This window comes from Gymnoscopelus microlampas, assembly GCF_963454915.1.
Source record: "Gymnoscopelus microlampas genome assembly, chromosome: 22".
In the NCBI taxonomy this organism is placed as follows: domain Eukaryota; kingdom Metazoa; phylum Chordata; class Actinopteri; order Myctophiformes; family Myctophidae; genus Gymnoscopelus; species Gymnoscopelus microlampas.
In genome coordinates, this window is record NC_139959.1 from 27,002,626 (window position 1) to 27,074,714 (window position 72,089).

The following is a 72,089-nucleotide window of genomic DNA, read 5'->3' on the forward strand; positions in this document are numbered from 1 at the left end:
CTAGTAACTAAAGTTTTCAAATAATTGTAGTGGAGTAAAAGTACAATATTTGCCTCTGAGATGTAGTGGAGTAAAAGTATAGACAATTGGAAATACTACAGTAAAGTAAAAGTACCTCAAAATTGTACTTAAGTACAGTACTTGAGTAAATGTACTTATTTACCTTACACCACTGATGTTATTGCATATATTCATTGTCAATAAATATGTCAAATCAATCAATAAACCAATGTCAAAAGTTATAGCCTGCCCCTTCCATGTAGCCCCTCTAGAGAGACTCTGTCATGGAGGGGACTGAGATGAGCTCTGTTCCCTGCTTGGGGGGAAAACAGTCTCTGGAGAGTAAACAGGAAAGCGTTCAAAATTTCCGCTATCTGAGGACGAGGACATTCTTTTAACAAAAAAATGCAAAACGTATCTGGCTGTGTTTGGTGTTTTTCATGAGACCAATCCAAAATGTATATCCAGTTTCCAGAGAGGGCAGAAAGTTGTGCATATTCATTGCTGTCACTCTGCACATTCTTTTAGTTGTTTTTCTTTCTTTTCTTTTTTTTGTTATACTTTAACTGAAAGTTTCTTGAGAATGCCTGATCAGTGGAAAAATCTGTGTGGGATTTCACTGAGATACAGCCAGCACAGAAATGGAGGAGACCAATCCTTCATGTCTCTCCATCACACGCACGCACACATAGGACCACAATGGAAACAAGCCCTCAGGGCCTTTTGTGTTATCCATTTAGCATTGTGTATATACCGCTGTACTAATTGTAACTTGTTAATAAAGGCATAACGCATACACATGTTGCACCCCTTTTTCCTAATTGATATGTTTTGGTTAAAACAAAATGTTTTTGTTAAAAGGTTAAAGCTTTATATTCTGATAGTAATCATTGCTATAAAGTGTTTGCGTATTTGTTCAGTAACAGGGGTCTCCATGTCTCTCCAGCTCTTTAATTAACAGAAAATACATTTTCAGATAGGTGACAAAATGTCAGCCAATCAGGAGAGAGAACCCATTTATCAGCTTCATATTTATCTATTCCAGTTCCAATTGTGTCTGCTCATTTCTTTGTGTCATCACTTCCAATTTCACTTAATAATCTGTATCCTGTCTGAGTACTCTCTCCTGATTGGATAAAATTGGTATCCTGACCTGAAAATATATTTTTGTTTTTAGCTGACCTTGTATTGAACTTCACTTTCCTGTGCTTTTTTTTGCAACTGCTAATAAAGTATTCAATCAATCAATCCCAAAAAAAAAGAAGCATTTTCTGTTCAATAAAGAGCTGGAGGATGGAGACTCCTGTTACTGAACAAACACACTGCAATGATTACTATCAGAATATAGAGCTATAGGCTATTTAACACTTATTTTAACCAAAGAAAATCCTTTACCCTTTTAATTATTAATGGTATTTACTTTCAGTTTCCAATTAATTTGTCCACTACTACACTACTACCATTGGATATTCTTTGAATCAGCCTCACAATTGTCATGTTTTTAGTTTTTTATGTGAATGTTTTATTTATTTATTTATTTTAAGTGCCCTTAAAAATCCCTGATGATGGTGATATTATTGTTGCATGTCAATGTCTCTTATAGGGTTTCCCTGGTTTATCTTTTGAAATGGGGGTCTGTGGTCTAATAAATGTCAATTTGGGGGTCCTATACGTGAAAAAGTTTGAGAACCACTGCTATAAATAGTCATGGGAGTGGGCGTGTGTTAAAACAGTGACGTCAGTTGGCATTCTTCGAAGAGGCGGGGTCAAGGAGGAGAGACGGGGAGTCAGATCGATGCTGCGGGCTGCTGTCCGTCCCGTCCTGCTTTATTCTACAACATTTACGTTTTAAATATTTTATGCATTGTTTTTTTTATTGTTTTTTGCCCCACTTAAAATCATGTCATTTTGACAGTTCCCCCGTGTTTTTTAGAGGGGGTAAAATAAAGGGAATGAGCAGCAGAGAGGATCTATAGTGGTGACTTTTCCCCAGCAGAAAGTGAGTGGTGCCAGCGGGGCAGATTGTTGCTGCTGCTGCATAGCGGATCATTTCAATAAGAATCATCTTTATGCTGCCTCCGGACTAATACCAAGGTAAACCACTTATTCGTCCACTTATATGCGCTAATGCTGCTTAATGTTGTGGTGCACAACAACAACAGCTACGTTTGGGACGTAGTAGTTATTCAATTAATGAATTTGCCACGCTTTTTTGTCTCCGCCAGGCCGAAAGGCATGGCCGAGGCTATGTTTTGCACCCTGTCCATGCGTGTGTGTGCGTGTGTGTGTGTGTGTGTGTGTGTGTGTGTGTGTGTGTGTGTGTGTGTGTGTGTCAGTCTGTGAGCAGCTAATCTCCGGCACCGTTGGGCTGCTGTGTGCACACACTCTGACCCAATCTTTTTAGATCGGCCTGTTATAGCACCACCAGGAGGCCAATTTTAGCAAAACACAATTTTTTACAGTACCCCTACAGATTTTGTCTTAACATCAGGCAAATCGGTACACAGTATCTTTATAGTCATTAAACCAAACTGGTCTTTCAGATTTTTCAGATTCCATCCTGATTGGCTAAGATTGGCTTCCAAAGTTTGCTGGAGTGCTCCGTTTAAAAAAAAATGCCTCAAATCATGAATGAACACAGCCTGAAATTTCTGTGACATTTTGCACTCACATTCTCACTAGGCCGAGAAAGACACTCTACTTGAATTCTTTCAAATCAGCCTCATGGTGGCACTATAACAGGCCGATTAGCGCTTTTACCTATAACTGCACGATCTGTGTAAAACTTAGTATGCGCACTCGCTAGAGGCCAGGAAAAACGTCTGCTCTGCCTTTTTCACATCTGCCTTTTATAGCACCACCAGGAGGCCGACCTATGTAAACACATTTTTTGATATTACTCCTTCAAATTTCACGCAAATTGGTACACATGAGCTCTATAGTCATGGGGTCAAGATGGATCTGTTTGATTTTTCATATTCTATCCTGATTGGCTAAGATTGACATCTAAAGTTTGCAGGAGTGGCCCGTTTTGAACAAAATGCCGCAAATCATGAATGCAGCGTCCGATTGTGCTGAAACTTTCAACATTTTAACATTGCCCTATTATAGCGCCACCAAGAGCAGATTTTTGCAAATATATTTTTGTTATATTACTCCTACAAATGTTGTCCAAACATCATGCAAATCGATACACATTATCTCTAAAGTCAAGTGATCAAGACGGATCTGTCCGATTTTTCATACTCCATCCTGATTGGCGAATTCCGAACATTGCTGGTGTGTGTGTGTGTGTGTGTGTGTGTGTGTGTGTACTCTTGCTTTGGCAATGTAAACGTACAGTATGTTTTCTCATGCCAATAAAGCAAGCCCATTTCAATTTAACTGATGTGTGTTAGAGAGAGAGAGAGAGAACGTCATTGATGAAGTGTTTTAGACCTCTAGATAACATCAAAGTGTGTCCCAAAGACAGACAATAAACTTCCAACCACTGTACTGTAACTTAATATGCTATTCCATTCAACATTTAATAAACACAATTACAATAGTGGCCAATTGTGGTTGTCTGGGATGACAACTGTTCATTTATAATTCATCATTCATTATTTTCTATGGGTTGGCCTATTACAGTCTCTTTCATCAGATAGGCCTACTGTTGTTGCTTAAGAGCTTTGTTTAGAATAACTAAATCACTCTGCTGCAACTCAACCACCCGTACTGTACAAAATAACCTCTTAAATGGTAAAGGTAATTTATTAGGCATTTCTGCTCTTTTATATTGGGACGGGGTATTGAAGAGAGATTGGGGGCTAAGAGGATCGATAGCCTACGTGTGTGAATTATTTGACAAAATATCCACATGTAGGTTAACTTACTAGTACTGACTGACCTAAAATCATGGCTCCACCGAAATTCTAATTGTTCTTAGATAAATTAGTTCAAGAAAATAATCAGTTCCCAAGCTGGCCTGCACCCAGGGTTGAAAACATCTCACATGTTTGAGTGTTGAATGTTTAATGGACCACAATGGAAACAAGCCTTTGGCCTTTTTATGTCTTATCCATTTGGCATCTTTTTACTCGTAGTATACTGCTGTAAGTCTGTCAATAAAATATTCAGTCAATAAAATATACCTATATGGACTGCCAAAACCCTTAAAGCCAGCAACCTATATTTCTGAGCACTGTCATTTTTCCTGGCAACAACAGCAATGCAAATACTATATTATACACAGTAGAGCTTCCTGCTTCTTGCTGCATCACTGTGGTCCTTTTTTAACCACATGAACTCTAGTGTCTCTAACCTGGGGCTGACGTTAGTCAAAAATGCCAGATCTACAAGCTCGGCTATTTTCTGCTATTTAGTGCAGAGGAGGACAAAAGGAGCCAATTATAGAGCCCAGGGGGACTCCAGTCGATGTTTGAGTGGTAAAAGTCAATGTGCTGGAGACGGGGGACGTGAATTCTTTAGTGATAATAATTTAACTCTGACGGTGTACAAATGGAACCAAATGGACCCGTACGGGTCCATTTGGTTCCATTTGTACACTGTCAGAGTATAATCACCACACAGAATGTTACTGTGTGTAGGACAGACTGCACCGCCTCCAATGTGTATTGGACCAGGCAGAGAACAGTGCTATTTCATCAGACCCCAGACACACACGCCGATCCCAAGCACTTTCTCTAACCTTGTAAATACAGCTGACCGCTTTGACTCCTCCGTGCGCCTCCACAGTCCAAGGGCTCAGTTTAATTAAGGAAATGGACGACGTGGGGGGTGGCAGGGAGGGAGGGAGGGAGGGAGGGAGGGAGGGGGGAGGCAATATGGAACAGGGAGACGTATGGAGGAGGAGGGTTAATTGGAGAGAGTGGGGCCTGTCTGAAGGACAGCCAGGCGAGTGGTTGGGGGTAGCGGGGGGGGGGGTTGAACGGCATTAAGGACAGAGGAGAGGGCTAATTGAGTAGGAGGGTACATTTAGGAGGGGTTGGGGAACGGTACAAGACGGTAGCAGAGAGAGGGTAGCATGGGGGCGAGCTGTACCAGCTGAATGGATGTGACCTCTAGCCTGGCTAACAGCTGCCGGAGGGGCCGCAGTCCAGCTGATTTACGGGGCCCTGTTGTCAGCACAGCGCACACACCCCCCCTCCCGGTTGCCCCTTCTGCAGCACATGCAATGTCTCTCTCGTCTGTGTTTTTATGTCAGTGTGTGACACAGACCGTATGTGCTAATGTGTCCCCTTAAGACGGAAGTGATGAATGTGCACTTGCGCCGTGTGTGTGTGTGTGTCAGACAGAAGCCTAATTTTGTTTGTTGCACAACAACATTATTGCTCCACAAATAGATGTGACACTTAAACATATTTTATTTCCTGGGGGGAGACCCCGCCGTGCGACTAAGTCTAAATGATTAGGCTTATATGGCCCCTCTGTGTTGCGCCATCCCTTTGAGACAGAGGTGATAAATGTGCACGTTTGCACTGAATGGCATCCACTGTTGTGAAAAGGGGGATTTGGGGCCTGGAGGGGGCTGGGGTACAAATGCTTGCCTGTTAGAACCATTATCCCGAGCACTTGAACACACAAACACACGTAACCCTACTGTAAGTAAGGGAGTCCTTGTGATTCCTTTGGAACTGCATACAATGACAAGCTACAAGTTTCAACTGTTAGTTACCTTTATGCATTGTAATCAATTACATTAACACATTGTAATCAGTTACATTAACACATTGTGGTCAGTTACATTAACACGGTGTACTCAGTTACTTTAACACATTGTAGTCAGTTACATTACATTGCAATCAGTTACTGTTACATTAATTCCTTTCAACCTGGTGCTATTTTGTGCATGTCATATAGGTGGGAATTGTCAACAACTGCGGATCTACAAGCTCACGTATCGCTTGGCGACGCATTGTGAGCCTGTAGATCGGCTATTTCTTTCACGGGACACCATGATACGACAAAGTATAAAATAGGGCTTAAGCGGTTAGCCAAAGTTATGATAGTTTAACTTGGAAGCAATACCACAGAAATAACACTGTTCTTTGTGATACAAGGGCATGGCAGCTTCCTTTGTTAACCTTGTTTAGCCAGAAGGGCTCCTTTGTGATGTTCCAAAAATATATTTTTGGCAAGAGCTTTCATTTGTAGCCTACGCTAGATTGCGGGGTAGGCTTCAGAATGGGTTTGGTTTGTGACCTCCAGAATTGGCCGAGCTGAGAATATTGCCTTGTGCCCTCGTTTCCTCCCTGTCTCCACCTCAAACTCAAAGCCAGCGTTGTGATTTTCTTTTTAGGGGCCTCTGGCTTCTAAAAATGGCCTCAGAGACGCACTCTGAGGAATGAGGCGGTTAAGCTTGACCTCCGCTAGCCAAAGTGTGCTGTGAAAATGGGGCTTAACGTGTTATATTGTTAGTAAATAGTAGAGTAGTGTTGCAGCCTGTGAGATCTACAGCTCTCAAAAGATGTTTATTATAGTAACAGCCAGGCACTGCAAGTAGAAAAGCAACCTTTGTTTATTCCAAAATTGCCTCTCACCCAGAGCCCATTCAATGTATTTGGATGAAAGGGGCTTGGGTTTACAAAATGTGGGTTTATTCACCACCAACATGACATGCCTATTTACCACTCCCTGACAATGGAAGGTAAATATTACTTTGGACACCGACATAACACCCACTCAGAATTGGAATCTCCAATTTTAGAGGTTTCAGTAAACCAAATACGTTGGTTGTCTGTATCATTATTATGTCATTGACTGTTATAACGACCATCGAATGATTGCTGTACTACAGTCTTAGCCTCCTGACTGTCTTATTTCCCTGTGTATTGTATATTTTAAAGCAGCACTATGTAACTTTCCTCTTCTACACCTGGATTTGAACCCGGTTTCCTGCGCAAGTGCTGACATTTTTACCGTTGAACTAATAGAGCCTACCTGCTAGTTCAAGGGATAAATGATTAATCTTGACCGTCCGGTCAAAATGTGTGTCAGATCCTGTGTATAGGTGAGACATGATCTTTGACACAATCTAAAATTCTCAATAGAAGAGCAGAGAGACCAAATACAACCACCCCAATTGTATAAGTTATATTATATTAACATACTCTACCATACAGATTGGACAAAATTACATTGTATTCATTAAAAAAAGTTGCATAGTGCCGCTTTAATATTTGGACCGTTTTTAATTAGTATTTTGTTTCTGTGGGTCAGTTGAGCGTGAGAATTGCCAAATGGAAGCAAATAAAAACCCATAGCACATAATTTCATTACCTAATTCATGTTGTTGTTGAGTCCAAAACCCAGTTAACCTTACCTCATGTATAAGTCAAGTCCAAAGTTTCCAGCACTCAAGTCCTAGTACAAATCCCCCAGTCCCGTGACTGAGTGTAAATCAAATTCACAGATAGTCATATCAGAATCAAGTCATGGGTTATTCTTATTGTGAATTTGTCACTCAAAACAGACTTTAGAGCAAGTCCTGGACTCAAATACTAACATTGTGATATTTCTCTTTAAATAAGTCTCCAAAAAGGTGCTAATATCATAAAAAAAATTATGTGTGGATTAGCAAATCGTTTCTGTTGGGTGGAAACCTCATACGTCCAAAACTGTTACTTTTCAGGATTCAAATTCAAAAACAGCAAAAGTAGCAGCTCTGCAAGCTGAAAACGCATTGCTTTGCGCCGTGGTTCGAGCTTTCAGATCTGCTACTTTTGATACTTTAGTGTGGCGCTGTAGTATGATCAAGTAGGGTGTTAATTTACAAAAAAACACAAACAGTTAGAATATGGAGATAAGAGGTTTCTGCCCGACAACAACAATCTAACAACCAATACAGATCAAGTGGATGTGTGGTTGTTCTTTTCATGTTGTTATCCATCCTGTGTCCTGTTGCAACCGACAGCATTGATCTAAAGAGCAGCCAGTGACTTATGATCCTCCATATGAATGGATCTATACATCAAAGACAACATGTCATGTACAATTAATCTGTATGTTCTGCAGACTTGGAGAGGTCAGTGGGTCACCGGCAATCGGAATAGGTTCCTCACAAAGTAAAAAATATATATTTGACTTTAACACAAATATGTAATATATAAATATATAAAATATCATATCAATAACTTTATAAATACAGGTTCTGTTTGAGCGTGATGATCTCATAGAAGCCTGTAGATTCCTTGGTTTGCCAATAACCTGGGAATCTCCAGGCTTCTATGAAATCATCAAGCACAAACAGAACCACACACCACAGTCAAACCATCACATACCACACATCAATCACATATTATTTGATGGCACGTATTTGATGAGGGTAAAGTTGCAATAAGACAACCATCACTGAGCCTGTGGGAACCCTCTCTCATGCGCTGTTGCTAAAACCATGCCCCAGCCTAATGAGTACTGTAGTTTGGTTTTGTTTTGTCTGGAGCACATTCTTTCTAATCGGCCATGTAGGTCACGTTTGTTTATCAATCAGCTATGGTGTGCTGCTCCCTGATGAGTGGACGTAGTTCATTCCAATTTACTCAAACTGCTCACCATTAAAGTTCAAACTTTGAGTGGAATAACAAATAACAGCCGAGGTCAAATCCGAATCTTGCTAGATCTCACTGTAGCAGAGCTCTAACTTGCTAGTCTACAATACTCCAAGGTTTTCTTTTTTTCTTTTAGAAAAACAACTTCTATTCAAACAACAACAGCTGTACAATCCTCATAAAGATCAAAACTTGGTCCTGGCTGGAATAGCAGAGCATCGTGTGAGTCCAGAAACCTTATTTTAGAACACTGTGTTCAGTCCGTGCCTCAGAAAAGAACGCTTATAGAATGGAAAATGACAGTTATTTTTCTACTGCTCCCAGGAGGAAATGCATGTAACTGGACTGCTTACTGTTCTAGGTCTAGAGTTGTTTTTGTTTTTTTCACAATCCCACGGCAGCGGAAATGGAGGCCCTTCAAGTGTCAAGCCTGGAGCCCATAATGAAAGACATCTGAACATCATTAACATGCCAGTTTTCTCGCATTAGGGCCTCAGCAGAAATGCGGCAGAGGTGTTGGCCCCACCAACGGCAGTCTAGTATGGAGTTGAGTTTAAAGTCAGATTACGACTAAACTTTGACAGGACCGTCTATATATAGAAAAAACAGACAAGCTTGAGAATAACCGTACAGTTTGCACATGACCCTTGCTTCTGTTGGACAGCTTGAGCCTTTTCCTCCATGTAGCTGCTCTCAGGCAAATTCACACGAGTGTTCATGCACAAGCGTGTGTCTGTGTGTGGGGCAGTAAGGTATACTTCAGCCTCTACAGTATACCTGTGCGTGTATTTCTCCTACAGTACATCATGCATTTGCATTGTTCATTTATGTGTAACTGATAAAGCCTGACCGATATATCAGTTTGGCCATCAATAAGTCGGCCATTCTTTTTTGACATCATCGATATCGATGATGTCGATACCGATGATGTCCCGATTTTTTACCTTTTTGAAATGTTTCAAAAATAGCAGATCTACAAGCTCACAACACAACATGTGACATGTTGTGAGCTTGTAGATTGGCTATTTTATATTTACAGTACTTGTTTGCTTGTTAATATGCTTGATTTCATTTGATCTATCCAAAGGTATATTTGTTTGCTTATAAATTAGTTAAATGTTATGTTTTTCAAATTGATTTCAAGATTTTGCACTTTTATTTGACAAAATATCGGTCAAAACATTGGTAATCGGCGAGCTTGGACTCTCCAAAATAGTGATCGGCGTCTGACCTAAAAATCTGGCATTGGTCAGAAATTAAGTACCATTGGCTTCCTTTGCTTCAAGACACGGATGCTTTCCTGTGCACCTGTCACTGTCATTCTTGGTGGCTGGACAAGTGTGATATAATAGTTTGTCTCCTTAACGGTGTTGTGGTGAAGGAATTATCCCTGCTGTGATTTAGGGTTGGCTCAACAGCGTGACACGGTGTTAGCCCCATCTTTTGTTTTGTTTCTTTCAAATTACTTCATTTATACTGATTGGTGTGCCAACCCAAGGTTTTTTTGGGGGGGGCTAAACAAAAAGTCTATATGGAGCGCTCTGTTTTGGTTGAAAACTACCCCCAAGCCCCAGGCAGCAAGACCAGACACCAATACAAATATTTAGATTAAGAAGTAGCATACTCCCTTTTTCATCAATACTGGCTGTGCCCTAAGTTGCAACTGTTCTGGAGAGATGTTTTTCGCACCCTTTCTAACATATTACATCGTAACTTAGATCCAGACCCCTTCTTAGCTCTGTTTGGCATTATTCAGGGAGATGATGCTCCTCTTACACATACAGAACATTGCATGATTGCCTTTATTAAGGCGAGCAGTTTTGCTCACTTGGAAGGATGCTGCCTCGCCCGCGGTCGTCCAGTGGCTTCGGGACATAATGTCTTGTCTTAAGCTAGAGATGTTGCTACTTTCAATTGCTAGTTCTGAGAAGAAATTCTATAAGACTTGGGGACCCTTCTTGACATATTATTTCCACAACACACAAACATAGCGGTTGGAAGACGTGTACACAATCTTGTTGCCAGTGATGCCTGAACTTAAAAATGATCCATTCTGCTTGTCTTCTGCTCTTTATTCCTGTTTTTTATTTTAATTTGTTATATTTAGACATATGTGCCACACAATTTTGTTTTCTACTATAACCTTGGGGATCGCGGTGGGGGGATCAAACAGCTAAATTGCAGTTGTTGTACTCTTATTTGTTATTTTTTTCACTATGAACGTTCAATCACTTCTGTCTGAAAAAGCGTAGTTGACCCCTCCTGGGGAATATTCCGATGACCCGGTCACAAAATATTGGCTTAGGAATGCGAAACAAAAACAAAAAAACCTCCATGAATTCAAAGCTTCATGGTGTGTGTAATTGATAGAAAATGATAATTAAATAGATAATTATAGTTGTGTGTACTGTTTATTGGATTCATTGATTGGCAAAACAATGAATAAATACAAATTAAGGCATGGTTGAAACATTCGCAGGGCCCAAACAAATCTTTACTTTGTGTACTTGGTCGGGCTGGCCCGATCCTGATTTTATTGTTATACAGTAGCAATTGTGGCAGTCCCATGTGGCTTGTCAATAGTACGGTATTGGAATATTGCGGTTATTGTAACAGCCCCACAAATTCTTACTCTAGCTGACAGACTGTAAGGACCCTTCTTAGCCCTGGAGCAAAAATGTCATCTCTGATTCCTAGTATTGCAGCCTTTAGTGACCGTCTGTAGCCATGTTTTTCCCACTCTGAATAACAGACGTATTATGTTGACTCTACGAAATGTTATCGAATAATTACCGAGTTTGAGTCATCAGTTAATTTCCAAACGGGTTATCATGGACAGATAAAGCCTCTGTCTGTGCTGCCAACAAACGCACACCGAGGCGGCTTTGTTTGGTTTATCCCAGTTAGATTACAGGGATGGCCTGGTTCAGCACTGTGCATCAGACACGGTGGATCTACACAGACAATAAATATGCTGCCGTATTGACTGAATAATACACTTTAGTGTCTGCAACAACAAGGTAGTCTGATAGCCGCCCCCCCCCCCCCCCCCCCCCGCCCCCCAAATGTCTCTCTCTCTCATTCTGCCTTTCTAACCTTTTTCTTATGCTCTCCTACCCCTGTGTCTCTCTTTTTCCCCATCTTTCTCCACTTAGTCGTACAGTTGTCACCATCATGACATCTGTACTTAACGATTAATTGTTATACAAATAATTGCGATTAACGATTTCATTGTGTTTTTCGCATTGAACATTGGAACCTATAAATAAAAATTACATTTCTGTTTGCCTTTTAGGCTTTGTAAACAAAAAATGCACAGGGCAGATATAACTTAAATAAATAAAGAAATGACTCAGATATTTAATAATTTTATACTTTCAAAATATTTTAAAAGTACCAACCGTATATCCGAACGACTCGGCGCTCCCTCGAGTTCTTGTCGATGCACGCACACAGTTGGTCATATATGCACATGACCATATATGGGCATAGCGGTCGGATCTGTGGCTATGGACAACCGGATCTCCATGCGTATCGGGTTTGTTTATGGTAATGTCTTAGTCATAGTGACATGGCTGTGGTCCTACCTACTGTATATAAGGGCGTATCGGATTTGTTTATGGTCATGTCTGAGTCAGAGTGACGCCGTCCGCTGGCCCTCCCATTAGCCAAATTCAATATAGGATTGTGACAGGCCTATTTAGACATCAGTAACTCAGTATCCCATCTTTATGTCCTGGGCTTCGAGGGGGGATTTGGCTGGTTGCCAGACAGCAGGCTGCGGCCTTCCTGTGTGATTGGGTTTGATGCTTCCTGTGTTTCAGCAAAGGAAGGGCCGACTCAGCAAGCCCTGCGAGAGACTGGCAGAGGCTTACTGCAGCCGCCCGCAGCTCCGCAGACTGAGCACTGATCTCATAGCGTTTGCAAGGGGGGCTTCCCTGTTTCCTGCCGAATCCCCTCTGTTGACGCACACTATTCAGGCCTGTTGCTGTCTGTCGCCTGTCGGTGAGAAATCAGAAGCTCTGTGCTTTCATCTGTGTCTCCTCTCATCTATGCTCACTTAAACGGTAAAGCAGATGCCACCATGTTGACAGAATCGTGAGTGATGCTTGTATAATCCCAGGTCCAATATCACTCCAGACATTTCTATTCTCTCTAAAAAAAAGAAGGGCTGCGAGTGTGTAACAACAGTTGATCTGTGAGATGATGATTTATGTTAAACACATGATTATTCTCTGGTTTTATGCAAGATGTCATTTAATGTCATCGAGGGGCGGGCCAACTTACTTTGCGTCGCATCATAGAGATTGTATGTCAGTGTCTGCTGGGTCGTGATGACCTGCTGCTTGACTGCGGGTGCTGTGAGTGAGTGCAGAGACCAGGTGGAGAGGATGATTCTGAAATAGTTTGTTAGCGCGACTGCAAGGCTATTTTCACCGCAGAGATACAGCCACAAATAGTGACGTGGAGTTCTGCACGGTTCAAAACAGTGAAAGTGATAAGCTGGGAGATCTATTCAAACCAGATGTATTTTAGACATGGAAAAGGAAGAAAAAAAACTAAAAAGAGCACAAGTGTTATTGATGTTTGTTTCTTACAGTAAATGCATGGCAGGTAGCCTACCTGAAGTTCCTCTCTAGGCAGTGTTCCACCAGAAGTATATCTTTAGCCCCTTCCCATAAAGCTGGGTTGAAGCCAGTTTAAGTGACACAGTTCCGTTTGAAAAGGTCATGCTGCCATTTCTGAGAGCATCTTATCTGCCTTTCTAAGCCATGAAATTGTTAACCCATTAAGACCTGAGGCCGATTCTACAAATGCCTTCTAAAGCAGTAGTTCTCAAACGTTTTTGTGTCAAGGACCCCCAAAACCCCCCATATAAAGTTATATATGGCCGCGGACCCCACTATCTGAAAATGTTTTGTGACAAGGACCCCCAGAAGAGAAGATCTCTTCAAAAATGTTCAAGCTCGCAGCGCGGCACAAAGTGACACGCTTTGAGCTTGTATGTCTGCTATTTTGGAGAACCACTGTTCTAAACTAATGTTCTAAATCCTAAGAGTTTTCAGAAAAACATATGTTGCTATATAAATAGCTAAAATCTAAAGTGAAACAGATGCTTTAATGGGTTAAAACCTTTTTCCCTCGACACCAAATCTCTTCACCGAAAACAGCATTTGTCGAAGCTCACAATGTGACGCGTTACGGCGAATTGTGAGCTTGTAGATTGTAGACGTGTAATTTTCACCGAATGTTCACCACAGAATAGGGACGCTGGGGTTCATATGGTTTTTAATGGCATATGGTTTTAATGGCATCTTTAACAATTCCACATCCACAATGTGCTCGATGTGTGATACTGGCAGAAACTGGCAGAAACAAAACAGCACTGTTTGTGCTGTTTTGTCTTGTGCCCTTGACACCATGAGGTTATGCTAGAATTATTGTTTACTACGGTTACATTAACATTTTCTGTTTGTTGGAGAGCACTTAATACATTTTTATTACCATTCATGTTCTTGACAATTCCTCAGGTTAACAACTATTAAAGCTGGCTTTGTGAGTGGAAGCACACAGGATAGCAATTTAGTTGTTCTCAAGTGGATTGAATGCACCTGAAACCAGCTCTCTTATCATGGCCCAGGCTTTAAAGGAGTTGTTCACCCAAACATTACTTATTATCTATCAATTACACACCCCATGAAGCCTTGAATTCATGGAATTCATGATTTAGTTTTTGTTGCATTCCTAAGTCAATAATTTGATGACCGGGGTGAAAAAGTCATTTTTGGGGTGAACTATCCCTTTAAAGTAAAAAATGCTTAATGTGGCATTTGAAGTGGAAAGTATTGCTAATGTTACTGATGCTAGACTAGTCATTTTCTGGTCTATGTAGAACTGTAACCACATCCCGCGAACAGTGTTTCCGTGAGAAGATATCCCATATTTGTATTATTTCCCATATCAGTATCCTGGATGCCTTTTGCGATTAGCCCCCCCCCCCCCCCCCCCCAAAAAAAAAACATGGACATCGGTCTCATTAGTCAGATTTATCGCATGAAAGCTCTCAGAGCTGAAGAGGTGGTACTCTGAGTGGGAGCTCTATGAAGATCTGCCCCTCTCCTCTAGTCTCCAAGGACTAGTCGATTAATGGCTTTTGTCTGCCATGAGAAGGCCTTCCGGATGGGGGTGGGGGGGGGGGGTGGGGGGGTTAGGTGGTCCGCGAGCATGGACAGACACAGACAGACACTAGCTGTTTGGTATTCTCCTCCAGCATTGCGGGGAAGCTTGGATGTCTCTTTGCCCGGGTATATGTTCCACTCTTGGCGCTGTTGAAGGGCATGCGAAGATGTCTAGGGGCCACGGTTTGGCTCTGCTCGCACGGCTCGCTGTGCAGGAGGGGAATGTCGGGGAGGGAGAGGATGGGAGTAGAATGCCAAAGATAGGCTTTATCATCTCCCGACTCCCATCATGCAGTGGGACGTGAAGGAAGACACACAGCAGTTGGACAGGGTTTGGGAGAGAAGTGAAACAGGTTTAGGAAAGCACGCACATCCAAATGATAAAGTACCAGGTGCAGGACAGGAGAAAACACGTGAAAGCAGAACACTAGAGGCTGCACACTAGATCACAGTGGGGGCCTCCAGGGGGGCCGGTTGGAAAGGAGAGGGGAAAAAATATCTTCAGTTCAAATTCAATGCATAAGATTATTGTGCCAGTTTAACCACTTCCACCTGGTATCCCTATTTTGGACATGTCATTATAGGACAATTGTAAAACATTTTCAAAGATTTTGCAAAAATTGCATAAACAGCAGATATACGTACAAACTCACATCAGGTCGCTTTGTGACCTTGTAGGTCGTCTGTCTCCGCTATTTCCGTTTTTTAGGGGTAGTGCCCGCTGTAGGGGTCCACACTGCCAGAGGCTATGGTTATTTGGGGGTCATTAGCATGGATAGGTTTGGGAACCCTGAAGCGGTTTGACACAGCCCCTGCACTAGATCATTTATATAGCACGATCCAGTGTGTGGACTCTTGTTTTCATGGGAGAGAACTGACCACACGGCGGCCATTTATCTCTTACTCCACCTACTGGGTGGGGTGGAGTCAGTTGTAAGAGCAAAACAGCCACGCGTGAATGTGGTCAATAAATGGCTACCTTAGTTTGAACAGAGTGTAGTAAAAGTTGAAGCTACTCTTTCCCTTTGGAATTGAGGCGGCCCCCCTTTCCCCACTTCAAGCTGGGAGCAAAGGACCGCCCTTTCCTGTTTTTCTTTCTTTTCCATTCCTCCTACTCGTGGCCGGAGAAGAACAGCTCCTCATGAGTAAGGAAAACTCCCAGAGCTAGAAGAACTATACTCCTTCAAAAGCACTGTGACTCTGAGACACTGCCAGGCCCAGGCCTGGCTTTCAGCGCTTCATTCTTTCCTGTTTCTCTCTTTCTCTTTCGTCGTGTCTTATTCTCTGTGACTGTCCACATTCTCATCATTTACTGCAGTCCTCGCTGCACCAAGTTCTGCCAAGGTTTTGAAGACGTAGTAGCTAGATTTGAACCCATTAAGACATGAGGCCGATTCTACAAATGTCTTCTAAATCTTTTTTTTGTTATGAATTGTTTTTATTATCAAATCGACAATACCATTATATTCATATGAATACATTTTTCAACAAAAACAAGATACAAACAACTTAAAACAAAATAATAATAATAATAAAAATAAACCCACCCACCCCTCCCCGGACCAACAATTTCTCGAAATGTAAGGGCCAAACACCATGCCTATACCTGTGCAAGGTCAAAACACTGTGTACAACACTTAAACCAAATCTTTAAGCTTATCTGCAACATTAGACCACATATCAATGTTCCTCTCACTTGCTCCATGTAACCTCGCCGTTGACAGTTCTAAATGTCTTCTAAATCTTAACCGTTTTCTGGAAAACTTACATTGCTATATCAGTGGTTCACAAACTTTCTCATGTCAAGGACCCCCAAAATTATATGTATTTGGCCGCAGACCCCCATCTCAAAATATGTTGTTCCAGGGACCCCCAGAAGCAAAGATTTGAGTTTAAAAATATTCGCTTTAAAAAATGTATATATTCATAGATTTGCACACATTTTTCAAAAATAGCACATCTACAAGCTCATAGCATGGCACGAAGTGAAGCGCTATGAGCTTGTATATCTACTATTTTTGAGTAGCCAAAGTATGAAATGACACAGATGCTTTCCCGGCTTTAATGGGTTAAAGGAGAGAAAATCCGCCCGTTCATTCATGAAGTCTGTCTTTTAACTGTACTTACTTTTTTCTGTTTATCTTAAGACAATATATATCCCTCGTTCCTTTTAGAATTGTTTTAATGTAGTACTTTTTGAGGCAGTGAGATAACAGAGAGAGAAAAAAACAGGTAGATATGCAAGTGTTGGAGACGAGGTATGACATTATGGCATTATGGCCGCCACTGCTCACGTTTTTCAAAGTGCAGTAAAGAGCATTGCAGGTCGTGGGTGACTGTCCTGCACATGTGGTATGGTCCATCCCCCAAGAATGCATTCGAGGCCCCAGCCTGTTTTTAGTCAGGCATTACCTCGTCCCACCTCGCCAAGCGAGACTAAGGAGCCCGTAAAAGAAAAACAAGGGCCCATCAGACAGAGAAAGGGAGAAGCAGTGTCTCATTTCATAATACATATAACTTTTTTATACACATCTATTATGGTAATGATGAGTTCATTGTGCTTTTTCATGCTGTGACCCACCTGTGGAGGTAATTTTGGCCCAGGACCCATCAAATATTTTGTGACGTAACCAAAAACATTCACATTTATACCATGTAAAAAGTGAGATAATTAACATTTCTGTATGTGCAGTATATTGTTCATCAGTACAGTATTCCAAACATTGAACAAATGAAACAGATGCGTCATGTCAAGTTAGCAGTTATCAGGGAGAATTTTTAAAGAATAATATACAATAAGTTCTGTTTGAACAGATTTGTAACCCCATCATATCAGTGTGCCGATATGTAATTATAACATTCAAAATAAAGTGCTGTGAATATATGTTCACAAATAGTGCATAGAATTGCATTTAATAGAAATTAATCAGCTTTCTTTAAAATTGTGTCAAGCATAAACAGTACAAAGTATTGTTCTGTACATTTTTTTAAAATAGTTCATTGTGGCCATCCCACAGCCCACCTGGCCCTCTGCTGTGACCCACTTACGGGTCACGACCCACAGATTGAAAACCACAACTCTATATGACATGGACAGACAGAGGGAGTTGAGTCGTAAGTTGTCTTAGCATTGTTATACTGTACTGTAGCTTATCCCTTTTCTTGAGCAAATCAACCCTCTGGTTTCAGCTCAGTTACTATGCTGTCTGGGTCTTTCCTTTATTTTTGTTTCCACACACACAGAAATAGTTTTTGGCTTTGCGACTGTTTTGCTTGAGTCTCTTAATAGTCCCACCCCTCCCTATTCGTACTGGCACTGTAATTCCCGTCTGACAAGATATATGGCCGAAATATTTGTGAATGTTTTTATGTCATTCACTTTCCAGGAGAGATAAATCAAACCGCCTGTGTTCCTATAGGTCTTTTTTCTTTTCTTTTCTTGGCATTATCATGCCTAGCTAAATACATGGCATTTTGGTTATTGGAGATGTCCTCGGCCCAACAAGACCTCTGCTGCTCCTATATCCTATCCTCACTCCTTGGTACGTTGTTTTTAGTGCTTTCCACCCCACAGCTGCTAAGCTTCATGGATAGAATACGCCATGGCTGTTTTTCTAACTTGACACCTCGCTGGCGTTTTACAGGCATAGTTTGCATTAGAATGTTTCCCTGGAACTCAGAGCTGAGGTCGAAGCCCCAGCGAGAACGCTTAAGGAAATAACTTTTGCTTTTGTGGTTTTGACAGAAATAAGAGGAATGTAGGGTGCCTGGTGTCCCAACCGGTTAGTGCACAGACCATATGCATCTTGTTAACGCGAGGACCCGAGTTTGACTCCGACACCTGTCTTGTCTCACGTCTCTCCCCTGTCTGCCCTTGGTTTCCTATCTCTCGATACTTTTCTGTCTGAAATAAAGCATAACAATGCCGGAAAGAAGAAGAAATAAAAGGAATGTGAATTTATTTTCCTCACACGTCAACTCGATATTCACAGTGTCCGGAGAACTCGCTTCTTTCATTGTTCTTAACCCATTTTGGGGCGAGAACCCCTTTTTGTAACTATACCTTTCAGGACGGGAACCCCTTTTGGAGTTCTTGTTGCTATGTACAGTATATAGCAACATACATTTGTTGTAATTTTTGAATAAATATTTGAAGTTTTTCAGAAAACTTAGCTCAGGATTTAGAAGGCGTTTTTAGAATCGGCCTCGGGTCTAAATGGGTTAAATCCTGTCCTAAGCTCTTGCTAAGACCGCCATCACACCCTCTCGCAACAACCAAGCCCATTACTTGCTCTATTTTGAGCACTAACATAACTGTTTTCCGATAGCTTTATCTCCTCGCCAGAACGCTGTTGGGTAGCTACTGTAAATGACAGTACAAGTGCTTTGAGCATGCCTGACAGCCAGGAACAGTGTCGTATGATGATGGCCCGAGCCAGGCTAATTGTGGCGTTTACCTTGAGTAAGGACAGACACACTTGCGCACACACACATGTGGAGCAGTGCAGGGAAGGCCCAAACAGGCTGATCTAATGTGGGGGGTTGCAGACTGGCTGTCTGCCCTGCCATGTGTATATAACCGGACACGCACGGGTCGGGCACACAGGAATGCTTCACTCAACACCATCCGCAGTGAACGTCGTCCGGAACCTCCTTCACCACAGCGTTAGGGAATGCAGCCTCTTTAATGTAGCCACTATGAATAGCCAACGGTTACGGCAGGGTTAGAAAAGGAACACTTTGCTGTAAGCCATGCTTTGCGTATCAAATGTGCTTAATCACTTTCAACCCGGGCATCCTTATTTTGGGCATGTTTTAAGAAATGTTCAAAAACAGGCCCTTCTACAGAGAACGTCTGTTTTCGCCACGCACGTGACGCCATCGTGAGATGAAGTCTAAAAGAGGGCTTTAGTGTTTAAAGTTGAGTGTTGGCTGAACACTGTCTGTCTCGCTTTAATGTGAACCATGTGCCTTTAATGTGCAGCACAGTAGGGAATTAGCCACTGTTCACTTTTGCGCTAGCTCCCCTAGGTTGTATGATTTGTGACGAGGCAGGAAATTGGCCCTTACATTCCACATGTTAATTAGATTTGCCACAACTCGAGCCTTCGTCGGCAGGCTCACCATAATAAAGCATCAGGCGATATCATTGATTTGATTCATTCATTTCCTCTTCAGCCACTTTACTGGCTCTCATTAAATGTAGCTGCAGTAGGTAATGACAAGTGTTATTTCAGCCATGCAATAATCTGGCCAATGCTGGGTACCGGAACCCGAACACGCTGATTGACGCATCGCGCAAAGCAAGTCTTTTGATATATTTATATTTTGAAAACATTTTAATTACTCTTAATTATTAGAGCCTGACCAATTCCATATTTCTGGATCTGATGCCGATCCTGATTCTGGAGTGTCCTAAATGACGATTACCAATATTTCAACCAATATTTTGTAAACAAAATATAATAATAAAATCAATCTTTAAATCCAATAGTTAACTTATAAGCAAACAAATATATTCTGTATATATATATTATTCAATATATGAAAAGAACATTTAACTTTAATTATACAATAAACAAGCAAACTAAATATAAAATAGGCCTACATTACACACATACAGAACTTGATTTTATTTAACAACTTAAGCCCTATTCAAAATATCAAATCTACAAGCTCTATAAGCTTGCAGATCTGCTTTAAATTCTTGGAAACTTGGACATTTTCACCTATAATGACATGCCCAAAATAGGGACACCAGCTTGAATGCATAAATCGCGAAACATCGCCTGCATAATTGAATTAATAAAATTGAATTGAATTGAATTGAATAATTGCTGTTACTGATGTCTTTAAAAAAGTCAAATAATGGCCGATATATCAACAAAATATTGATTGATTGACATGCTTATTAACAGTACCCCAGGGGCTTGTTTCCATTGTGGTCCTTTGTACTCAATTCATCAGTAATGCATTATAATACAGACAATACAATACGAATTATACTACAAGAACATAATGGGAAAAAGCTAAGTAGAACTGTAGGGTATATTAACCCCCGCCCCTAAGTAGGGGCGGGGGGATTCTATTAACAAGGTGTTCAAGGAGTTAAACTATGTTCACTTGTATTTTGACGAAAGGAATTCTTTTAGGTTGGCTTTGAATTTGGGTAGGGAGTCGAGCTCCTTTATGTCTTTTGGCCGATCGTTCTATCGGTAGAGCTCCAATAATAGTGCTCATGGAGAAAGTGCCTTCCCTTTATCCTCCTCACTGAGGCAGAACCTTCGATATTCTGTTAGGCCTCAAGGTTGAGTGCATCTCGTACAGTATTGACGTTAATGCTTTTACTGTAATCTCCATCGAGTCATCACTGTCGTCCTTGTTCCAAGTTGTCCTGTTCTCTAATGGGTTGTTTGGCCCAGAGAAAGGCCATTTAAGTCCCCTTGTTTGTTGGTAAGCCGTGATGTTAGCATTAAGAAATGGGGAATGATTCATTGACATGCGCTGACCAGAAGGCGTGCACACAGCCGAGGGATCAATGGACATGACAGGAGAGAGGCTGACTCTAGGGAGGCCTGTAGACTATTTACAGTAAGAAAGTGATGCTGGGAGGCAAAGAGAGGCTGCTGACTTGTTAACTGTGTGTGTGTGTGTGTGTGTGTGTGTGTGTGTGTGTGTGTGTGTGTGTGTGTGTGTGTGTGTGTGTGTGTGTGTGTGTGTGTGTGTGTGTGTGTGTGTGTGTGTGTGTGTGTGTGTGTGTGTGTGTGTGTGTGTGTGTGTGTGTGTGTGTGTGTGTGTGTGTGTGTGTGCGCGCGCGTTTGAGTGTGTGTGTTTGTTTTTGAGTGTTGTGTTTTTATTACATTAGTTCCCTGTCACTCTGATGCTGCCTGAATAGCAAAGCCCCTGTCAGTGGTTATTATATTACCACCAATTATAACTAGGCCTTTTTACAGATGTAATCCATCATTTGCTAAACACCCTCTTTAGCTCCCGGGGAGCTTTTGTCCAGGAAATTATAAACTTAAGCATTCAAGTCACCAAGCACTGCAGGGGGGGGAGGGGGGGGGGTATCACTGTTAACAAAGAGAAATGTTTGACTCGTGGCTTTTTAACCACATCAACCTTAACGTCCCTATTCTGGGCATGTCATAATAGGCGAACAGTTGTAGAAAATTGGCAAACATTTGGCAAAAAATGGTAGACCTACAAGCTCAAGAAAAAGAAGGATGTCCGCACACTGTTCTCAAGCTCCAAGAAACTCACTTTCGACGTTTCGAAATGTTTCGACCCTCTAGGTCTTCATCAGGCAAATATTTGCCTGATGAAGACCTAGAAGGTCGAAACGTTGCAATATCCCTTGATATTTTTGGTGTAGGGGTCTTCAACAGGGGGCCGGCAAATATTTGTGTGAACGTTTTTTTTAAACATAATACCACTTGAAACGTAGCATCCCTATTCTGAGGAGAACTTTAGCTAAGAATAGCAGATCTACAAGCTCACAACATTAATTGACACAACACTGACGATAGTGCTGTCAAACAAGTCTATGGAGCTATTTATGAAACATATGAAAAAGTTTAATCTACAACACAATTTTATACAATATGTAGTGGGGGTCCCTGCTTCATCATCGATCTCTCAGCTAAAAGGTCCTTGGACTGAAAAACGTTGAAGACCCATGGTGTAGACGGACAAAAGGAGGGGGCCAAAAACTGATCAAAGTATATAGGGTTTAAATGGTTAAAGGTAGGCTAATAGGCTATATGTTTCCATTTGTGTATTTTCAGATGGACCTGAAGCTGCTCTTGATATCCTTGCTAGGAGTCTTTTGCTACAGCAGGGCTCAGAACGGTAAGATGTTCATGTCACATCTCGTGTGTTTAACCAAGCCTTCTTAAGCCAGGTCAGTTTACATATGATATCGTCTCTGTCAAGTGGAAACCTTGTACAGTACGTCCAAAACAGTTACTTTTCAGGAAATGAGGGGGGGAAATAACCTGTGTTATTATTGAGTTACAAGCTCTTACTAAATAAATACTTTTCATTGGTTAAATATGTATAAAATCCATAGACACAGTTAAACACTTTCACTATCACTTAATTATTTTTCTTAAAAAATAGCAAAAATAGCTGACTTTTGTGTGATACTCTATTATAATAATAATAATAATAATAATAATAATAATACTAATACATACAATTTATATCGCGCTTTTCTTTTTTTAAAGATTTATTTTGGGGCTTTTATGCCTTTATTGACAGGACAGTAGGCTGACAGGAAATGGGGAGTGACATGCAGCAAAGGCTGTCGGGATCGGGTCTCGAACCCGTGACACGCTGTCAGGCTACAATGAGCTCCAGGTGCCTGGACCGCTACGCCAGAGGTCCAGGCCTATATTGAGCTTTTCTGAGTACTCGAAGTCGCTTTACAAAATAGAAACAAAATAAAAACATGCCCTCCCCCTTCAGAATAAGACGTTCGGCCCTAGCCATAATGATGTCATTTAACCACAAGCTGGGCTCCACCTTAGCATCACAGAGCTTAGTGCAGAATGGAAAAGAGCGCAATGTTCCACCACCTCCCTCTCCAATTACGCAGCGTTTCAGCACAGCTACAGTGGGCTTCAACAGGCTGCTTCTGCTGGTACCATCTCTCTCTCTCTCTCTCTCTCTCTCTCTCTCTCTCTCTCTCTCTCTCTCTCTTTCTCTCTCAATCGGTTTCTCTTTCTCTCCTTTATCTTCCATCCAGAGGGAAACGACTGCATCAGTGCCAATGCCAAGTTCTGCGGTGAATGCATCCAGGCTGGGGCCAAATGCGGCTGGTGCACAGACCCGGTATGTGGATCCGAGCCCTCAGCTTATTCATTGCGTGGTGCTGTGTCATGCATAGCCGTAATGTGTAGACAGATCGGCTTGCTATTAATAACTTAGCGTCCCTATTTTTGGGCAAGTCATTATAGATACAAATTGTGAAAAGATATTTAAATATTTCAACACTTATACAAATTTAAATGTACATGTAATGTAATGTAAATAGTGTATTTATACTTTGTCATATGACAAATAGTAATATAATAACCACTGACAGGGGCTTTGCTATTCTCAGGCAGAGCTTGACCTATACACAGACCTATATACATCCATAAAACCTTGTCCTCAATATAAAGCATAAAGACAGAGGACAGCAATGGTGCACTGATGATACATGATAGCATTGTCCTTGACACAGTGAAGTAATTTTTTTGCATTTTCTTGACCAAACTGACTGAGTTCACACACTGTGTGATGTCTCCCCTTCCAGGACTTCCTGAACCAGGGTGAGACCCTGTCGACCCGATGCGACGAACTGCAGTCGCTGAGGAAGAGGGGCTGCGCGGAGAACAAGATCGAGAACCCCAGAGGACTAAAGAGGATCCTCAGGAATAAACCGGTGTCGAATCGCAAGAAGGGGGCAGAGAAGCTCCATCACTCAAACATCACACAGATCCAGCCCCAGAAACTCTCCTTGACCCTCCGCTCTGGTGAGGGACTGGGACATAGTGTTGCTGGAACATCCCCACTATCGTGACAACACACAGTCCAACATACTCACTGTATATTACATGCAACAATGACTAATCCTGTATTAGCCACAGAACAGCCTTTAGAAAGTTGCTGTCCCTATACTATTTCTGAGGCAGTTCTTGAAGTTGTTTTTGTCTCTTGGAATAAATATATACTCGTGTAGTGTAACAAAATATACCTGTTTAAAATTGAGCTTGGAAAGGAGAAGTTCATTACACAGTATGTTCCTATAGCATGTGAAGTGCAGAGCCTATAAATGCACGCCGTCTGTTTGTGTAGGTGAGCCCCAGGCATTCAACCTGAAGTTCAAGCGGGCAGAGGACTACCCCATTGACCTGTACTACCTGATGGACCTGTCCTATTCCATGAAGGACGATCTGGAGAACGTCAAGAACCTGGGAACCAGTCTGATGCTGGAGATGTCCAAGATCACCTCTGACTTCAGGATAGGTGGGGAAATCACTCTGATCATGCAGAAACACCCGTACATGAACAGTTATACAATCCAATCCAATCTGTTCTGGTCAGTCTCCCCATTTATGCCCTGCCCACAACAATGCATGGCAGGGTATTGTAATCAGTCCGGTCCCGTTTCTATGTCTGTTAGCAAAATACCTCAAGGACGGATTTTCATTAAACTTGTTGGTAATGATCAATAGGCTGCCATGAAAAGTGGATTCGATTAGTGGAACTTTTAGGTCAAAAAGGTCATGGTCACAGTCAAAATTGACATGGAATAGGTGACATTTCATGGGCCATAGGCTGCCCCGAAGAGATGATTAACATTTGAGTCAAAAAGGTCAAATTCGTGATTGAATGTTGTAATTGTCATGAAACTTGGTGGAACTTGGCAATCACAGGTCAATTGTCCCTTGAGGCTAAGGGATCAAAAACGCTTGTACTGAAAGAGCAATCCTACTATATCCTACTATATATCTCTGTCTGTTTGTCTGAACACGTTTTCTCCTCAGTGGGTTCAGCAATATGCTATTTTTCACTTTTCCCAAATGTAAGCAGTTTAAAATACGTTTTTGTGAATTCTGCGGAATTAAGAAGTTACTGAGCATGCTGGGTCTGTTGACATGGTTACGCTCCCCCAGGCTATGGGATGTACTCTGTTGTCACGGTCCCAACCAGTGGGCAGTCCCCGGGTAGACTTAGCTACAAGGCTACGGGCTGTCAGCTCTTGGTACTAACAGGGTTAGCGTGCTGTTTACTCATCGATACAACGGAGCAGAGCGGCGGCGAGCGCTGCAACTCACCACGTGTCAGAAAGTACATTATTTCAAGTATTTTCAAGTTGACAAACGAGCCGAGTATGGACAAAAACTTCTCTCTCCGTGTGAATGAGAACGAAGGTGGAGCTCACTGTACCCCGCGTGCGTGCGTGCGTGCGTGCGTTGGTAGGTGGGCGTACGTGCGTGTGTGCGTGCATTTAACTGTCAGAGCAAGGCAGAGTACAGATTGAGTCAGAGGAACCCACGCCACAAGTACCCTAGCTCAGTGAACCCCAACCTGGGTAAGCATTTGCTGGGGGGCCACGACGACCTGCCTCAGAAATTCAAATTATTTCATTTCATAATGTGCCCATCCCAAGCTGATCTCCCGCTGCATGCCTACTGCTTTGGGTAGCTGCCACACAGTGCCACAGCAGTAGCCTCCTTTAACAATGCTCTGTGCTCTGATGCTAACATCACCTTTGTTGTGCACTGCAGTGAACACTGCTCTCCTTCTTTCTATATTCAACGGTCGACTACAATGACCAATGTACGCTTTCTTCATTCACTTGAATGGTGCTAATACTTGCTACTACTACTTTGTTTAGGGATGTTCAGCAATACAAATGCAATGCATTCTATGCACATGACAGTTAACTAAACATGACATGACTTTAACTAAATATACTGTGTACACAGCGCATAACCCAAAGTCTGCAAATACTTTGCGTGCGCACTGCGCACATCCCTGGGTATGGACTAGTGGTGGTTTAATGTCTGAAAACAATCACTATTTTTCACCTATACACACATTCCAATAAAACTGAGAAATTGGCCATGCCAGTTGCTCAGTCTTGATTAATTTCACATCTACTGTGGTGGGTTTTGTTGACTATATACAGGAGTTTCCATGCCAAATCTGAACTGGGAAAGACTGCTTTCAGCATTGGTGCACCTGTATTGTGGAAACGGTTGCTACGTTTGCTACCCTGTCACATTCAATAATCTCATTGCCTGCCGCCCAAATTCAGGCAGTGTCGCAGCTTCCTGTATGCGTTGTTTTAAATTAAAAGACCTCCAGCGTTTTGTTATAATAATAACTGCAAATACGTATTCATTGAAAATGTCAAGGATGGCCCGGACCGCCCTGGGCCCCTGGCGTAGCAGTCTGGGCACCTAGGCTTATAAGAAGCCTGACAGTGCATCGCGGGTTCGAATGTCAAGGATAACGCAATAACGTTCTTTTTTTAAAAGAGGAAAAAACGTATTTCCATTGTGTTCATTGTGTTCCGGACATATTTTCAATCTCGTTTCCTTGTGTGTTTCTGAAGGCTTTGGCTCCTTTGTGGAGAAGACGGTCATGCCTTACATCAGCACTACTCCAGCTAAGCTGCTGAACCCGTGCACCGGGGACCAGAACTGCACCAGCCCCTTCAGCTACAAGAACGTGCTGAAGCTGACCAGCGACGGCAAGAAGTTCAACAACCTGGTGGGCATGCAGCACATCTCTGGGAACCTGGACTCTCCTGAGGGGGGCTTCGACGCCATCATGCAAGTGGCCGTGTGCCGGGTAAGTACTGTAGCAGTGTTGCTACAGTATGTCCGCTTGTTATTAAGCGACTTCAGGCGTGTTTTTCTGTGAAGTCGCTTGTAAATATTGGTAGTTGTGGGTTGAGTTTTTTTTTGGGCTTGCTTCTGACGTGTAGTTGGGCTTGCTTCCTAGTGTTGTTTAAACCAGTGGTTTTCAAACATTTTCTGGTCAAGGACCCCCAAATTAATATGTATTTGTCCGCATACCAGGGACTTGCACAAGATTCAAGATTCTTTGAAAATGGCAGATCTTCAAGCTCACAACTTTGTGCGTTGTGATCTTGTAGATCGGCTATTTTCAAATAGCCAATGTATATAGGTTTAAAGTTGTGGCCCAGTCGCTTCTTTTTGGGCTTGTTTTCATGCACCTGGTTGCTTATTTCTCTTGCAAAATCTAGCAACACTGGTAAGTAAGTAGGCATGGGAAGAAAATCCTAGCGCTCCCGGCTGGCCCACTAAGGCTAATAAACACATCCAGGTTTGTATTCCCACAATTATGGCATTTTCTTGCAGCGATACAAAGTTTATGTGGTGATGTGGCGATTATATCGTTAAAAAGGATTTCTTTTTATGAGATAGTGGTGTTTACTAGTGGATTTTTATTTGGATGCACTGATAATCAGCTCAACATGTTCAGATGTTGTTTTATATCCAGGTTTTTTCAATCAGATTTCATCAGTCCATGGGGGATAGCAAACTCTGGTGTATTTGCACAGCTTTAAAGGAAAAACAATAAAGGTGAAACGCTATCTTTTACAGTAATTGCTTTCTTTTAATTGTTTTCCATTTATCAGGAGCAGATTGGCTGGAGGGATGTGACCCGTCTGCTGGTGTTTTCCACCGATGCTGGCTTCCATTTTGCCGGGGACGGCAAGCTGGGCGGCATCGTACTCCCCAACGATGGGAAATGTCATCTGGAGAACGACATTTACACCATGAGCCACTACTATGTATGCAGCTCAGCATTCCTCTGCCTGAATTGTTTGTCACCTTTCTAAAAATGTTCACAAATAGCAGAGCTACAAGGTCACAACTCATCACATTGTGACGCTTTGTGAGCTCGTATATCTGACATTTTTGTACCACGTGACACCGTCGTACGACGATGTATACATTAGGCTTAAGTGGTTAACTTAACGAGCTCCATATGTGAGAAAGTGCTGGGATTGTCTCTTTCCACTGACATTTTGTATCTCTATTTATGGTGAATTGTGGCTTTCCTTTCTCTCATTTTAGGATTATCCCTCCATCGCTCATCTGGTTCAGAAGCTGAGCGACAACAACATTCAGACCATATTTGCCGTCACCGAGGAGTTCCAGCCCGTATATAAAGTTAGTCCTCGCTCGTTCTCTGGATGACAGATTTGTCACATGTTACTCAGTTGGAAATCTTTATTTATTTTCTATTATTTTCAAGCAAACTTATCACGATGAAGCATAAAATTAGATTTACAGTTGTTTTTATGTCCTTATCTCGGTTATCTTTGTCTTTGCTGGTCATCTCCTTCTCCAATGTCAGTGAGCATGTTTGGAAGAAGCCCAGTACTTCCAAACATTTACCCAGACTAACGGCATCTGCTCCTGGTTAACAGTAGCATCTCCTTGAAGCTCTGATGATTTCCTTCTGCCCTGCTGCTGTTTATTTTAACCCAACTGGATAACAGAGTTGGATAAAAGTTCCATTGTTTTGTCCACCATGACTGAAACCTCAATACGGAACAACACCTTATTATTTCAAATATCAAGCCCATAATGAATCTTTTTTAAATCTAGAAAAATGGCTTACCAGAGTTTCTTAAAACCTCATCATAGTTTGGGGTTTTACCATTCTGGCCGTGTATTTGTGTGCCGCAGTTAAAAACTAAAAGCTGAAAACAAAGTATTGTTCTTCCTCGCTCGTGGCTTACAGTAGGGTTTCCAGTGATTGCAGGATCCCGCTGACATAAATGTGCACTGATGTATATTTTCTCTGCTCAGGAGCTGAAGAATCTGATTCCAAAGTCTGCAGTGGGAACACTGTCTGCCAACTCTAGCAATGTGATAAACCTCATCATTGACGCCTACAACGTAAGTACAGTATACTGTAGAATAGATTCACGGTCTACTTCAATCACTGCCACTTATGCACTATTATCTAAAACATTAAAGCATTAACATTCTCAATGTCTTTGCAACGGTTTATAACCATCCAAACTATTTAGAAACATGTATTCATGCTCAGTGCTGGGCTTAACACTTGTGGATTGTGGCCTGGCTAAACAAAGCTACCAGCTGACATTCCGTGGAGGGCTGTAATAACATTTGCATGTTATCTCCGTGTTTCTGGCAGTCACTCTCATCGGAGGTCATTCTGGAGAACAGCAAGCTGCCAGAGGGAGTGACCATAGCGTATACGTCCCGTTGCAAGACCGGCGTGGTCAGCGAGGGTGAAAACGGCCGCAAGTGTTCCAACATCTCCATCGGCGATGAGGTGGGTACTGAAGTAGAAGATTTCATTCTTGTTATATTTGCGACTGAAATGGCATTCCAATGCCCCAAATTTACAAAATAAATCTAAAATAACAGATCTGCAATGGTCACATCGCAATGCATTGCGAGTGTGTAGATTGGCTATTTTTGCTACTTTCAGTTTTGTTTGTTTTTGTTGCTATATTGCAATATGGGGGCTGTAGCCAGAGGATATGGCTGTGTGAGGGTCCTTGGGATGGAAAAGTCTGTGCCATTAAAGGACCATACCGGTGCTATTGCATGTTTAGGCTAGCCATTGACCACAAGTCATGTACAAGTACATTTTCCAAAGCATACCGTACTGTAGTTCTTCCTACAGTACCTTCCAGGAAGCCATTGGTTGCCAACTTGCCATTCATTTCACTACAGTGTAAAAATACATTTAAAACTTGTTTATGATAGGAAATCCAACATAGTGAACTCTATGTTGCCTTTATTTATTTTTTATCATTGTGTTTTAAATGACGTTGAACGCACATTGATTTAAAAAGTGAAGCCTTCATGGTGACCAGCATATTTCCCAGAGAAACGAATACGTTTAAGGTGGGTTTCACATCTGAAAGTTGAATTATATATCAAAATTGGTTAAAATTGGCGGGTGGATGGGTGGGTGGGCTGACCACGACCACGTCACTCTGACTGAGACATAACCATAAATAAAGCTGATACGTCACTATGACGGAATGGTAACCGTAATTAATCCAAAATAACTAGATGTTGCATGCTACTGTATGTATAATGAATTGAAGTCAATGGGCTGAACATGAAATAACACTGGTAACACTGGTAACCTTTTAAAGGTTATTGGATTTCAGATTTGACTTCGAAGATTTAGAACAATCACCCTTTTGCATTTTACACAAGGTATCTGCTGTCACCCAGTATTTGAGCTCTATTGACTGGTTGCTTCCTCCCTCCCTAAACCGGTAGGTGATGTTCACCATCAGTGTGACTGCTGTGGGCTGTCCCAAGCAGGGCAAGTCTGAAGTCATTAAGATTAAACCACTGGGCTTCACAGAGGAGGTGGAGATCACGTTGAACTTCATCTGTGAGTGTGAATGTCACAAGGATGGCATCCAGAACAGTGAGCTCTGCCACCACGGAAATGGAACATACGAATGTGGTGCCTGCAAGTGAGTTCCTGTTTGAGAAGAGCCTCATGCATTTAATTAATTATCAATTATACTGTAATACAGGGCGAGGCCAGTTTATTTGTGTTGCACATACACAAAGGCAATTCAGAGTGCTTTACATATTGTAAGGCACAAAAAGAAAGAGAAATAAATAATATATAATACATAAAATGGAGAAACAGAAAATAGCATATAAGCTAGGTCAAAGTGCAATTATAGGTATTATACTCGGTCAAGTTGTGCGCTGTCTGTCAACACTAAAGTGGGGTTTGTCAGAAGTATCTCGTAATATTGTGTAAGAGCATTTATCCTTCTGCTAAGCCACCGTGTGGAAATAACCATGATACCATTACTGGTTTTGTGTTTCAAAAACATTTATATGTTCCCAGATCATAGTTGGGCTCTCAGACCCTGGGATTTCCCAAAACTCTCAGAGCTTATGGCTTTTCCAGACACCAATTATTCCATGAGTTTACTCAAATGTAGCCAAAATGTGCTAGTGTCCCCTGCACACTGTATATGAACGACCGTATTGAAGTCCTAAACTCATTTTGTCTTTACACTTCCTCTTGATCTCACAATACTCCATCAGAATCAGCAATTCACTACTTAAAATGCACCACTGTGGATCAAAAGAAAAGTTTATTAATCAGTATACTTTGGCTGAAACTTCTAGACATAAAGGCAGGATTTAAAAGTTTGTTCAAGCATAATAAGTAAACGCTGCCTTGTTTTTAAATCTGGGATAATTTAGTAGGCCGGTCTTTGATGACCTGATACTTCTCCAGATTCATAATGTAAAACCAAGTCTGGGATGTAGTTTGGCCTTAATACATTGAATGATTTAAAGACAGTCAGCTACATTTTAAAATTAAGTCTTTGACTCTGGAAGAGATCACTGGAAGAGATCTGAGAATTATTGCAATGTGTTCAGCTTTTTTAGGTCTAGTTATAACTAACAGCTGCATTCTGAATGAACTCAAGCTTTCTGAGAGACGACCACCAGATAATGTTTCTCTAACTCCTGTTTAGACTTGAACCCTCTAATTCTTGCAATATTAGGCTGACTAATAGGCTGACTTTGTTATTGACTTGTGGTGGCTGTTATTTTTTATATATATTATTATAAGATCAAATTACTGATCGCCAAGAGTAAATTTGGTGTATTCATCAGTAAGAACAACCTGAGCTGAATTCCATGTGAGTGATAAAGCACTGTACTGTAAAGTCTGGAGCGTTGTGGAGTTGATCATGGTCAACCTAATCTGTCCTCCCCTCCGTCTCTCTCAGGTGCAACGAAGGGCGCGTGGGCAGACAGTGCGAGTGCAGCAGCAACGACGTGCCCACAGAGGACATGGACAAGGCGTGCCGGAAGGACAACGGCACCGACATCTGCAGCAACAACGGAGACTGCATCTGCGGGACGTGCGAGTGCAAGAAGAGGAACAACCACCCCGACGAGCGGTACACTGGCCAGTACTGCGAGTGCGACAACTTCAACTGTGACCGTGCCGGGAACAGGCTGTGCGGAGGTGAGGATGACAAGTGGGATGTACTTTAAAATCACTAAACCCCCATGGGAATGAGGTCACCAGGGTTACACTGGGTCAAATTTACATTGACAGAATGGAATAGACCTGAAAACGTCTGTCTCAACAGCTTTTGTGAAGTAGACTGAACAAAACTGCTTGGTATCACTAAGGCACTAAGTAAAGACGTTGCATAGATGTAGAGAGGCACTACTGTGTCTGAATCATGTGATGGCTTGAGACAGCTTCCCCCAGTTTCCCCCAATTAGATTTACCACAAATGTTGAGAATTGCATGTTGTTTGGAAAGATGCGAGTTTCATTGTTTACCTGGTATACTAGTTTCTTTGAGGCACTACAATGTTCTCTCTGCACTCTACTAGAGTTCATGCTAAATACCTAAATTGTGCAATTGTAATTGATGACCAGCATTGTGACATTGTCCTGCGACTAAAATAGGATGTATTGCCTTTACCGAAAAATGTTGTTTCTGAATGGAACTAACTGGAAACAATCTTGTTTGATGGCTTTCTCTTGCACCCAGGGCACGGACGCTGTGACTGCAGAGTGTGTATCTGCGACCCCATGTGGACCGGGAGTGCCTGTGACTGTTCACTAGACACGAGCACCTGCATGGCGAGCAACCAGCAGATCTGTAACGGCAGGGGAACCTGCGATTGTGGAACCTGCAAGTGTACCAACCCCAAGTTCCAGGGCCCCACCTGTGAGGCCTGCCCTACCTGTCCCACAGTGTGCCCTGAACACAAGTGAGTAGAAAAAGTACTCAAATGTTTTACTTAAAGGAGGAGTTCACCCAAAAAATGACTTATTTTCTATCAATTGCACACCCTATGAAGCCTTGAATCCATGGATTATTTTTTGTTTTTGTCGCATTCCTAAGCTAATAATTTGAATCCTGTCTCCTACCGCTAATGTATCCGGTAGGAGACACAAAGTAGATTATTTGTGTCTCCTACCGGAGATACACACAGTCATCAAATTATTGTCTTACGAATGCCACAAAAACAAAAATAAATCCATGAAATCAAGGCTTCATGGGGTGTGTAATTGATAGAAAATAAGTCATTTTTTGGGTGAACTCCTCCTTTAAATAAAAGTATCAATTCTGCCATGCAGTTACAAGCAAAAGGCCTGTGTTCAAAATTTTACTTAAGTAAAAGTACTGGCATCACATGTACTTAAAGTACCATAAGTAAAAGTACCCATTTTGCAGAATGTCACATTTCACAAGTTCAAAATGTATAAAAAATCCTTTGAAAATAGCAGATCTACAATGCGTCGCATCACAACGCAATGAATTTTTGGCCGAAAAACATTTGTGGCCTATTTTCAAATGGCCGAAATATATATAGGGCTGAAGTGGTTAATGTACGTTTTGTAATAATAATCAAAATCTACAAAGTAAATACTAGTAACTAAAGTTTTCAAATAATTATAGTAGAGTAAAAGTACAAAAATTTCCTCTGAGGTGTAGTGGAGCAGAAGTACTGAAAATTGGAAATGACTTGGAAATGACTCTAGTAAAGTAAAAAATACCTCAAAATTGTACCTAAGTACAGTACTTGAGTAAATGTACTTACTTTACACCACTGTGAGCGAGTCGTTTTAACATGTCTCACCAATGTGCCACTAGGGATGTTTTTTTTTTTTTTTAAGATAAGACAACATGAAGCACAGAAGCATTTGTGAGGTTTTGGCTTATTTTGTAAAACAAAATACAATAAATAATTATTATAATTATAATCATCGTCATCGTCATCATCATAATGAATGTTAATGTAGAAAGATGTGTTTACTCTCAAAGATCGGTATCTGCGCCGGTATATCTGTACATTTTCAAACGATGCCCAGCCGTACGTACCGCCGAGGAAATACCACAGCACACCGCCACTAACAACATATTCCTCCGCAGGGAGTGTGTCCAGTGCCGGGCGTTCGGCACGGGTGAGAAGAAGGACGTATGCGAGAAAGAGTGCAGCTACTTTAACCTGATCAAGGTGAAGGACCGGGACAAGCTGCCCCAGCCCAACACCGCCGGCTTCCCATTGATGCACTGCAAGGAGAGAGACGCCAACGACTGCTGGTTCTACTTCACCTTCGCCGTCGTCAACAGCACGGTGAAAGAGGTCCACGTGGTAGAAACACTGGGTAAGCAACAACATGGAGAGAGAGAGGAGGTCCGTGTGGTAGAAACACAGGGTAGGCGGATGGTTGTAGTGGTGGGAAAAAAAGTTCATTTCAGTGAACGAACGATTTCGTTCACGTTCACGGCTGATTCGTTCAAATGATTCGTTCACGTTCTCGTTCAGTAGCGCAATTCTTTTGTGTTCAAAATTTACTTGAGTAAAAGTACAAAAGTGTTGGCATCAAAATATACTTAAAGTACCAAAAGTAAAAGCACTAACATATTTGAAAATAGACGATTGTCTATTTTCAAATAGCCTAGGTATAAAATAGGGCTTAAGTGGTTAATGTATGCTTTATAATGTGTGTAAAACACTATCGTGGGAGCGTTTTTCTTTACGTCGCGCGTGAACGTAACAGTTTCAGAAAGTGAACGAGCTTGTTCATGTTCGTGGCAAATGAACTAGTTCATTTGAACAAATCGATCATGAACGACATATCACCAGAGGGTTGGTGAAAGACTGGGACCAGTGGAAAGAATTGTGGCCTTTTGAAAACACGAGGAATGTTATGTTATGTTATGTTATGCCTGGAGCAATGTTATATATAAAATAATTTAGCATTTGTTGTTTCAAGCTAACATAATGCGTTACTGTACTCTCCCTTGTTTTTTCAGACTGCCCTGCCGGCCCTGACACCATTCCCATCGTGGCGGGCGTGGTGGCCGGCATTGTCCTGATTGGCCTGGCCCTTCTGCTGATCTGGAAGCTGCTCATGATCATCCACGACAGAAGAGAGTTTGCCAAGTTTGAGAAGGAGAAGATGAATGCTAAATGGGATACGGTGAGTGAGAAGAAAGGAAGAAAAAAACACCACCAATAACTAACAATAACCGGGAAAGATGAGCGTTTAGGGGAGATTTAAAAACATGTGTTTGGGGACTTTTGGCTGCATTTTGCGTTCTCCAAAAGTTGAGTAATTGAGATGTGGAAAACAGGTGTGGTCTGCTGTGCAGAGTCTGCTGTACAGAGACAAGCTACTGAAGAACTGCGTTTTCACAGTAGCGGATGAGATGGGATGGGAATACCAGACCGGTTGATAACCTCACTCCTTTTTCTACACAGCTGCGTAAATAGATTGAATGATTGACTTTCAAAAATGGAGACTGTCTGGAACTTTTGGGGGAATGTTATGCACCCTGAACATACCCCCATCTTCCTGGTTCTTCTTCTCCTCTCTGTTAGCCAGCATCAATATGGACATAACCTCCTTTTTCTGTATAACTGAATCCCTTGTATTTTAGCTCCACCTAGTGGCAAGTGTTTGGTAATTCATGGAAACGTTATATTGTGCAGTAAATAGGGGATTTATGACACAGATGTCCCATGTCAAAGGAGGCGGAAAGTTTAGGCACACAGACACCTAGGTTTGTACATCTTTTTCTTAGGAAAAGGAAGATATTTCTTTCTTCTTAGAACACAATCACTGTCCTTCCTTTCCTAGCAAGATAAAGGGGCTATTGATGAATCTCAGAGAGATGTCTGTCTAGTGTTCTGTCTAGAGCTCAGAACATATGTATTCACAGTAGATACATTCAAATCCAACCGTGGAGTCACTGTTTCTCTTCATTTCAATTATTTCCTTCTCTGTCTTGTGCGTGTGTTTGCCATTCTGCCTTTTTCTCCATCTCTCTCTTTTCATACTCATCTGTCCATTATTTAGCCTTCTCTTCTGTCTGTTAGCTGTGCTTATGTTCTTTTATTTCCCAATTGTCTACCTGTAGCAAGAGAACCCCATATACAAGAGTCCTATCAATAAGTTCCAGAACCCAAACTATGGACGTAAAGCTGGCGTCCTATAAGTTTGTATTCCTTTCCTCTCTGCTTGTATCGCCTGCATGGGCTTTCTTTTTGTATGCATTTCCTGTTTCACTCTTAATCGCACTCCTGTGTTTTGTTTAATTCCACCTGTATCTCTACACTTTCAAATGACAAATAAGTGGGCAAACTGATTCGTCCACTAGGCAGGTACACACTTACAGTACGGGTCATAGTTGGAGCAAATGCATGAGTGTGCTGTGATAGACAATAGTTAAAAGGTCACACAACCTGTTTAGGGTTTAGAGTATTAACCTCTTACTATATACTTCTTACTTCAATGAACGTTGTCCCCCAGGGCTCTATACTTGGCCCCCTCCTTTTCTCCCTCTCCAGGGGTGTCAAGCTGTCGTAGGGGGTCCACTGCGGCCCCCCCGCTGCTCGTTGCAGGCCGCTCTCTCGCGTTCTACTGTGAAAGTCTATGGCGGCGAGAGAACAATAGGCAGCCCTGGCTGTAATTACCATTAGTTTCACCATGGGTGGCCTCATTTACGTCGTCATTCACAGCATGAATACAGGGCCGAAGAGATTTGGTGTAGAGTCTATACAAAATGTATTCGGCGAAAGTAGCACACCAAATGTTCGCCTATTATGACATGTCCATAAAAGGGACACTGGAGTTCATGTGGTTGCCGGTAATAGGATGTAAAAACCTTGCCCAGAGAGTATGTTGTCTTATGAAATCAATGTGAGGTCCCTGTTGTACGTGAATTCTGGGAGTTTGGCTCATTATAAAAATAGCATGTTGTGATTGTTGACTCGAGTGCTCTCTGTTCGTGTTAAGGGTCACAAATGTTGCATTTGTGTCAAAGTGGATGTCTGGATTTTGCTGTGGTTTTCCTATTGGTTTACCTTTACCTGCTATGCACTGAACGTGTTAACACACTTGTATGAGAGACTCACACTTTCTTTTTTTTCTTTTTCAGGGTGAGAACCCAATCTACAAGAGTGCTGTTACGACTGTGGTCAATCCCAAATACGAAGGCAAATGATGGCCCTCCTGGTTTGCAAGAACATTGTCAGCAAGCATTTGAGAAAATGACACTATATAGTAGCTCTGGTGGCATGAGAGGAGCGTGTGGTAGAGCCTCCAGTGTGTCCTTCATCTCTAGGAACGTGTGGTAGAGCCTACAGTATGTCCTCCATGAGGGGAACATGTGCTAGATCCGACAGTATGTCCATCACTTCGCTTCAGTATTATAACAATTTGGCCACTGCATCTGTATTTCTTTTTAATAACAATTTATCATTTATTTCTTTCTCATTGTATTTTAAATGTACAGTATATGTGTATATATACGTTAAAGTTGCATATTTGCTAAAGATGATGGAAATAAGGTGTGTGTTTTTTCCTGCCACGGGACTGGTATGGGCAAATTACTTTTGCTTTTTTTTTTTACCAACACAATGTGTAGACTATGGATGTATGATGGACAAGTATCTATTTCTCTTTCTTTCTCACTTTCATTCTCTCTCACTATCATGTTTTCTCTCTGTCACTTACATTTATCTCCTTGTCTCCAGATACTCTTACTTTCTCTGTGCACTGATGTCTTGTGTATTTCCAAGAGGACCTGAGTTAAATACATAGTTTGTCACACATAGGTATACATTATATGATATGTGTGTATATGTAGAGCAACATATACACTACAAAGTGTTGGACAATGTTGAACATTCAATGAAGGTCAGTAGATTACAACGTGGTAGCATTATCAAGTTAGTTGTGGCTTACAAAAGTGCAAAATTCACATTGGTAAGAAATATCGAATGTTTTAAAAATGATTTATTGCACTCTGAGGATGCGTTCGGAAGTACGCTCTGAGCTCTCTGGTCGTTCTGAAATTCTAAGTGCTGTGCTTCCAGAGCAATCAGAGAGCACACTGGCTTGTTTGGTACGCTAGTCTAGACAGTATTCAACGTACATCTTTATGTAACAAAATAATAATAATATTTTTTTTACATGGACGTGATGAATTGAATGAATATTAGAAGATCAAAATGGCAACGTTAGTTAATTAGTATCTCCTCTGAACGTTTAGAAATGAACTGATATATCAAAACCAGGGCACTCTGAAACCGGAGCAGATTCTCAGAATGTATTTCCGAGCGCAACCTTATGAAGTACTGCAGTCCTTCTTGAAGGACAGAGACATAGAGTAAATAATTGAGAAGGTCCATATCGGAAGCATAAAATTGTTTTTCTTTTTTTTAGCATTCAGATACTATCACAAAGGGATTGTATACCACTTGTTTTTAAAGGTCAAAGTGTGGCCGTGTTGAACAATCAAATGATTTGTATTGTTATGAAAATGATGAAATAAGGTACAACTAAAATGCAATGATCATTTTAATTCTACATTCTCAGGTCCTACTCTGTGCTCATGTCAAGTAAGCCAAATATATTGTCTTGTTTTTTTTTGCTTTTTGTCAGCTTACGTTGCAAATTGTGAACAAATTATGAACTCACACTTGTGTATGTCACTAGAAAGTCTTTTGTTTGAAGAGTATCCCATGAATGACCTCTAGTCTAGTATGCCCCTGAGATACCACACAAAGGCCTACAGTAGATAGGTCTACACAGTATTGTTTTCAAAGTGCCTTTTATTTCAATATTATGTTCCCCTCTCCCAAATTTATTTATTAAATAAAGTACAGAAAATGTGAGTGAATCTTGTTGTGAGCTTGAATTTAATAACCCTTAAAGTTAAACACTTTAATAAAAATCTTGTATTCATTTTTCGTTATCATATTATTCGATATTAATTGAATAGACCTGGCCTATATTTTACATTTTAGTCATTTGGCTGCCCCTCTTATAGGCCACAGCAACGTATTAATTACCAGATAGGAGTTCTGTGTAACATAACAGTTGATGAAGACTTGTAGGACAAAGAATAAATATAATATTTTAGTTTGATAGCTGTAGCACAACACAAGCCACTTTTGAGCCTTATCGTGGCCAATTTACACTTTAGTTGTACTCTGGTGTCTAACCGAAAATAGAGCTCACAACGCATTGCAGGCTACGTACAGGGCATGGCAGTGGTGGCCATTTTGTGGTTCCACAGATCGAAAGTCTGTTCATTTTTCCCATAGAAATTTAAAATATATATTTATATTATTTTAAACCAAGCCATCCAAGCTCCTGGTGAATCATGACCATAAAACATTTGATTCTGTGTCAAAACATATTTGAATATTTAATTATATTATATACTATATTTAATTAATACCCCTTTTTTGCGGTTTTCAAAAAAGAAATTGACACAGAATCAAATGTTTTATGGTCATGAATCAACAGGAGCCTGGGTGGCTTGGTTCCAGGCTTAGAATAATTAATATAAATCTTTCCAGAAATCTCTATGGGAAACATTAATGGGCTTTCAATCTGTGGAACCACAAAAGTTCATGCGAGAACATTCAGATAGTAATCATTGCTATTGAGTGTTTGTTCAGTTACAGCGGTCTCCCTGTCTCTCCAGCTCTTTAATAAACAGAAAATTAATTTTCAGGTAGGTGACAACATTTCAGCCAATCAGGAGAGAGTACCCATTTATCAGCTTTATTTGTATAGTGTTCCAGTTCCAATTTTGTCTACTTTTCTTTGTGTCAGCACTTCCAATTTCACTTGTTTTATCTGTATCCTCCTGACTGAGTTCTCTATCCTGATTGGATACAATTGGTATCCTGACCTGAAAATGCTTTTTCTTGTTCAATAAAGCAATGATGATTACTATAAGAATATAAAGCTATTTAATAATAATAATAAACTTTATTTGTATAGCACCTTTCATGACATGAAATGCAGCGCAAAGTGCTTTACAGAGCAAGAATACAGCCACAGTTACAACCAATTTAACAATAAAGCAAACAAAAATAAAATAAAAGCAAAAGCATAAAACAACATTAAAATAGGCAATACAGTGAGGACTTAAAAATCAACCAAAGAATCAGCTAAAAGCAAGAGTGAAGAAATAGGTCTTGAGCTGTGCTTTAAAGCTATTGACAGAGGCTGCCTGTCTTAGGTGTAATGGGAGTTTATTCCACACTGTTGGTCCGTAAAAGCAGAATGCTGCTTCACCATATTTTTTATATGTCATTGTAGGCACCTCGAGCAGGTCAGCACTTGAAGACCTGAGGGGCCGGTTTGGAACATATCTCTCTAGGCAGTCATAGAGGTAGGAAGGTGCCAGACCATTTAGAGCTTTATAAACTATTAAAAGAATTTTAAAATCAATCCTAAAAACAACCGGGAGCCAGTGTAGTGAAGCTAGAACTGGAGTGATGTGTTTAAGTAAAAACTAATTGTCCACCACTGCTATTTAACACTTATTGTAACCAAAGAAAATCACTTACCCAACCTTTAAAGTAACTATAGGGTTAGGTTACTACTACTGACTTGATCTATCATTTTAACCATTTTAACATCAATCTATATCACTCACTCCGGGAAAAACAAACTTTTTGAATGTTTTTTTTTTAATTTTCTGTATTTTGATTATGTCATCATAGTAGGCAGGAAACTGTTTGCTGCATGCCATGATGACATAACAAAAATAAATATTTAATCAATGAATGTTTGAAACATTCATGGGCCTGAAACGGGACTGTCATGACAGTCATGAATGAACTTCAATCTGGTGTTTGCACTTTCTCCATTTACGGCTCGTACATCTACATAAAGGTTTGAATGTCAAATATAAAGTACTTACCCCATGGCCGCAAATGTTACAATTATGTACGGGCCCTCAAAAGTACCCGTATCTTCCGTATTATCCAATAAAAAGCATGTTAATCCAATTGGTGGCCATTTTCTTCATATGCTTTCAACTACGCGACCCTATCGATTGGGAGGCGTACTGCACTCTAATACATTATAACTATGAGAAAATGGCCACCAATCGGATTAAAATACTTTGTATTAAACAATACCGAAGGTACAGGTACTTCTAAGGGCCCGTACATAATTATAACATCCGTGGCCATGGGGTAAGCACTTTATATTTGTAATCCGAGCGTTTATGTAGATGTACATGGATAACGTCCAAACACCAGATTGAAGTTCATCCATGACGGTCGTGACAGACGACCGTCGTGTGATTCATGGGCCAAAAAACATTCATTGATTATTCATTCAAATACGTCACGCTGCCTCGTGTCATTCTTCTATTTTGAGCACTCCGTAAAAATAAAAATAAAATTGAGTACTCCGTCGCTTGTCAAAAAAGAACAGACCTACAAGCTGACACCGCGCCGCAATGGGTCGCAATATAACTCAATGCGAGGCGGTGTCATAGATTGTGGGCCGTGTCAGCTTGTAGATCTGTTCGTTTTTGGTACGCCACACAGGAAGTCCGCGAAGTCTCGCGAGAGTGGCAGACATTGGAACATACATACCTACTGTAAACAGCAGCAGCAGTTATTTCCTCGCCTCAGTGACCGTCTGTTGGTCTAAAAGAGCCATAAACACACACACAAACAAACAAACTAACAACAACAAGGGAACATGGAGGACGACATATTAACAACGTTGAAGATATTAATAATAGGAGAGAGCGGCGTTGGAAAGTCCAGGTAATAAACAAACCAAGAAGCTGATGTATGTCGTACGTGGCTGTTGTTGTGGCTAAAGTTAGCGTTAGCTTAGTGAATAGTTAGCTGAAGGCTCGTTTACATGTCGTCGCTGCTCGACCAGATAAAAGAAACGACGTGGTAGAATTCCAACGAAATGTATTTGAAACTAAAACGTTTCGGTTGAAACGCGTACACATTATGTTTCGTCGAGACAACGTTTCTAACGGAGCTCGTGGTGCTGATAGCACAGATGTGACGTCACATTGTGTTGCAATCCAGCCGATTTGTTTTCTTTTGTTTTCAAGTGTCCAGAGACCTGATGATCATTATCTCTGCAGTGGTGTAAAGTAACTAAGTACATTTACTCAAGTACTGTACTTCGTTACAATTTTGAGTTATTGTTTTGACTTTACTTAAGTATTTCCAATTTTCAGTGCTTTTACTTCTACTCCACTACATCTCAGAGGCAACTATTATACTTTTACTCCACTACAATTATTTGAAAACTATAGTTACTAGTTACTTTGTAGATTTTGATTATTACAAAACATACATTAACCACTTCAGCCCTATATACATTATGGCCATTGGAAAATAGCCGATCTACAAGCTTGTAGATTGCTATTTTCAAAAGATTCTGCATAATGAGTAATTTCTACTTTAAATACATTTTGATACCAATACTTTTGTACTTTTTGTAGTAAACTTTGATTATCCGAACTTTTACTTGTAACAGAGTATTTCTATATTCCAGTATTGATACATTTACTGAAAATTAGTACTTTTTCCACCACTGGCTGTTACTGATACAGGCAGTTTGTTCACAATAGTCAAATGGAAGAATGTGGTGATGGTGAATACACATTTGTTGTCATTGGGGAGAGTGGAGCAAATATGATCTATATAACAACAACACAGATGGTAAGAAAGAACCGTGTTCTTCTCAACCAGCAATAAGCCATCTCACCACAACTACAGGCTGGAGATCATGATGATCTCTAGCCTACATTTTGAGCCAAAGTGGGGAAAAGGCAGTTTCTCTCAGAGGAATGTGGGTGTTGTCTGTGTCAGGCCATTTGAAAGGGATGGCCTGACAAAGTGTCAGGAGTATTATGGACATGTTGCTGCCGTATGTAGGGGAAACAGAACTTAGGTGTGGGAGATGTGGGAAGGACAACTGTGAGGAGTAATGTTAAGAACAAGTAGCTAGGTGTTTGCATTGTAGTGGTGAACATTATGCCGGTTCAGCTCAATGTCCAAGAAAAGTGAAGGAGGTGAGGGTGAACAGAGTCAGAGATGAAACGAGACTTGCATTTACATACCATATTGTACAATGTTGCCAGATGGGAAATCAGGGAATTTAGTCAATTCACTCACTTTTTTGATTTTTAAATGATCGTACATTTGGGCATTTTGGGAATTATTGATCGTATATCGCACAAATTATAGTACAAATACGATAAATCGTACATCTGGCAACAGTTGTATCACTTTAGAGACTCTTAACGTGATACAACATAGTCTGTGTGATGTCAATTTCAATGTCAGGTTGTAGTTTGTGCCACTGCCAGACCACAGCTTACTTAACCCAGCTTGTTGGTCTGTCTAACACCCATGCCTGCGGTTGATTGATTGATTGATTGATGTACTTTATTTAGTAAGACATGAGAACAACAGTACATGGAAGTACAAATTCACAATACGAGGTCTACTAAACTGGAAGAATCATAAAAGCACTGAACTTGTTTCAAATGAGTTCCCCGGTCTTCTAGACTGCATGAAAGTATGCTGATAGGTGAGCCGCGCCTTGAGACGTGAACCATCACATTGAAGACTATGGTGTCATGTTTACTACGGCCGCCTAGAACCGCAACATGAGCCATCCAGTGCTTCTTTATAACATCAATTTGACTGGTGAACTAGGTGGTTAAAATGTATTATGATTTTTTTTAAGGCATCCATTTGACTGGGAAGTCCTCCCTCCGTTTGTCAATATCACACTGTGTAACCTTAGAGGAGAGTAACATGTTTAAGTTCTCTTAAAAATCAACAACAAGGTGTATTCCATCCATACCTTGTGGTGGATTTTTAAGAGAACTGTAGATTTAATTCCAAATTGCAACAAGACTGGGTCAAACACAGTATATAGGCTGGAACTGGTATGGGCAATGTGTGAAATTATGGTAGGGTCAACTTGTGTCACAATATCAGAATTTGAAACTTCAGAATAACAATGTTGATCTTAGACTTCTTTTGTGCAGCACCAGCCTGTGATACTACTAGTCATCTATGATGTCTTCATCTATAAGTCTTCATCTATAATGTCTATGAGTCATACATAGATATATCTATGTATTCAGAAATAGCAAGAATACACATACAGGCTCATAGCGTATTGTGATGCAATGCGTTGTGAGCTGTGTTTTTTGATTGACTAGTCTGTTATTATGCCAACCATTTGACTGACCGATTCTGCACCTCATAACTCCGCCACAGCCTTCGTCACAACCTTTTTTTGTGGAATGACTACTAGCCCAGAATTAAACCTAAAAAGCGAAGTTGGCCAAGATGGATTTGACTCTGTTTCAATAATTCATGTTCACTTCTTAATGCCAGAGAGGCTCTCTGGAATAAATGTGTCCTCAATATCAGTGGTAAATGTAATTTTGCTTTTTACTTCTATGTCTGTTTTAATCCTACCTTTGGTTCCTATATAAACTGCTCAAAAAAAGTTCGGAAACTTAACTTCGGTCAATTATATCTCCCCTTTAATAATACCAATTGGTATTGTGTTTTATATCATTTTTATCGTTGATTAGTCACCTTTACAACGAGGTACAGCTTGTAAGGATCGTGCATTTGTGGAATGAGCAACACAGCTAAACGTGTGGGTAGCGCCTCCAAAAAATGTGCCAAAATCACCCAATATGCTTCTGTTGGTAATCACTCTTGTTTTGAGCAACCTGTCAGCACACACCTGCTGAGAGGTGTGTGCCAGTAGTCACAGGTGTGTGACTGCCTCGCAGGTGAGTGACTGGCACCTGAACATGGGTTCTGCAACTTTGTTGAGTTTGTACTCCAAGCAGCAACACTGCCCCCATGGAAAGATGCCACGTTTGTCCCTTCAGGATAAGGCCCGTGCAATAGGGCAAGTGAAGCTGGTGTTCCGTTATGCAGAGTGACAGCATTATTTGGTGTTAGCCCTGGTACCATTTCCAAACTTAGGACCAAGTTCTGTGAGACAAGTGAAGTCAACAAGGAAGACAACATCCCAAGACCCCTTGCTTCACTGAGGAACCATAGATTTACAGGCAAGATTTGCACAACGGTACCAAAGACAGATGTCAAAGTTGCAGGGTCCATGCTCAGGTGCCAGTCACACACCTGCCTGCAAATGGTACCAGGGCTGACAACAGGGCTGACATCAAATAATGCGTAATCTGCGTAACGGAACCCTATTGCACGGGCCTTATCCTGAAGGGACAAACGTGGCAGTCCATGGGGGCAGTGTTGCTGCTTGGAGCATACATAAACTCAACAAAGTTGCAGAACCCATGTTCAGGTGCCAGTCACTCACCTGTGAGGCAGTCACACACCTATGACTACTGGCAAACACCTCTCAGCAGGTGTGTGCTGGCAGGTTGCTCAAAACAAGAGCGATTACCAACAGAAGCATATTGGGTGATTTTGGCACATTTTTTGGAGGCGCTACCCACACGTTTAGCTGTGTTGCTCATTCCAAGAATGCACGATCCTTACAAGCTGTACCTCATTGTAAAGGTGACTAATCAACGATAAAAATGATATAAAACACAATACCAATTGGTATTATTAAAGGGGAGATATAATTGACCGAAGTTAAGTTTCCGAACTTTTTTTGAGCAGTTTATGTTGTAGTAGAACTAAAGATACTTTTTCATAACAGTGAAAACGCATACATTGTGGGCCTAGTTTAGTCATAGTTTCTTTTCTTTACTTTTTTCTTGCAGCGGTGTAGAATACTGTGACAGCACATCACACACTTATTGAATACAGAGGAAGCACTGTGTGTACTAATATACCATAACGGAGACATGGACTATTTTTAAGGCCCGATTTCCTGAAGCCAGCTTAACTGTAGTCCAGTTGATAGTTTATTTAGGATATGTGGAGCCAAATTTAAAGGCAGCATTTCCAGAAAGCGATCTTGACTTCATTGTTTAGTAGACTTTGTTCTAATTGCCTATTACTAAACAGTGTACATACTACATACACAATAGGCTACTCAGTTTAAATCTGTCCCACCCCCACAATATGTGTGGACCAAGGCTATCAAATCCTCAACAAGATGTCTACCTGGCAAGGAATTCACAGGTCTTATGTTACCTTCATAAATGACCCGTACAGAATGCACATTGAATTTGGCCGTTGCTCATTGACTATGTAAACTTCAAACAGAGAATGTACAGCGCACCATCATCGCCCGTGATGGGCCATGGAGAAAGTATAGACGTTGTGCCAGTGGCTTTGGTCCGGGGAGGAATGAGAGGGTGTATCCATCTCATCAGCATTGCTGTGATTAAGGCCTTTGCACTTGATTAGTCACAGTGAGTGAGTGAACCCTGTCCTCCTGACCAAGTTGAACCACTGATGTCATCTCTTGAGCTCCAGTGACTGTGGAACATACTGTAACTGTATGTTAGTAGGAATGTGATTGATAAGGACACAGAGAGATATGAAGAGGTTTTGTTATATTTCTGGTTGTATTATGAATTATATATATATATATATATATATATATATATATATATATATATATATATATATATATATATATATATATATATATATATAATTTATATTATAATAATATATTATAATTGTTAGTATTATTATAGGTGCTGCTGTATGCTGTAAGTGATATTACTTTGTTAAAATAAGTGTTAAATAGCTCCACTTTGGCCAAGACTATGTTTTCTACCCCGTCCGTCCGTGTGTCCGTATGTGTGTGTCCGTCTGAACAGCTAATCTCTGGCACCGTTGGCTTGATCGCAGCGAAACTGTGCACATACTACACTCCCTGGATGCCAGAGCAGAACCTCTGACCCAATGGGCCGGCCCTGTTACCGCCACCAGGAGGCCGATTTTTGCAAAACACATATTTTGACAGTACTCCTACAGATTTAGTCAAAAACATCACGCAAATCGGTACACAGTATCTCTATTGTCATTAAACTAAACGGGTCTTTACGATTTTTCATATTCCATCCTGATTGGCTAAGATTGGCTTCCAAAGTTTGCAGTAGTGCTCTGTTTTTAACAAAATGCCTCAAACCAGCATGCTATTTCCGTGAAATGTTGCACACACATTCCCACTAGATCGAGAAAGAAACGCCACTTGAAAACGTTCAAATCAGCCTCTTGGTGGTGCTATAACGGGCCGATTGCTATCCTAATATAGATCAACGTCGGAACAAAACTTTTTTTTAAGCAAAGAATTTCACTTACAACACCTTCAGTGCTGCTACAATGTCTGAGGAACCAGAACAAAAATAATTTTACTCTTATGTCCTGTACCCAAGATGTAATGATAAGTTAACCCTGAACAAGTGATGTTTGGTGCCACAGGGCAATGGGTAGGTGTGGTGAATTGTTAAAAATTGAAAATTGAAATGGAAAACCAACACAGAGGCACACTTGTCTGTGAAGAATAGATTTTCTTAAGAGTAAAAGTCTGTTCCAGTTGAATAATTCTTGCCTCTTTCCATCTGTCAACAGCCTCCTCTTAAGATTCACAGATGACACGTTTGATGAAGAGCAACCCGCGACAATAGGTGAGTGACAGAGATGAGTTCTCCATATCAATATCAACCTTTCTCTTGAAGGCAGACAGAAATTTAACCTAACTGGTATAACAGGCCTCTAAAGTCACAGCTGTCACCGCTCTAGATCTGATGTTAAAAGCATTTAAAAGGATGTCACATGTTTGATTTGAGGGGGTTCTCCAACCAAATTAACACATCGGGTGCCGATCACGGTCTGAACCGTGTGTTTACATAGTGGCGCTCTTTTTTTTTTTTTTTTCGTTTTTCTCCGCACGGGCGGGGCTAGAGTAGCTCTGGGAGTACCCATTGTGATCTTGAGAAGGAAGGGCCAGATAGATCACCGGAAACAAAAACATGGCTTCCATCCACTTCCTGTTTATTTCCTTCTTTAAAACGCCTATATCTCCGAATCCGTTTCCTGTGGTGAAAACCGGTCATGCGCGATGCGCGATCCCCCCGTTGTAACTCGCGAGGGAAATGTTATGGTTCCAGGCTGTAGCCAGGGTCCTCGCTCAACATGAATGGATTTTTTACGTGGATTTGCTTGTCGTGGAGTCTAGAGCTTTAAACAGCAAAGCGCAGTCAATGGGGAGAATGCTGGCACCCAACGTAAGTTGTTATGAAAAAATGCAGGCACCCGATGTGTTAAGAATTGTTTATTTTCACTTATTCAGTTAACTTAAGATTATTAAAATGCAAAACAGTGTACGAGTGAGTGCCTAATACTGTGTTTTAATGTCACCACTATGAATCAATTGTGTAAACCAACACGTCTTTTCGTATCTGGGTCCCTATGATGGACTCATTTGCAATGGCCTATTACAAGTCAATAAAAGTGCGAAAATCCATGACCTAAAGCATACAGCTATCAAAAGCATTTGCATGTGAGACATTGTCCACTCTGCTGCCCAACCGATGTAGCTCAGCAAGCACTATGTACTCTCATTTGCAGGGGTGCACATAACTGGTGCGCAGGTGCGCATGCGCACCCAAAATAAAAAATGCGCACCACATCAGACGACACGAGGCGCTTTTGCGTACCAACAGCTGGGACAGGAATTTCCAAGCTTTTATTTTTTAGCAAAACTAAAAAATAAAAGCTTGGAGATCGAGGCTAGGAATTTACTTCCTGAAGCCACACTCACACAATCACTCTAAAGCACCCGTCGGCCCCATGTACAGCCATTAGGCGCAGGGTTAGAGGACGCATGCTGCACGTGATTGTATGAGTGTTGACTCGCGTCGCCTCGCATCGCCTCGCATTGCCTCGCTGCGTGCACGCAGCCAGCAGCGGCTGTTAGAGGCACTCGTCACCGATGATGAACGCACCGTAATGGTGCAAAATATGCCATTAACGTCCCAATCTGGCGGATAAAATCAGCGCAGCAGCACAGGGCACCAACCTTGGGGGCTTTACCTAACAGCGTGAGAAAAAAAAAACGGCGAAAAATCGGCGGAATTTAGAAGCAGAGCGTCCTTTTTTTCTCGCCCCCCCCCTTGACAAAACTGTCCGGTGGGCACCGTGCTGAACCCCCCCCCCCCCCCCCCCCCCGTTGACTAAACGGGACGGGACCATGCGCACCAAGTCACATCTCCAGGTGCTCTTCTGAGTACTAGACCAAAAAAGTTATGTGCACCCCTGCTCATTTGTCCACTTTCTGCCAATATAGTATTTCTTAAATCAATACTGTGAAGCATTAGGTATGCAGTATTTGCCCTATATGCATTCAGCAGTGGTAGAGCTGCCGAATGCATACATCAAAATATATCGGTTTTAGCCGATATTTTATTTTATAATAATTATGTTTGAATGTGAAGCTGAAAAAGCGTTTTGTGATGATGAAGGCTGCAGATTCAATCAATGTTTTCTGGGGAAGCTTTCAAAAGGATCAGCAAGTTGAAACATTTTTAAATAAAAAAATACTACATTCAAGCTGTGTATTGGGACATCATGGGCCAGAATTTCAATATGGTGCATCCCTCCCTAGTTTTGGATTAAAGGGTTAATTTAAAGGGAGAGGGCGAGACTATGTCCAGAGCTCCGGACCCTTTGAAAGAGTTCAGAGATTTTCTTTTGATCTTGTGGCGATACTTCAGCATATTTCTTGGTTCTTATTGAGCACACAGAAACAAATTCCAAATCAACTTTAAGTTGGTTTAAGCAATAAATGTTTGTTATAAATGTTCTGTCTATGTATTTGCGAGATACATATTCACCACCACTACTTCATCTTATTATGGGAAACACTAAAACGTGCTATCCAAGTAGATTTAATATTTTTTCATAATCACACCATTCTAGCTATATTACTCTTAGTGACCTTTGTTTTGAACTGACACATGAATCTGGTCCATCTGTTTTTGTAGTGAAATGGAAACCTGTCACAGATAAGGTGCAAATTGCAGCCACACAAAATGTAGTCTGTCTGTCTGACTGCCGAGTGTCTGGACTTCTGCTAACAGAAGACACCATCATTCAGCGAGTGTGCGTGACTGCTGACCCTACATATCCGCACAGCCACCTAGCTGTATGATTTATTCTCAATTTAATGGGCAGTGTGTGAGATGCTTAGAGCAGACTGGGAGATCCATCTCCTCCTGTGAAATAGTGACCTTAGCAGTACGTGGTTTTGGCAAGTAGCTCTCCTGCCATATTCTGCTGGATCTGTGAATAATATCAGGAGCCTTTTTTATTTTTTATTATTTTTACGGGGTATTAAACATTTTGTGCATCAAGGACATCCTTCCATGTTGTTTTTCAGGTGGCCTTGTAGCGGTTACAAGCCCACTGAGCTAATGTTCATTAAATCCTTCAACAACTTAAGATTCATGGTCATATTGATGACTTTGAGAGGCAGCGATATATATATTTTTTCCCCTCTAACCTACCTAATGTGATTTTGTGAACCGCTCCTCCTACATTACAATGCCGTCTTTGTTTAAGCAACCATAGGCAACATATTCCCAGAGCTCTGAGTATTAAAAACACTTTTATTCCCTTTTCTGGTAGGCATGCATCGCTGTTTTACTTGTCCAACCGGGTGTCTTTGCCAAACAGATGTCTCCATAGAAGTCTAGCCTCCCTCCATTGACTTGTTTTTACCTCAGATTCATTGCAGGGAAATGGCTGGTAATTTGGTATCTCTCTCTCGCACAATCAGATTAATCCCTCCTTAATCCCCAAGGTACTTGGCTTGCTGAGATTGTTTATCTCAATTTGCTGGATTCGTTTTTTGGATTATTGTCACTTTAGCAGACAATGCAGCTGCCCAGAGACACTGATTGGGTAGATGTATCTGCTCTGGATGCCTTTGTCATCTCTTTTTACCCCAAAAGATCCTAGAGAATCCTTTGTCAAATTCTGTCTGTGTTATGGTGGATATCTTATACTTTAATGAACATTTGTTACTCCTAAGTCTGATTCAACATTTTTACTCCTAAGTGTGACCTAACCTTTGTTTCTCTGTGTCATGTCTGACTCTCATTTAACCTTAGTTGCTCTAAAGTGGTGTGACGTAACCACATAAAGACCTGAGGCCGATTCCACAAATGCCTTCTAAATCAGTAGTTCTCACACTTCAATTCTTTTTCAAAAATGTTCAAAAATAGCAGATGTACAAGGGGCAAGAACTGACGCGCTGTGAGCTTGTATATCTGCTATTTTTGAATAGGCAACCAAGAATCTAAAATGACATGGATGCTTTCCCGGTTTTAATGGGTTAACTTTTGGTTATTCCGATTTCAGTAAATGAAGATAAGATATATAAAAGTTGGATGTACATTATTGAACTGTTTCACAACTTTCAACCTGGCATTCCTATTTTGAGCATGTCATTAAAGAAAATGTCCCAAATTTTACGGAGGTTCAGAGAAAAGGTGACAACACTGAGACATATCAAACACTGAACATCTAGAAACCATTGCTGTTAAAAGCAGTACAGACAAGACAACATGGACACAAACAGTTGAGGCCTTTGATACTTGCTTCATAGTTTGTAACCATCTCAATGGCCTTGTGGTTAGTGTCTGTCCTGAGACTGGGAGGTCAGTCGGGGGTTCAATCCCAGGCCAAGTCATACTCAAGGATTTGGATTGGGGTTAAGTCCCTGTGGCATTCTAGCGTCACGTCCAGGAGGTGTACTTGTACATCAAGCTGCCTCACGCTACACAAACAGGAGATGGGCTCCTGACCTATGAGCCACATGGCTCGGGAACCGCTGGTTCCCAAGGCTACTTACTTACTCATAGTTTGTCCGCCGAATGCCTGTTGCAGCCGTCTGCAGTTGGCCTCTATCTGTGAATGCCAGGCTGTTTGAGGTCAGCCATAAACAGCCTTGTCCACAGAGAGATCCCAACCTTGACTCTGGTGCAAGCAGTGGCTTCGTGTCGTGTTGTGATATTGCAAACAGATGCTGTGTGCCGTCCGTGTACAGCGCCTGTCAGTGAGTGTGTTGTAAACACCACTGCCTGTTGGAATACTGAGCTCCGGGTCTGGGGGAACCGTTGTTTGGTGTAAATTCTTCCACACGCACGTGCAAAGATAGTATCTGAGTAAACCCGCTAGGCATGTGGAAGAACAAAATCACCTTGATTGACTAGTATGTATGTGGAGAAACTTGGAGTAATGTTGTGTGCAACTGTGCATGTGTGGTAGGGTGTTTGGATATGTGAATATGTTTGTCCCTCCCTGTGTGTCGCGGAATGTCCCTATGATGCTGTTTGTGCATCTATGTATGTTATGTGTGTGTGTTACAGAGTGGCCTGCTGGTCAATATGGACAGAATCAAATAGCACTATTTGTGACCAAATATGTCAATATGGTGATACTATTGTGGGGATGACTATTGGTCTCAAAATATAATACAATAATAATAATACCCAATGATTTGTATTAAAGGGATAGCCCACCCCCAAAATGACTTTGATGACCGGCAGCGGCTCCGGTAGGAGACACAAAGAGTCTCCTTTGTGTCTCCTACCGGAACCGCTGCCTACCGGTCCACTGGTCATCAAATTATTGGCTTAGGAATGTGACAAAAACTGAAAAATATCCATGAATTCAAGTCTTTTTGGGTGAACTATTCCTTTAACCCATTTAGACCTGAGGCGGATTTTAAAAAAAAATCAGATTTAAAAAAATCATAAAAAGAAATCCTGTTACTATATACATAGCAACATCTAAAATGACACAGATGCTTTCCCGGTTTTAAAGGTATAACACTATATAGGATTCCCCGGTCTTTAGTGGGTTAAATAAATAATCTCCAGTAATGCCTACATAATAATGTGGGTAAAAGTAAATAATTAGACCTGCTAGAACAGTCAGGTAAGTTCAGAAAATGACATCACTTTACTGTAACGCATCCTTTAACTCACTGAGTGCCAGGATTGCCAGAATTATTTCAGAATTGATTCTGAAAAGTGCCAGAGTTTTTTTCACAGAAAAGAAAAAGTGCTTAAGAAGAAAGATATAGCCTTTTTTAGTTCTAAGTTAAACAAGGAGTGGATGGAGCTGCACATCTTCAGGTAATGATATCTTGGGTTCTGAACATTAAAAAAAAAAAAAAAAAAAAAAGTTTCAAAAACACGTTAATGGCACGTTGCGCAATAGCGGTAAAACACGTGAAACACGTTAATGGCACTCAGTGAGTTAAAAGCAGGAAAAGACAGCAATTATGCCATATCACGATACGTCTCATATCACAATATTAAGATAACATCGTGGCCAGCCCAGCCCTACCCTAGCCTGTCCATCTGTCGTCTTAAGCCTTGTTCTTTGCCCTGGCGCTCCCGTTCTCAGACGTAAAAGCGAGCAAGGACCATCTAGAGCGCCGCCGGCCTCCCTGGTAAATCTGTCAGAGCGTGCTAAAACCTGGGGAAATATGTCATCCAGACGCTTCATGCTCGGCGAGCAGAGTGAGGCAATAAGAGAGATTTACTTGTCGAGTGCGAGGAGGACAACGCTGTTATTTTTATGTAAATGTCTGTTCCACAGCAGCCAGGCCAGGGGTTTTAAAAGGGTGAATCATTGCCATTTCTGAGCGATGTCACAGGTGGTTCGCGTATAATTTTTCTTTTTTCATCAAGACCGGCCGTATTGGTTTCATTTTTGCATATTAAAAGCACACAGCCCCCTATCTAGTAGATATTAAATGCGTAGTCACACCGTAATTTAAATCCAGTACACAGGCCGGGCCTAGCATCTGTCTGTCTGAACGGCCGGGGTTAGCGGAAGTTCAGGGACATTGTGTGGCATGTATGTTTTGACAATTCATCACAGACGATTGTAGTCTGTCGTCATGATAGAATATTCTTGGCAGCCGAGCGGCCAGACCTGCAGCAGTCATCATACTTGGATTTGCGATCGGATGAGGTAATTGTGGCCGTTACAACTGACTGATTGGCCCCTGTATTTTTTCCCCCCTTTTGTTGTTTGTTTTTTTGCGTGCATATAGGTGTCGACTTCAAAGTCAAGACGCTCACTGTGGACGGAAACAAGACCAAATTGGCAATATGGGTAAGTGGCAAATCGCAAAAAAGAAAAAACATATCTAAATAGCACATGGTAGGACAAAATGCAATTCTGTGTGTCTTTACAAAGTCTTTGCAACCAAAATGTCCCTGTGTCCCTCAACTGCCCCTTTGCCTTGTTATCCACCAAGCACCCAGAAGATGGCGACAAAGTAACACCATTTCACTCAAAGAATGCTGTTGGGAACAAATGGGAGTCAGACCTTTTCCCTGTCTGTCCTGGTTTTCCTCCCGTTTAAAGCCACAATTTGTTTCCCGACAAGTGTTGTCCAGCATGGCTGAGCTGCTTGTGTTTTGCAGGACACGGCGGGCCAGGAGCGCTTCCGTACCCTGACGCCTAGCTACTACCGAGGAGCCCAGGGAGTTATCCTAGGTAAGACAAGTGTGTGCGTGTGCTTGTGCGTGCATGCCCTGTACTGAGCCTGACACCGTCAGGCCACGGTCCTCCGACTGTAAAGAGCGTGATGGCTTTTCATCCTGTGGCCCATGTGCAAACACTCACACTCTCGCTCTCTCCCAGTTCCTCTCTCTATATTATATATGTCTCTGGAAGTCCATTTTGACCCTAAACTGAAGCCACTCAAATGGACACACATGCACAGACCGGGACCAAGTTACAACTGTTAATACAGTACTAAAGCAGAGATCCTCTACAGCCCACACTCTTAATGGCATGCCATAACAGTTTGGCTCCTTCTTGCAGCTCTAGTAAAAGGAATTAGAAAGACAGCTACCCTCCAAACCCTGTATGATATTATTATCACAATCCAAATCATTGTCATTTTTTTGTAGTCTATTGCTTTTTTAAATTGCAAATCAGTAAAATGCCCCAATGTATGTGGAAACAAATTATGATGATACTTTTGAATAAAATGTGTTTCTTGAGTGAATTGAAGGGTTTATCGCTCACTCACTCACCCACTCCCACAAAGATATTTCTATCTCTCCACAACCTTGAGGACACCTTCAACGATGTCACAAAACGTCACCCTGAAGCCTTGCTTGTATAGCCTTGAAATGTAAACGTCAGCGTCATGGGCAAAAAGTCACAAAGTGTATTCTGTGACCAAACAAGGCAAAGAATTTGCCTTCCGCTTCTGTCCTTCAGTCCCTTTTAACCTCGACTTTCCAGAGGTAGGTGTGTGTGTGTGTGTGTGTGTGTGTGTGTGTGTGTGTGTGTGTGTGTGTGTGTTTGCCTATGTGTTGTTTACCTACTCCCTGCCTGCATTCATTCTGAACATCCCGCTTCCCTTGTCCCTTGCCACCAGTGTACGATGTGACACGGCGGGAGACGTTCGCCAAGCTAGACAACTGGCTGAACGAACTGGAGACGTACTGTACGAGGAATGACCTCGTCAAAATGCTGGTGGGGAACAAGATAGATAAGGTGAGCAGCAGGGCCTGGCGGCCTGCTTACGATGATGTCTGTTTCTCCCCTCCCTTTCCTTTCCACCATGCCTCAGTGAAGAGTCAGGGTTGTTTTCATTCATCCACAGCAGACAGAGCAACGTGTTATGTGTACTACCTCCAGCTCATCAACGTGTGCAGAACATCATGGTGGACTTCTTGTTTTGTCCTTATATTTATTATTGACTAAACTCCATCAACTAGATGCCTGACTCAGTTGCACATGACACTGACAAATAATAACATTAAAAGAAATGCTATGATGAAAAACACCTCTTTTATAATGGCATGAACTAAGTAGCATAATCACAGTTTTCCTTACTCTGCTGTTCAATATATTTGGTGAAACTCCCAGTACCAGCGCACTGGAATCACTCAATCAATCAATCATGCTGATTGGGGGAGGGGGAAGAGAATTGCTGTATAAATAACACGTTATAAATCCATCATATGCTGTTCTTCGTCTGTGAGAAAGATCCCTGGTCTCGCATCGACCACAGTAGCTGACAGGTCTGCTGGTCAGACTTCACACGAGCCATTACCTCTCGTTTTTGTTTTAGGAAAACCACGAACTAGACAGGAACGAAGGGCTGAAGTTTGCAAGAAAACATTCCATGCTTTTTATAGGTAAGTCGGGAGGACCCCCCCCCCCCCCCATCTCTCTCTCCTTTCTCTCCATCTCTCTTTCTCTCTCTCCATCTCTCTCTGTCTGAGCGAGAGCAGAGTGTCGCTCAGGGGAAGCTGCTTTTGAAATAACTGTCATTCTTACTGAGGAATGCTTGTATAGCTCTATTTATAAAACGGGCCTAGACGTCCCCTCTGTCCGCTCGCTCGCCGAATGCCCCCCCCCACCCCACACACACACACACACACACTCACCTCACCCTACCCCACCCCACACAGATTTGTCAGGAGAAGAAGTCACTGAAATGACTCGTGTTACTTTAACAGCTTGGGCTTCATCTTCATCAAGCGTTCCTCAAGCTGTCCATTAATTTCAAAGAAAGGCGGCTCATTGGAAATTGGATTTAACTCTGATCTTTCCAAACCTTCTCCTAATATTATTAATTGTGGCTTTGAAAAAAAATGATTCTAAAATGAAGACTTTACATCTTCATCCGCTTGTCATTACTGTCTTGTTGTTTCTGGACACTGTCAGCGTTTAGGAGCAAGCGTTGCCAGTAACCCCCCCCCCCCCTCTCTCTCACTCTCTCTAATTACCTCCTAAGGCCCACTATTAGTGTCTGGGGTTGACAGTTATTGTTGAGACATTTTCCACTCTGCTCCAGCTGGGGAAGCCACCACCATGATGATGACATCAAGGTGTAGACATTAATGCTTGTTGTGTCTGTGTCTCATCTCTCTCTCTCTCTCTCTCTCTCTCTCTCTCTCTCTCTCTCTCTCTCTCTCTTTCTCTCACACACACTCCTACCCCTCTGTCCTCTTCCTGTCCACCAGAGGCCAGTGCCAAGACGAAAGACGGTGTGCAGTGTGCGTTTGAGGAGCTGGTGGAGAAGATCATCCAGACGCCGGGCCTGTGGCAGAGCGATTCGCACGGCCGAGGGGTCCAGCTCACCGACCAGGACGCCGGCGGTGGAAGCTGTGGCGGCTACTGCTCCCTCGTGTAGACGACAACACGGCCCTGAAATATCACAGACCCACCCACGCACACACCACATACTGCATCCAAGACATGTAGACATTGCATAGTACAAACCTTTTTTTCTCTCACACACAGACATGCACATATGCATGCACACGCACACGCACACGCACACGCACACACACACACACACACACACACACACACACACACACACACACACATCAACAAAGAAAGCTCCCTTCCAGTGTGTGTGTGTGTGTGTGTGTGTGTGTGTGTGTGCTTGTCTTGAGCAGAGGTCCATCCTCAGACATGGAGGCCGCAGTATTCAGACAGTCGCCCCATTCCTCCTGCGGTGTGAGGGTCCTTCCTGTACACCCACCAGCTGTGTTCGTACAAATGCTGCTGTTTGCACCCCCCCTCCCCCATACCATGGACACACCAGAACACTAATCCACGGCAGCCGTCCTCGCGTTCTTGGCATGTGAACGGATTGATTGGGGATATCTTTCGTTTCTCCTTCCATATACTTCCGCATACATTCTTCACGTGCTCTGGAGTAATTAAAATGGAACAATGAAGTAAGCCCCAAAACTATAAACGTCCCTCTGTTGGGCATAAAGTTAAATGGAATGTCACTGAAAGAATGATAAGAAGAAAAGGAAAAAATATACATTTTCTTATTATTTCTTTTCAGTTATTTTTTGTGTGTGTGTGTGTGTGCTTTTTGTCTCTTGTTTGCTGAATGTCCTTGTAGCCTTGTGCCCTTGCAAAGCACACCAGGATCAAAACCCAGGGCTTCACTCTGCTCCATCCTGTCTACGCAGTACTCTGCCCCGCATGCCTTGTCCCCCCCCCCACACCTGTGCACGTATCGCTGCTGACGTCTCCAGGAATCTTATCACACTGTGCTGTTTTCCCATTTCCTCTCTCGCCACATCACCTCGGTCGAGGGCGTGTACCTGGTGGGGGAGATTTGGAGGGAGTGGGGGGGCACACGGCTCTGTTGTCCATACAAAAATGGCTCCTTTGTTCACAGTAAGTGATAGTTAACAAGCATTTTTAGAACAAAGTTTTACTGTTTTTTATTGACTTGGACTATGAAGCATTCAGCGCATTTTGAAGGGTACATAAATCAAAAAGATTGGCACCGGTGAGCTTTCCATTGTGTGTTTAGAAATTGTGTTTTTTTTTTTGGGGGGGGGGCTCTTAAAACTGCACGCTTTGTTGTGTAACTAGTTGCTTTTAATGGGGTGCGACCTGCTGGCACTCGCTCACTCCAGACAGATAATATCAGCAATATCGCCGCCTAGCTCTGCTGCAGACTTTGTGTAGATCCTTTTGGACTTGGACAGAGACAAAGGAAAAGTGTTCAATATTAAACAGGACAGTGAGTCATAAGGGTGTTTCCATTGAAATAAGAGGGGGATGTAAAAAAAATAAATGAAAGCCTGAAGCCGTGTGCTCCACATCACTGATGGATTTCACAGCACTCCTTGTGTTCGTGTCCAGCAGGCAGGTTAGGATGTGCTGTAACCCTTAACCTCTGTTCATGTTTGTTGTATTCGAGTGCTGATGCATTTGGGGAAATGTAGTTAAGAGACATTGTAACATATGCAGATAATGACACGGATGCCTTTTTTTTTTGTCTAAACAAAGGATACTTAACTTTTATCTTGTATTTTAAACTGCATGGAAAAAACTTTATTTTTCTCTCATACTTGTTTTGTGTGTTTTGGTCAAGGAATGACCTACAAGAGACTGTCTATGAACACTTAACTCTCTTCAGCACTAAAGTTATTTACTTGTACCGTTAAACCTTGTATATGGATTTACCATCGGAACTTAGTGGTCCATTTGTCCCAATTTAAAGGACCTTTACTTAATTATTAAACTGTCATAGGTATCTTTTCATCTTGTTCAAGTTCATATGCGAAAAGCATATGGATACCTTGTACATTACTGTGTATTTAGGAATTCTATGAAATAATTCCTACAGTATATGACCTTGTAAAGTTGAATGTATACTTACATCAACTATGAACCGCCCTGTGTATTACACTAAATAAAACAACTTTTTAAAGGGATTTGTTTAATGTATTCATCTAATATACCAAGCTGTGTTGAAAAGATGTTGCTCAAATGCGAAGGCATTTGAAGCAGGAGTAAATCTTCATAAGTAATCGTTTTACTGTCCCACCCAATACTTCACCGCAAATGACCCATAACTTGTGTTGTCATCGTTACCGTGTTGGAAATGTCACTGTTAGGTGAGGGGTTCCTCACTCACCGCTGTGTGCATTCCTCTGTCTACCCAATAGAGACGTGTTTAAACAGTGTCCGAGGAACCCTTAGACCCCAGACTTGTGATCTCTCTAAATCATCATTTTTTGGCAGGCCCTCTCAGGAAACACCACCGTGGCCATAACTCTTTTTTTTTACCAGCGCTTTAACTGGTATGCACATAATTCCTGTACGATTATGAAAGGGCCCCGGGCTGGCAGAGAGAGTGAAGAAGACTCTTGCAAATGTAAGCGCATCCCTCATCTGCTGCCACAGTCCAGGCAGCCGTCTGGAAATATGTCACAGTCAAACAACAGAGGCATACAGCATACTAATGCCTTCATGTGGGCCAACAATCTGCTGGACGGCATTGCTGCCGTTTCCTAGAGTCATCCACTGAAAAACATCAGCTCATCTTTGAGGGCTGAGAGCTGAGAGACTGTTTTGAAAATATTTCCCAAGAAAACATAGCTACATACTCACCAGAGAACTGAACTAGGAATATTCAGTGAGCAAATCTGTTGATTTCATTCTCCATTAGACAGCACAAAGACGCACAATTTGTCTTGCCCCACCTTTTTGCTCCAGAAGCCAAAGAGACGCTCTCCAGGGAGCGGTCTGATGGACTGCATGTCTGTCTGTCTGTCTGTCTGTCTGTCTGTCTGTCTGTCTTGTCTGGCTCGCCTGTGTCTGAGTGGCCAGCCAGCCAACAGAGTTGATCTGGCTCTCATTAACACAGTCTTGTCTCTCTGATGCTCCCGTGGTGCAGCGGCAGGCCGTATGGATTTTGGGTTAGCGCTCCTGCGAGCCACCCTCAGGAGAGCAGTCACGCTGTCATGCGTAAAAATGTTACGAGACGTCGGGCATCGTTTCATAAGGTGTTGGGTTCCCAGACGTCACTCAATTTGTCATGCTCGTTGCCATTTGCTATCAGTTAATTGTTTTGCCATGCTGAGACCTCAACCTCTGCCGCAGCCATCTGAATCCTACATTGTATGGAAGGGCTGATGTGTTGACCATAAGGATTTAGTTGGACAGTCAGAGTGTGATAGAGCCGGGGTGACACTGAGAAGCACCGGAGGAAGGCTTCTGAGTTCAATTTCACGGAGGATCAAGAGCCTTGGATCCTGCAGTTCGACCTGTACAACCAATATCAACGTCGATCAGCCTAGATCAAACCCAGGTTACTTGCTCTGGGCAAAATGCCTCAGAGGCACCTGTAGGTCTGCACACTGTTTACTTTCTGAGGTGAGGTAGAGGAAAATGCCCCTTCGTGCCTCCTCCACGACTGTCTGAAGCCAGCCAACGCCAGGCTCTGGCCTCTCTTAGGTTACCCTCGCAGCACCAGAGGAGCGTGAGGTAATGGCCCGCACGCCCAGAACTGATGGCTCTGTCACCGCAGGTGGAAACACTTTGATTACATGGAACCTGGTGTTTACATTGTTGCACCCGTTTACATTTAGACTGGGATATTTCATCTGGCGATGAGACGGTCGCCTTTCACAGGCCTGACTGATCTGTTTTGAGCTGTGTGACCTGCCCTAGGCCTTTTAGCCCTCAGGGTTCCTTTGCACTTTGACTCCCGTCAATCCTAACTCAAACTGAGGGTGCCGGGGCCTTGTTCTACTTGTGTGGGCCTGGGATTTAGTTTTTTTTCTTTTTTTGTTCATTTTTTGCATGTTTTATCCAAGTTGAATATCTTAATAGCCACACCGTTGCACAGTATGTACAGAGGATAACGTTTGATAGGAAGAAGCCCCGTCATGAGCTAACATGGATCATGTCCTTGGAGAGGCATACCCACATCCTCAGATACAGCAGGTCTACATGTCTGACCATCAATCACATCAGGTTCCCTCTTAACGCAATAAGAGCTGGCTCTGGGTAAGCAGGAAACCACTAGCTTTGTTTGGTGTGAACCTGAAGCCCCCGGATCCGTGTAAGTCAATTTGACTTGTAATTTTGGCTATAATTGAGTTTCCTCGGATTCGAAGCCATGTCAATCTAATTTATACCTAAATGATTGCATTGTAAGCCACACTTGTTATTCTCAAAAACACACAGCCTTATGTAAAGGCCCCTAAAGAAAGCAAGGAGAGGCGGACTCAGCGCCCTCGAAAAGGAAAGACCTCTCACCGCGGGGGATGCTTTCATCCCGGCCTCGGGTTACCGTGGCAATAAGCAACATGGGCCTGGGACAGGACAGCAACAAGGGGCAACGGTGTTCTGTGGAAACAAAAAATTGAAGGATGAGTAGTTCCATTCATCATCCCCACCACCACCATATAATTCCCCCTGTTCACGGCACTTAGTCCCAAGTGGCATATCTCTGGCCACACGCTGTCTCTCCTCTCCTCGGATTCCACGTCCATGTTGTCACTCCGTGTGTCACAGAATGCCCTCCGGATCTCGCTCATGCTACCGCTACAACATGGAAGCAAATACCCATGCACCCAGACCATGGGTTTCTATAATAAACTAATCACTTTGTATCAACATGGGCCGGGGTGTAAGCTTTCCACATGCCTGAAACACATTTTCATGGAAAAGACGCATGTTTTACTATGCTATGCTGTGCTCCTCGGGAAACAAAAAAGAAAAATTGATATTATTAAAACCCTGTCGGGTGAAATGATTGGCATGTATAGAAACAAATTCATTATTTTGTATAAATAATCTGGCCCCTGTTTTATAATTGCGCTGCTTATTTTCCTTTGCCAAGCTGATCTGGTTTTTGGGGCCCGACCAGAGAATTTCTTGTAAACCACAAAGACTAAAAGTCCCCAATTTCATTTGTAGAGACATATAAGTCTACATGGCCCTGGTCTGGAAGATCCACTTTTACTTCGCAAATGTCCCTTTCCACTAGTCATAGGCCAGGTCCTTGTTTTGGAATGGGTGACTCAAATACAAGTTCAAAGGTTTAAATACTTTTACCACATTCTGTTTCTTGGAGATGGAGACCTAACCTTATTACAACCTTATTACAGGCCTGCTGCACTGTTTTTTCACCCTGCCTATTTGCAGTTGTCCATTATTGTGCTTACAATGTAACCTGAGGTTAGGTTTACTATACCGAGCCACAGGAAGCTCTGGCTTTTTCAAAGTATAGCGGACAATTGGATTTGAAATCGCAAAGCCACTTCTGCCTCTCCCACCCTCTCTCCAGCAAGCTAAAGTCAAATAAAGCTCTCGCCATGGAAATTTTAACCGGGTCAAACAAACAGCGGATACTTCAAACACATTTGGGTTTTGCCTAATCCATGATTGTCTGTAGTTTGTGTCCACGATTCACTTTGTCAGGGGATTTTCTTTCTCCCCAATCAGATTAAGAAGAACAACAGTGATGTGACAGGTAGTTTGTAGCTAGCTATAGCCACAGTCATTTTGTGGGGTTAAAGTGCTTCTATTATGTCCCTCTGATGGTCTGATAAAAGATCTCTGGTTACTCAAAGTTCCATGAAGATCAAGATGTAGGGAAGTGGGACTGTACTGTATGTCACACCTGTCATCTTACTTGAACACACTTAACACTATGAAAGTCCACTGAAAAAAAAGGCTGCACTCTGAAGTGAAACTCTTGGCCAAAGTGATTTAAAAAAAAAAAGAAACTGGTAAGACGAAACAAAAACATTTTTTTTTCTTATGACTGGTACTTAATATATTTGGAAGTTGAACTTTATAGATGAATATAAATCTATTATTAAATACAGTTGGAAAATTTCATGACAGGGCCAGTTCTAGATTGCTTTGATTTTGGGGCAGTAAGAAATCCAATCCAATCCAATTTATTTATATAGCACATTTTACCAACACAATGTTTCCAAAGTGCTGCACAAAAGAAAATACATGAAAACGAACACAAAGAAAAGTAATACTGGTACATAGTAAAAGTTAAGTTAAAGTGAAACATCAACTACCAGCAAGGAGACCTAGTTCAAGCTGGATTAAAAGCCAAAGTATAAAAATGAGATTTAAGGCGGCATTTAAAAGTTTCAACAGTAGGGGCCACTTTGATATGGAAAGGTAGCTCGTTCCATAATTTAGGGGCTACAACTGAGAAGGCGCGGTCCCCTCTAGTTTTCAAATGTGTCGTTTTGACAATGAGTTTTTTCTGATGTGCGGATCTCATGGCCCTGGGAGGAACATATAATAATCATGTAGGAGATCAGAGAAGTACTGCCTGTTCCGTGATTTAAAAACAAACAAAAACATCTTAATGTATTCTGTAATGAACAGGGAGCCAGTGGAGAGTGTCCAGGACTGGAGTGATGTGATCGTGTTTGCTGCAGCATTTTGGACTAGCTGCAATCGTGAGATAGAGGCCTTGTTTACGCCCACATAGCCAATGTGGGCAGTCTGGGCACAGTGATGCCATGGTCGGCAACCCATTTGCTGGTCTCGAGACCAGCAGGTTTTCTTAATTTATGGAACTTTATTTTTTGTTTGCAATTCTTTTGAACATGTTTGGATTATTTGGGGAATATTTCTGAATTAAATATTTATTTCTCAAAGATTTTAAATCTTGAAATATTTCAAATGGATGTTTACTCGCGACCTATAAAAATGGGTCTGAGACCCAGAAATGGGTCCCGACCCACTGTTTAGGAAACACTGTTGTAAACCATAGCTCTATTCATTTATCTAGCACCAACACTCATATATGATTCTGTGGTTCGCAGTGCTGAGACGGTTTACCACGTTACAGCAGACAACAAAAGAAACCCTTTATTTTAATGTGTTTGTGACAGATGTGGCAGTTGAACTGACACCTACGATTGGTTTTGATTTGCGAACCAGACAAGCGGGTGTGTATTAGTGTGGGTTGTGTGTAGAGGCAGCGGGGCGCGGGGTATTGGGCCTTGGCTATTTTGTCTACACCTCGGCCCCACCTCGAGTCTCAATATGGCCCACGTTATTATCCTGCTGGGCTCAAACCTTGCTTAACACAGAGTGGCACTGGCTCCAAAACACTCTCCCCATCTCGCTTTACATCAGCTTTCACAAACACCATAGGCCACAGGAGCGGCTCTGTAATAAAAGACCTGAGTCTCCCATCTGTCCTCCGCAGGCCCCCCTGGGGCAGAAAACAGATACAGTAACAGCAGTGTGTGGGTATAGCATGGTTCTGCTTCCCAATGGGGCCCAACATTGGCTCCTCAACCACAGGGCCCCAGGAGAGAGGCTCCCGTACTCATTTACAGCCCTGGGTGCTTTGGCATGGCATCACAGTGGGCGGCATGCTCAATGCTCAAATGTTTACATTCATCCAATCAAACAGCAGACAGTAGCACATAATATATGTTTCAGTGAGTTCACGCGCTATCCCCTGCTTACCACCTCCACCGTAGAGAGATGTGGAGCTGCATCCAAAGTGTTAACTTTATCTGTTACTTGTCATTGTTCAAATGTACCTTTGCCTATCTGTTCAGTACATATCTGTCTGTCTTCCCCATAATTCCCCGTAATCTTCTTTCTCTTTCTCTCCCGGATGTAAGGATTTGGAGGCCCTAGGCAAATGGCCCATGTGACACAATCGTTGCATCCAAAACCACATAGGCCTATGTACTAAATGTACAATTTGATTACTTTTTATTATGTCCGAAGTGAAACCCTACTGCTTCGTAGATACTAAATAGTGGGCTGAAAATATCCTACTGTGTAGTATGTAGTAGAGACACACAGTTTCCGTATCAATCAACCCGCAGTGAATGTATCCCAGTCTGCTGCTTTCGATCAACGTAATGAACTATACACATGTGACGTCACAACCACACCGTTCAAAGGCGTGTGTGTGGTTACATAACAGTTCGGGTGGGTGTTTTTTTGTTTGCCATAACGCCCCAATACAACTTTACTGTCTGGAAACAGCGGGGAGCAACACTGCTCCACTACCCCCACTGTACTGAGTACATCGATGAGTATTGGCTTCGGTGCCTTGAGGTTGGACAACCCTGTGCGCCTTGCTTGCAGAGACGGGAATTGAACCTGTGACCCTGGTCGCCGTGTTGCTTTCTGTGCCAAACACCACAGAGGTGTCCACCAACTATCCGCTGCCCTACGGCACCTCCACTCATTTATACATGTTTCTTTTAGTGTTTCTTTTTAAGTGTCTTTTCTGGATCGAAGTCTTCAAAACATGCTTCACAGTAAAGAAGCAGGAGGTTTTGAACCCACGGCCTTTGTATCATGTAGACAGTGTCTTAACATAGATTTCTGAACACTAGTACACTGAAGCTTGATTCATACTTTGTCATAAAACGGTGTCACTTGTCGAAAATAGCAGATCTACAAGCATCAGTATTGACGCGTATATACTTTTCTTTGGTTAAATATTTATATTTAAAAAGAATCTTAACTTAACCATTTCCATTTTTCAATATACTCCTTCGTTGCCTCTTTTGCTGGACAATATGAAAAAACTTTGGTAGCACTTTACAATAATGACCCGTTATAAAGCATTTATAAACGTTTATAAGTAGTTTGTAGACTATTAACAAATCATTAACAACCTGTTTGTTGACATTTGTAAATGATTACTAAAACCTTTATAACTACAGTTACAAATCATTTATAAAGTATTAGTAAGTAGTGAACTATTCATGAATAAGCCATTTATATACATCTGTAAAAGATTATTAAATCATTTGTAACGACCCATTCTAAAGCATCTATAAAAGTTTATAAGCAGTTTGTAGACTATTAACAAATCATTAACAACCTGTTTATTGACATTCGTAAATGATTACTAAAACCTTTATAACTACGGTTACAAATCATCTATAAAGGTATTTTATGACTATTCATGAATAAGACATGTATAATACATCTGTAAATGATTATTAAATCATTTGTAACTGATGTTACATAATATATACAAGCTATTGGTAGCTTGTTCATGTTTAACATATGCTTTGTTAAACATTCCTAAAGTATCTATAAATCCTTAATACATGTTATTATGTGCCCTATAGTAAAGTGAAGACAGTTCATCATTTACAACTGTCTGTTAATGTGTTTGTTCATGTTTAACATGCTTTGTAAAACATTCCTAAAATATCTAAGACTATGCATTATTATACTCTACCAGGAAGGCTGTACTTGTCAGCCATCTGTTAGCTCAATGGGTTGAGACGCAGTATTCATGATCCAGAGGCCATGAGTTCAAATCCCATTGATGTCTTTCCTATGATTCTTTCCTTTGCAGACTGGCTTCCAGAAGATCAACTGAAAACTACCAGGAAGGCTGTACTTGTCAGCCATCTGTTAGCTCAATGGGTTGAGACGCAGTATACATGATCCAGAGGCCATGAGTTCAAATCCCACTGGTGTCTTTACTGTGATGCTTTCCTTTGCAGACTAACTTCTAGGAAAACAAGTTAAAACCACCAGGAAACCTTTAACTCTCAGCCAACAGCTTAGCTCAACTGGTAGAGCGTCTGTCCAATAACATGACTTGACTTGACTTGAGTGGGTTCGATTCCCACTCGAGTCAAGTGTCCCCGGTAACTTGAGGCAACGGATAAATTGACTGATATCCTTAGTGATGCTTCCCTTTGCAGACTAACTTCTAGAAAAACAAGTTAAAACCACCAGGAAACCTGTAACTCTCAGCCAACAGCTTAGCTCAACTGGTAGAGCATCTGTCCAATAACATGACTTGACTTGACTTGAGTGGGTTCGATTCCCACTCGAGTCAAGTGTCCCCGGTAACTTGAGGCAACGGATAAATTGACTGATATCCTTAGTGATGCTTCCCTTTGCAGACTAACTTCTAGAAAAACAAGTTAAAACCACCAGGAAACCTGTAACTCTCAGCCAACAGCTTAGCTGAACTGGTAGAGCGTCTGTCCAATAACATGACTTGACTTGACTTGAGTGGGTTCGATTCCCACTCGAGTCAAGTGTCCCCGGTAACTTGGGGCAACGGATAAATTGACTGATATCCTTAGTGATGCTTCCCTTTGCAGACTAACTTCTAGAAAAACAAGTTAAAACCACCAGGAAACCTGTAACTCTCAGCCAACAGCATAGCTCGACTGGTAGAGCGTCTGTCCAATAACATGACTTGACTTGAGTGGGTTCGATTCCCACTCGAGTCAAGTGTCCCCGGTAACTTGGGGCAACGGATAAATTGACTGATATCCTTAGTGATGCTTCCCTTTGCAGACTAACTTCTAGAAAAACAAGTTAAAACCACCAGGAAACCTGTAACTCTCAGCCTACAGCATAGCTCAACTGGTAGAGCGTCTGTCCAGTAACATGACTTGACTTGACATTAGTGGGTCGATTCCCACTCGAGTCAAGTGTCCCCGGTATCTTGGGGCAACGGATAAATTGACTGATATCGTTAGTGATGCTTCCCTTTGCAGACTAACTTCTAGAAAACAAGTTAAAACCACCAGGAAACCTGTAACTCTCAGCCAACAGCATAGCTCGACTGGTAGAGCGTCTGTCCAATAACATGACTTGACTTGACTTGAGTGGGTTCGATTCCCACTCGAGTCAAGTGTCCCCGGTAACTTGGGGCAACGGATAAATTGACTGATATCCTTAGTGATGCTTCCCTTTGCAGACTAACTTCTAGAAAAACAAGTTAAAACCACCAGGAAACCTGTAACTCTCAGCCAACAGCATAGCTCGACTGGTAGAGCGTCTGTCCAATAACATGACTTGACTTGAGTGGGTTCGATTCCCACTCGAGTCAAGTGTCCCCGGTAACTTGGGGCAACGGATAAATTGACTGATATCCTTAGTGATGCTTCCCTTTGCAGACTAACTTCTAGAAAAACAAGTTAAAACCACCAGGAAACCTGTAACTCTCAGCCTACAGCATAGCTCAACTGGTAGAGCGTCTGTCCAGTAACATGACTTGACTTGACATTAGTGGGTCGATTCCCACTCGAGTCAAGTGTCCCCGGTATCTTGGGGCAACGGATAAATTGACTGATATCGTTAGTGATGCTTCCCTTTGCAGACTAACTTCTAGAAAACAAGTTAAAACCACCAGGAAACCTGTAACTCTCAGCCAACAGCATAGCTCGACTGGTAGAGCGTCTGTCCAATAACATGACTTGACTTGACTTGAGTGGGTTCGATTCCCACTAACGTCAAGTCCCCGGTAAATTGGGGCAGCGGATAAATTGACTGATATCCGTAGAATAACTTGTAGGAGTGTCCTGGTTCAAATCCAGTCCACACACGCGATATTACAAATGTTTAATAAAATTTCACCTCCATACAGAAAACAAAACCATAAGCCTCTCCTGGCCCTCACCTCCTCCCCCTACTCTGGTTCCTACTCCTCCCCCGGGCCCCTCCTCCCCCTACTCTGGGTCCTACTCCTCCCCCTACTCTGGGCCCTACTCCTACTCTGGGCCCTACTCCTCCCGCTACTCTGGCCCTATTCCTACTTCTCCCCCTACTCTGGGCCCTACTCCTCCCCCTACTCCTACTCCTCCCCCTACTCCTACCCCGGGCCCTATTCCTACTCCTCCCCCTACTCTAGGCCCTACTCCTCCCCCTATTCCTACTCCTCCCCCTACTCTGGGCCCTTCTGGGACCTACTCCTACTCCTACTCCCCGACTATATTCCCTCTTTACTCTACCCCTACTCTACTCACTACTCTACACACCCTCTATCTATCTCAGTAACTGAGACCGAATTGGCCAGATTCGGTTTCAGTTACTAAGGTGGTGACTGGATTTGAGCCAGCACACTCCTACAAGTTATTCTACGGATATCAGTCAATTTATCCGTTGCCCCAAGTTACCGGGGACACTTGCCTTGAGTGGGAATCGAACCCACTCAAGTCAAGTCATGTTATTGGACAGACGCTCTACCAGTTGAGCTATGCTGTTGGCTGAGAGTTACAGGTTTCCTGGTGGTTTTAACTTGTTTTTCTAGAAGTTATTCTGCAAAGGGAAGCATCACGAAGAATATCAGTCAATTTATCCGTTACCCCAAGTTACCGGGGACACATGACTCGGAGTGGGAATCGAACCCACTCAAGGAAAGACTCATAGGAAAGACATCAATGGGATTTGAACTCATGGCCTCTGCATCATGAATACTGCGTCTCAACCCATTGAGCTAACAGATGGCTGACAAGTACAGCCTTCCTGGTAGTTTTCAGTTGATCTTCTGGAAGCCAGTCTGCAAAGGAAAGAATCATAGGAAAGACATCAATGGGATTTGAACTCATGGCCTCTGGATCATGTATACTGCGTCTCAACCCATTGAGCTAACAGTTGGATGACAAATATAGCCTTCCTGGTAGTTTTCAGTTGATCTTCTGGAAGCCAGTCTGCAAAGTAAAGACATCAATGGGATTTGAACTCATGGCCTCTGGATCATGAATACTGCGTCTCAACCCATTGAGCTAACAGATGGCTGACAAGTACAGCCTTCCTGGTAGTTTTCAGTTGATCTTCTGGAAGCCAGTCTGCAAAGGAAAGAATCATAGAAAGACATCAATGGGATTTGAACTCATGGCCTCTGGATCATGTATACTGCGTCTCAACCCATTGAGCTAACAGTTGGATGAGAAATATAGCCTTCCTGGTAGTTTTCAGTTGATCTTCTGGAAGCCAGTTTGCAAAGGAGAGAATAATAGGAATGACATCAGTGGGATTTGAACTCATGGCCTCTGGATCATGAATACTGCGTCTCAACCCATTGAGCTAACAGATGGCTGACAAGTACAGCCTTCCTGGTAGAGTATAATAATGCATAGTCTTAGATATTTTAGGAATGTTTTACAAAGCATGTTAAACATGAACAAACACATTAACAGACAGTTGTAAATGATGAACGTACTCCTAACAGGTTTTTGGGGGAACTTTTTTTTTTTCGTTTCGGTAGTGACACCATTGTGTCACTACCGAAACGGAAAAAAAATTACTAAGTCCATAGCTCGATGAATGTTAGGGACCAAAAAAAAAGTCACTACCAATCAACTTTAAATTGCTTGAAACGTAATCCTAACAGGTTTTTGGGGGAACAATTTTTTTTTCGTTTCGGTAGTGACACCATTGTGTCACTACCGAAACGAAAAAAAAATTACTAAGTCCAGTGCTCGATGAATGTTAGGGACAAAAAAAAAATCACTACCAATCAACTTTAAATTGCCTGAAACGTACTCCTAACAGGTTTTTGGGGGAACAATTTTGTTTTCGTTTCGGTAGTGACACCATTGTACCATTGTGTCACCACCGAAAAGAAAAAAAAAAAGACTAAGTCCAGAGCTCGATGAATGTTAGGGACCAAAAAAAAAGTCACTACCAATCAACTTTAAATTGCCTGAAACGTACTCCTAACAGGTTTTTGGGGGAACAATTTTTTTTTCGTTTCGGTAGTGACACCATTGTGTCACTACCGAAATGGAAAAAAAATTACTAAGTCCAGAGCTCGATGAATGTTAGGGACCAAAAAAAAAGTCACTACCAATCAACTTTAAATTGCCTGAAACGTACTCCTAACAGGTTTTTGGGGGAACATTTTTTTTTTCGTTTCGGTAGTGACACCATTGTGTCACTACCGAAACGGAAAAAAAATTACTAAGTCCAGAGCTCGATGAATGTTAGGGACCAAAAAAAAAGTCGCTACCAATCAACTTTAAATTGCTTGAAACGTACTCCTAACAGGTTTTTGGGGGAACAATTTTTTTTTCGTTTCGGTAGTGACACCATTGTGTCACTACCGAAACGGAAAAAAAATTACTAAGTCCAGAGCTCGATGAATGTTAGGGACCAAAGAAAATGTCACTACCAATCAACTTTAAATTGCCTGAAACGTACTCCTAACAGGTTTTTGGGGGAACAATTTTTTTTTCGTTTCGGTAGGGACACCATTGTGTCGCTACCGAAACGGAAAAAAATTACCAAGTCCAGAGCTCGATGAATGTTAGGGACCAAAAAAAAAGTCACTACCAATCAACTTTAAATTGCCTGAAACGTACTCCTAACAGGTTTTTGGGGGAACAATTTTTTTTTCGTTTCGGTAGTGACACCATTGTATCACTACCGAAACGGAAAAAAAATTACTAAGTCCAGAGCTCGATGAATGTTAGGGACCAAAAAAAAAGTCACTACCAATCAACTTTAAATTGCTTGAAACGTACTCCTAACAGGTTTTTGGGGGAACAATTTTTTTTTCGTTTCGGTAGTGACACCATTGTGTCACTACCGAAACGGAAAAAAAATTACTAAGTCCAGAGCTCGATGAATGTTAGGGACCAAAAAAAAAGTCACTACCAATCAACTTTAAATTGCTTGAAACGTACTCCTAACAGGTTTTTGGGGGAACAATTTTTTTTTCGTTTCGGTAGTGACACCATTGTGTCACTACCGAAACGGAAAAAAAATTACTAAGTCCAGAGCTCGATGAATGTTAGGGACCAAAGAAAATGTCACTACCAATCAACTTTAAATTGCCTGAAACGTACTCCTAACAGGTTTTTGGGGGAACAATTTTTTTTCCGTTTCGGTAGGGACACCATTGTGTCGCTACCGAAACGGAAAAAAATTACCAAGTCCAGAGCTCGATGAATGTTAGGGACCAAAAAAAAAGTCACTACCAATCAACTTTAAATT

At 41.8% G+C, this 72,089-nt stretch overlaps 2 protein-coding genes across 2 annotated transcripts; both read left to right on the forward strand.

Annotated features, from left to right (window-relative positions):
- The first annotated feature begins 1,779 nt into the window (after window positions 1-1,779).
- Window positions 1,780-38,957, forward strand: LOC311038866 (integrin beta-1-like). Its single transcript, XM_084048483.1, has 16 exons — window positions 1,780-2,094; window positions 22,516-22,579; window positions 23,478-23,563; window positions 24,030-24,249; window positions 24,572-24,742; window positions 26,841-27,079; window positions 27,894-28,049; window positions 28,336-28,431; window positions 29,077-29,166; window positions 29,429-29,569; window positions 30,538-30,740; window positions 32,031-32,272; window positions 32,813-33,035; window positions 34,202-34,437; window positions 35,090-35,256; window positions 37,217-38,957. Exons 2-16 carry the CDS (start codon window positions 22,516-22,518, stop codon window positions 37,280-37,282), a joined length of 2,400 nt encoding a protein of 799 aa, XP_083904609.1. The 5' UTR covers window positions 1,780-2,094; the 3' UTR covers window positions 37,283-38,957.
- A 2,733-nt stretch (window positions 38,958-41,690) lies between these two features.
- rab18a (RAB18A, member RAS oncogene family) lies at window positions 41,691-59,299 on the forward strand. Its single transcript, XM_084048840.1, has 7 exons — window positions 41,691-41,867; window positions 47,625-47,680; window positions 54,127-54,188; window positions 54,503-54,575; window positions 55,471-55,589; window positions 56,170-56,236; window positions 57,068-59,299. The coding sequence occupies exons 1-7, from the start codon at window positions 41,800-41,802 to the stop codon at window positions 57,235-57,237; spliced, it is 615 nt and encodes a 204-aa protein (XP_083904966.1). The 5' UTR covers window positions 41,691-41,799; the 3' UTR covers window positions 57,238-59,299.
- Window positions 59,300-72,089: the final 12,790 nt, after the last annotated feature.

Coding starts and splice junctions, on each gene's coding strand:
- LOC311038866 (XM_084048483.1), top strand. CDS start 22,516: ATGGACCTGAAGCTGCTCTTGATATCCTTGCTAGGAGTCTTTTGCTAC. Junction 29,167..29,428: donor TCATCATTGACGCCTACAAC/GTAAGTACAGTA, acceptor TGTTTCTGGCAG/TCACTCTCATCGGAGGTCAT. Junction 33,036..34,201: donor ACAGTGTGCCCTGAACACAA/GTGAGTAGAAAA, acceptor ATTCCTCCGCAG/GGAGTGTGTCCAGTGCCGGG.
- rab18a (XM_084048840.1), top strand. CDS start 41,800: ATGGAGGACGACATATTAACAACGTTGAAGATATTAATAATAGGAGAG. Junction 41,868..47,624: donor AGCGGCGTTGGAAAGTCCAG/GTAATAAACAAA, acceptor ATCTGTCAACAG/CCTCCTCTTAAGATTCACAG. Junction 47,681..54,126: donor AGAGCAACCCGCGACAATAG/GTGAGTGACAGA, acceptor GCGTGCATATAG/GTGTCGACTTCAAAGTCAAG.